Below are 67,274 nucleotides of genomic sequence, written 5' to 3'. Positions count from 1 at the left end.
AATTTTCTCGCTTAAAAAAAAAAAAAGACTGAAGGATGGCATGCCCTCCCGTTTTTCTTGTTTGTGATTCCGCCAAAACGCGCGGAACCCCGAGCGCAAGATATATATACGCTTCACTGCTGTAGCCACGAGAACGAATCAAGGTACGTGTAGCGCAAGCTGCATGGATGCAGGATAACTATATAAAAGAAAAGCAAAAGGAAGGAAAATAGAACCAAGCTTCGACATGTTTAAATAAAAAAATTATCGGAGGTCGTGAAATTGGCCGTTCCCACATGCTATACCATCTGTGCACGTGCAGTGAGTGGACAAACATGCAGGGAGTCGTCTCCCTCTCGCTCTTTCATTTTATGATTTTATTTTCGCAAAAGCAACCACTGTATTTCACATATTTTGTTTTGGAACTAACCCATGCATGTGGTGTGAGCTTACTCCCAGTATTATATAAAATATTTACCAAAATAGCCTCCAATAGAATAAAGGCAACACTGGACTTTAGTCAACCAAGGGAAAAGGCTGGCTTCAGAAAGAGATACTCTACAATGGATCACATCCATGTCATTAATCAGGTTATCGAGAAATCCGCAGAGTATAATAAGCCTCTCTATATAGTTTTCATAGATTACGAAAAGGCATTTGATTCAGGAACGATATCAACAGTCATAGCGGTATTACGTAGTCAAGGAGTACAGAACGCTTACGTAAATACCTCGGAAAATATCTACAGAGGTTCTACAGCTACCTTAATTCTACAAAAGAAAAGCAGGAAGATACCTATAAAGAAAGGGGTCAGACAGCGAGACACAATCTCTCCAATACTACTCACTGCGTGCTTGGAAGAAGTATTCAAGCTATTAAACTGGGAAGGCTTAGGAGTAAAGATCGGCGGCGAATATCTCAGCAACGTTCGGTTTGCCGATGACATTGTTCTATTCAGCAACAGTGCAGATGAGTTACAACAAATGATTGAGGACCTTAACAGAGAGAGTGTAAGAGTGGGATTGAAGATTAATATGCAGAAGACAAAGATAACGATAAATAGCCGGGCAAAGGAAAAAGTGTTCAGGATCGCCAGTCGGCCTCTAGAATCTGTAAAAGAGTACGTTAACCTAGGTCAATCAATCTCAGGGACCCCTGATCATGAGAAGGAAATTAACAGAAGAATAAAAATGGGTTGGATCGCATACGGCAGACATTGCCAGCTTCTGACTGGAAGCTTACCATTATCATTGAAAAGGAACGTGTACAATTAGTGCATTTTACCAGTGCTGACATAAGGGGCCGAGACTTGAAGACTGACAAAGAAGCTTGAGAACAAATTAAGGACCGCGCAAAGAGCGATGGAAAGAAGATTGCTAGGCATCACGTTAAGAGACAGAAAGAGAGTGGTTTGGATCAGACAGCAAACGGGTATAGACGATGTTCTAATTGACATCAAGAGAAAAAAAAAATGGAGCTGGGCAGGTCATGTAATGCGCAGGTTAGATAACCCTTTGACCATTAGGGTTACAGAATGGGTATCAAGAGAAAGGAAACGCGGTCGAGGACGGCAGAAGACTAGGTGGAGCGATGAAATTAGGAAATTCGCGGGCGCTAATTGAAATCACTTGGCGCAGGACAGGGGTAATTGGAGATCGTAGGGAGAGGCCTGTGAATGAATGCTCGCGCCGTTACTCTAATTGCTGTCGCTCTTGCACGACTCCGCAAACTGTTGCTGCGCGTTAACTAAGCTGGACGGCGTCGGCCGTGCACGCAGGAGCCTCGAAGGAAAAAACTTCACTCGTTCGGATCCGTTTCGGGACTGGTTTATTTACAAAAGACAGATCGAAGAAAGGAGAAAGGAAAGAGAGAAGAAATACAAAGTCAACATTCTCTGTTGGCCGCACCGACGCCTTAAGCGCGATACACACGGTCCGATTCGGTGTCCGATCCGGCGTCCGGCGCGCCGGAACGGCAGCCGGAATCGAGGTGTTTTGCCGTGCCGAATTGCCGGATCGGAAGTCCGGCGTGCGACAAACCGCGCAGATTTTCATCGTCCGACACGTCCGACAACCGCACCGTCGTTTGACAGCAGCCAATGACAGCGTGGCTGGCATGTGACGTCCTCTGACGTTCCCTCCACAGATGCGGGCCGGCGGGCCGGTTTCTCGCCGTCATTTGTTTTATTTTTTCTTGCCGGCTGCAGTTTGTTTCCGGTACGAAATAGTTACCAGGTCAGTATAATTATATATCCCATGTCGTGCAGTCGTGCGCGCGGAGAACGAACCTGTCATTTTCTACCTTGTTCCAGCGCACGATCACGCTCTGTGATGCGCTTGCGTCTGCCTCAGTGTTCGTGTAGAGTTAACTTATACCGCGAATCAGGTGTTCTCGTGCACAGCGCGCAAAATCAGGCGCTGCGTGAAACAAGACAAACGCAACAGCTCGCACGCGAGACCAGAAGTGCGGCGCGCAGGAAAAAAAAAAAAACGGAAATTGCTTTGTATCTTGAAACTGCAGTCCATACACGCGAATGGTTGCCGTGATTTATATTTTCCTAATTAAAAAAATTGGTGCAGCTAAAGAAAAAGCACCCTGTATACATACAGAGAGAGAGACCTATGAGATGCACACGCCGCCAGAACACTAACCGTTCGCTGCAGAACACCAGAACACTTATATGATTCGTAACACCAATTTTATGTCAAACCAATCATGCCTGACATTACGTAGATGTCAAGTGAAGTTCAGATTGCTAATATTTTTTTTCTAACCGTTTCCTTTGTAAATAAACCATCGATAAAAAGTTAGCCTCAGGCACTCTGCAAGAGCATGCCCAGATCACAATGATACTCTGGACCAATCCGGACATAAGCGCCGTGACAAAATGTTTCATTTATTTCGCACCTATGCCTCCCGGAAAGCAGCTGATAGCACTCGCCCAGACTGGCGCCTTCGCTTGCATGATAGAAAAACAACGTTTAAACATATGTCTATGAGAAATCGCTGTGCCGTTTAGCGTTGCGCAAGCACGCCTGTAAACGTCAACTCGAGGTCAACTTATGTCGCTTGTGTGGCGTGCGTCGAATCATCATCCTCCTGTCGAGATCACAAGTTTTTATTGGCATTTGTATTGCACGCTCAACGTTTTCCAACGCGTTGTGACAGCGTTTTCCCACAGACATCCGACGGCCAACCGTCCACTCTGCGTAACAGTGTTCCACTGCGGCTGGAAGGAAGTCGGGTCTCACGCCTTTTTGGGTCGGACTGTGCAAAATGCTGTGACCGGCATGAACTACAGTCAGTCCACGAAGGACACGCTGTGAGGCAAGCAGAACACCCTTTTCTACTAGCCAGAATTACTGCTCACCCAGTTTCACTACTGTTAGGGGCACTGACATGATATGTTCGACCATTCATTCTTATGCGTTAAATTAAGGTTCTAGACCGCTTAACTACAGAAAAAAATTTAATGACAAACATCAGAGCGCCATTACTAATTTAATGCAATTGTTCTTTTACAGCTAGTTATGATTCAGTTTCCCAGGAGGGGAGAGAGAGAGAGGTAATTATTATGAGAGAAAATCTGGGAGGTCGGCCTGAATTAATGTTCTTACCTGCGACTCGGCATTGGGGGAACGGGAATGGGCCTAGAAAGAAAGAATAGAGAATACGTCGATTATGAGGAAAAAGATGGTGGTGAAAATCTTGCGTGCTCCAAGACTCTTCAATGCCTCTTCTCCAATTCGCTCTCATACAAAAAATTTGTTGAGAGCCTTCAGACTATCAGGCTGATGACGAGTATCAGGCGAAGGTCCCCACAGAACCTTTTCAGTTATTGAGATGCAACTATATATAGGCGCCGACTACGGGGGCGCTCCAGGGCCCGCCCACACCCCCGGGCGATGCGATGCCGGAGACCCACCCCAGACACACACACCCAAAGTGCAATCACCAGAGCTTTGTCACCCACATCATTTGAGGTTTCTTTTGGCTTTCCTCGACCTTTTTACTTGAAATCTTACTGGGGCTAACAGCTTACTGCATTATTGTTGGCGCCGACGTGCACGGCTTTTAATTCATACTTTCGCTTTATTTCTGCAAATCCTGACAATAGGAGGAAACGCGCATTAGTAGCACTAGCGGCGCCTGCCTCATCCGTATTTTGTCACCGCAACATTGTTTCAAATTTCCACTGTAAACACCATGCACATATACAATATATTTAAATATACACATAGGACAAAATTTATATATTTTTGAAAGAGATGGAGGTAGCCAATTAGAGCTTATTTCTAAATGTAGGGATAGCCTATGCCTAGAGAATGAATATGTTTCTGTATGGCGCTCTTTGTTTTTTTCTTTTTGTTTTTATTATAACGACCCGCTCTGCTCCCTTTACACCCTTCGCCATGCCCCGCGTACCTTTGCTCTTGCTTTCTTTTTGCGTGTCCGCGGCGCGTATTTCTTTTTAATCACGCGCGTGCGCTAGGCCAGACATTGACAATGTGAACCGGCGCGTGATGCGCCGTGGTTTCTTTATGTGTTTACACGCACGCAGTCTCGTCCGTATTTTCAGAATGCCAGCACATGCCAGGACAGTTATAAATTCCACATCCAACACAACAGATTTCGGGCCTCATTTTATTGACCTCCGTCTCCAAAAACAAAGATTTTCGCATAACTTGGTATATACGCTCAGGAAATGAACAAAGGTGAAAAATACACGACATGTACACGACTACTAAACAACGCAAAAGTTCAGAGACAGTGAAAAGAAAAATGAAACTCAAGAAAACGCGAAGGCCGTTTCAAGTACACACATATAAAAAGAAGAATTTTATATAATGCCCTAAAGACTAAGTGTAGAAGAGCTTCTGATATGCGCACTGAGAGCTTCTGATATACTCACTGAGATATTGCACAAAACTGGAAGACGTGCATGACATAGTCATGACAGCTAAAGAAAAGGAAAATTCACTGGTAATGGCAAAAACAATGACACACAAGATACCTAAAAAACAGAATAAAATGCTAAGATTGTTTTATTGACTGTCATAGAAAACCAAGAAGAACTTACTTATATATCTGAACAAAAGTATATGAAATGCGTGACGTGTTTATTACTACTGAACAAAATGAAAAAGACATGGAGTAACAAAAATAACATTGTACCGAAAACGGAAATACACATTATCACATTACTTTGCACTTGGCCACAACTAAAGTAACGGTGGCAAGGGGCAGCAGAAACTAGTCAGCTTTTGCAGCAGTACATAGAAAACGTTCGCCGAAGGCCCTATTCTTCAATCAACGACCAGGTGAAATTAGCCAATAACACTACTTTTCTTTCACCAAGAATGCAATGCGTAGTAGTAAAATTACGTCACTTAAGGCACTAAGTCATACCTACTGGGTACTCTTTTGTGTAATAAACACGAACTGTGAAAATCTGCACATAGGATATTTGCAATGCTCATGCTTTCCAGAAAAAAAGAAAGAGTGTCATGCCTACACATGAAGGTTGTTCGCGCGGCTTTCCCATCGGCAATTACTGAGATAATACATAAACACGAACAGTAATTTTTCAACTGTTAGTACGTTTGTAGAACGGTGACACAGAGAAAAAGCAATGAGGGCGGAATGCAAACCTGGGCGAGTTACTGAAGTTGCAGAGTGAGTCTTGGCCCAGAAAAACAAGACATAGACCAGGTGACAATGAAGAGGAACATCTTTTTGTCAGCTTTCTCTACAGGTAAGAAGGAAGTGTAGCACAATCAAACCCCAAAGACATCCGGAGACTCATGAAACACACACATGCACAAGGCCGTGTTGGTGTACATGCGTCTTCTTATGTCCTTGGGTCTGCGCGCTCACCTATTGTCTTTAGGCACCCGGAAGAATCTTGCAGGGCTTGTTTTTGAGGTATTCGTGCACCACTGCACGATGCACGAGCGGTGCGAGTCGTGAAACGGGTGAAACATCGCGGAGCACAAGCACACAGCTATCGAGAACCTAGAAACTGACGAAACTGCCCCCCCCCCCCCGGTCAACAAACATCAGCGCACGCTTCCCGATAACAGCAGATAACGAAACATGAAACTTGATGCAGCGGGCTAAGCTGGCGCCGGCCCGGCGGGCGCGCGCGGAGACAGTCGAAAGTGAGGCAGTTGGAAGGGATGGCAAAGGGAGAGGATTTAAGAGGAGGGCGAAAGCGCACAGCCTCCTGAATGTTTGAAGTAGTAACTCCTGAATGGGCGCGCAGGAAGCCGTGAAGGGGTAGCGAAGTTGCTTTCCCGCCCTCCCGATGGATGGCGCTAATTACCGCTTCCACCTAGAGTTACTGTATATGCTACCGTAGGTAGCAGAGTTGCGCGTAGGTCCGCCATCTTGCCTGGGAAGCAACCAAGTCTATGCGGCGAAGCCGCACTCCGTTTTTGCAGGCGACATGTCTAGCGTATCGTCGATCGACCGTGGGCGCTTTTGCATCGCTTGTGCATCGCTTTTCCGCCAAATCGCAAACAAAGCGCATCGAAACAGCTGACTTGATTAGATTGTGAAGAAAAAGGCGCTGCCCTTTTTTAGCGCGCGGCGTAAGATGCAGCGCGTATATTGGTTCTCCTTTGGAGTTGCATTCACCTGTGCTCTTTCTCCGCCCTAATAACGTATGGGCACTCGCGTATCTAATAATAATAATAATATTTGGGGTTTTACGCGCCAAAACCACTTTCTGATTATGAGGCACGCCGTAGTGGAGGACTCCGGAAATTTTGACCACCTGGGGTTCTTTAACGTGCACCTAAATCTAAGCACACGGGTGTTTTCGCATTTTGCCCCCATCGAAATGCGGCCGCCGTGGCCGGGATTCGATCCCGCGACCTCGTGCTCAGCAGCCCAACACCATAGCCACTGAGCAACCACGGCGGGTATCGCGTATCTAGAACAGATTGTGTATTCTATATACGCCGATCAGATGTAGCATTCGTGAACCGCGACGGTAACGATTAGATCGCACCGAATAAACTTAGGGAATATGGTGATGTTATTTCATAGATTCCGCAAATCCTACAAAATTTTCGTGCGAAAAAGCTACTTCACAAAGTAGTATAAGGTTCGAAATAAGATAGCGTATTAAAAACTGGACAAACTTTAGTAATTGAGGTAAACAGATACTTTAATAACTTTCCTTCGCTTGAATACTGCTTGGCACTCAGATTTTGTTTCAACAGAGATAAATACGCTACTAAGAGCAGTGCAGTGCTCTTTTAGCATGTAAACAGTAACAAAAAGCACCGAGCCGCAACTACCTCTTTTTTTTTGCAATAGAATCACAATGCGAATTTCAGAGAAAAAAACAAACACTAGTATATGCGCGTGCAAATATTTTGATATAGTGAGCTTTATCAAGTGGTGCTCTTTTACAAAGGGAACTGTACTAAATATAATGAGGCTCATACTTGCTTATGTGCCATAGCTCTCAACATGTAGCCAGTCTAAAATATTACTGGTCAATCAATGACCAACGATTGATATTTCGACTCTGGTACCCCATTAGATCTTGTGTAGGAACATATCCATCTACCAGCAAGCAATGGATATCAGCTACACCTGCAAGTGTGATTTCATTATGTGCCTTTTCACTGCAGGGATTCCAAAAGTAGCCTTCTGTGGGAGTGTAGCGAAAGTTTTTCTCACAGGATTGACATAGCTACATTATAGGGAATAATTCAAAACACAGTCAGGCCCTTACCGTATGTTAAATGACGACATTCATTCCTCTTGCATCCTGGTTCACATAAGCTGTAGTAGATTAAATATCTTTACTTAGTAGTAACCTCTTTGATATTCAGAAACAACCCAAGCAGTGCATAATCATGAAAATGTGAGCTGGCTTTTTTACGACACTTCTGTGAAAGCTGTGTGGTGCATCACATGCAGAAAACTGGTAATTCCAGCTAAGTCTCCTGTATAACTCTACGTGCTTCCATTATTTAAAAATATGCAGACTTGCAGTAGCTTTTAATATTCCAGCTGTGAATTTTTTTAGCACAGCCCAAAAAGCACGTAGCTGTTAGTCAAGCAATTTCATCTCATACACACTTGACGCAATAGGCAGTTGGCTGAAAATTTGTTTGTTCAGGTGTCTTTACCTGAACACCCTTCACTAGTTTTACAAAGGAAGAAAAACAATTACTGCAGTAAGGTGTCACGAGGCAGGCCGACGAAACAAACGTGAGATGCGCTGCGCACGTTGCGTTGTTGCTACGCAGCTAGCACGCACGTGGACAGCGAACGGCAAGATCAGGCAAGATCAAGGCAGGATTGGATTTGAATTTGACTGGCGACAACTTGTGTCAATCCAGTTCGCTGCAGCGGCGGCGTCGGGAAATACAAAAATTGGCCCGAACATCTGCTTCTCCGCAATGCACGGTTGCTTGGCTACCACGTGATGACGTTCTGCCAATAGAGGCGCTAGCGGCGTGATAAAACAGACGCGCAACTCTGCTACCTGCGGTAGCACATACAGTAACTCTACTTCCACCGAAGCGGTGGAGTTTCCGAAACCGGATGAAACTTCATGCAGCGGGCTAAGCTTTAAAAAAAAGAAAATGGTCACTTTAATTTCGCTTTGGTGCGAAGCAAGTTTCTGGCGCAATATATAGCTTCTTTCCTAGCGGTGCGAGCAAACCGTGATTTTGAACCATTCTTCTCGCATTCTTTTCGCATTTCGTACGTGGTCAAAGCGGCACTTCGGCCCAGTTATCAAGGGGTTTTCATTATCAATGTGATCAGTCGGCCTTGAGGGACGGATAATAAGTGTAACGTAGAAATGACAGGAAGGAATAGCTGGGGGCGAAGTCGCGTAACGTGCTGTTGGTGCTCCTTCCATGCCATTCATAGAGTTTCTAAATAAATAGGGAAATGTGGCGCTAGCGTCTACGGGGGTTCTCCAGAGCGTTGCCTCAACCTAGGGCGCTATTCTGGACATTCCGCCATTTTCTTCGATGCGTGACGTAGACGTGACGCGAATAAAATGGCGCTGATGGCCCGATTTTGCTTTCGTAACGTGACGCTATATCTTGACGTTTTGCCTAAGAAACTGAAATGAATGCACTGAACGTAAGGTTCTCGGTAAAGCAAAACAGTTTTCCTCCGCAGTAATAATAAAGCAGCTAGCTCAAAGCGCATGATTATTCCGTCGAAAACGCTTCTCGCTTCTGTCGTCTGTTGTGTACAAGCCGTCGTCAGCTTCATTAGCTAGGGCGCGTGTCCCCGGGAAATGAAATGAGTCATCGTATGGTGGCGCCAACGCTCTTGTTTTCTTCCTTGAGACAATGGGTCTGTTCGAGTCGCCTGCACCACTATGAACCAGTTCGCGGCGGTTCACGAGTAGTTCACAAATTGTGCAACTCTATTTCTGAGGTGCAGGCCCAGCGAAACACTCGAAACGAATGCAAAAGTGCAGACACGGTGCAGGCGTTATGTTATGTCATACTAATGTGTACGGTGTGTACGCTTGAGAGGCCCTGAACTGCAAGTATGATCGGCTTCTGGGGCGCGAATACACACCACAGTTGCGTAGACACATCAGACGTGCGCAAGCGGGGTTTTAACGGAGTTCACGCGCATGTGCTGCGTTGTCTGCTGCGCCGCTGCTTCGCACATGTACGCCTGCACCAAGTCGGCACCGACAGTCGGGTAGGTGCTGCAAAATCATGAGCCAGCCCTGCACCGTATACCTTCACCTTTTGAAACGAATGTCATGGTTCGATCAGCAGGCGCCATTGCTGTACGGCTAAAACAAATGGCAGGGTGCAGCACCTCGTGAACTGATTCAGGTGGTGTAGGGAAATCGAACGTACCCAATATACGCAACCTACCAGTGGTGATGCGCGCACGTTCTAGCCACGTTATCGCTATCTCGTGAAATTAAGAAAAATACAAAAAATAGCCTAACACACTACATACAAAAGTGAGCAACATGCATTTGGTCGCGCCGTCTTAGAGTGCACCGGCATATTTTTAAACTCTGGCTAAAATTATCCGGAACACGCTGTATATATTTATCCTTTTCTCTCTCTCTGAGACGAAGACGAAGTGACTGCGAGCCAGGACGCTATTCTTCTAGCTCAGCTATTTTCACCTGATTTCGGTGTATATCACGGGAGAGCCGCCATGGGTTGTGGCACGGATGCAACTTGGCGTCTCCGCGCTTCTGCTAGGGATGGCGACTTCAGTGGTGGCTGCGTCCAGGAAGCGGACTGACCTCCAGAACGACACCAACCGCGACGATACAAGTGTCTACTCGCTCAGCAGTGAGGACTTCTCCGATGATGAATTTCAGCTTGAGAGGGGCCACAGGCGAAACGAAGAAACATCAGGACCTACCTGTCTTCAAGCACGTCGACTGTGGGACCAACTCCGTATACTTCAGTCAGTACGATTCTATTTGTACCAGAACGCGCTACCAACAACCTGAGGCGACTCAACATTGTTACGATCGGCCTGCAGGGGTACTGAACTGCAAACCATTCACAGCCCGCTGCAGTTGTTTCGAACGCCCTGTGGGGGTAGTGATCTTCGGAGAAACGACCTTCGAACATTTCCCGGCCCGCTGCGACGACTCGCTTTGTAAAGACAACAATGCGCCTCCTGCGGACAGCCAGCGGCGCCAGCGAGTCTAGCCACGTTCGGCGGACCGAGTATTGTTAGTTGATTCGCTGTCGCCTTTACGGTCTACTTGGAGCAAGAGAGCTCCTGGAGAAGGGTGTCTTGCGGTGCTTTTTCACGGGCCCCAGAAATCGTCACAGACAATGGACGGACGCGGCGGCTAGCTGCGGAGTCAGCTCTGAAATCAAGAGGCGCCTGCTTGGGTCAAGCGCATCAACCCCTGTCTACGAGAACCCCCTCACCTCAGTGTGTTCAGTGAAGTCAAAGTGCGGAAGTGAGTGTGTGAACCCTCCCCCTCAAAGGCGGGTCGACTACGATGACTTTGGACGCTCCCATTTGACGAAGGTTGAACAGCAGTATTCCCTCACCTAGGGATCTAGGGAGGACAGAGGGTTTTTAAGCAGCCGTTTCCGGCTGTTCGAGGTGCTTTCTTTTTCAGTCATACTAGACTGATGAAATGTAAGGTTCTTCACCCTTCATGTAGATTTTGTAAATAAATCCCATATTCCTCGTTCTCGATGAAAACAACTCCCTCCCTTAAACAACACCCATAGCGTGGATGAGTCGAGCGACAGCATGGGCCAGCTACCACTTATTTCATGCCCGACCCCAACTCTTACAACATAGTCTGTCTCGGTGCTTCTTGAAGCAGTGATGCCAAATCAAGTCGCGGACGTCAGAGTCAGCACACGAAAAAAATGTATTGGCTACTGACGTTGTACATAAGACTGCGCTGCGAACTATGAGCAAATTTACTTACGGAACTGGGCGGCATGAAGGTCCGCTCGTATATTCCTCTGGACAGTGACACCACTACTGGTGTCATCTACAACGCGGACGTCTCCATCTCCAGCGCTGACTTGCGTTTTCTAGCGAAGCCAGCCGTTGATGGCTTCGCCATAACTCACGTGCCTCGACTCGGCGAATCCCGCTGTGTGAAGGTGATTTTCAAGGGCGAATCTCTTCACTCACACGTCAAGGTGGGCCACTTTAGACATCCCGTGCGACTATTTATGCGAAAGCCACTCCAATGTCGAAATTAATTGCATGAGGCTGGGACACGTGAGCGCTGTGTGCGAGAACACGACAGTTTGCTCGCGCTGCGCAGAGCCTCACGCTGCAGACTCCTGTGTGCACATGCATTAGTAGCGATGCGCCCGTCGAAGACCAGAAAAAAGGGATGAAGGATGTTCGAAAGCACCTTGCACAGAAGCCGGGCAACTTGCGACGGAAGTGATTGTTTGTGCCGCAAACTTTTTTGCCGACTGTGGTACTTTCTGCAAATAAAAATAATTTCAGGTATTCAGAGAAAGACTTATTTTCTGCCAAATAACACAAGACTGCGTATCTGCAAGCCGATACGCCAACAGGCCGATACGCCAACAGGCCGATACACCAACAGGCTGATAAGCCAACAGGCCGGTAAACCAACAGGCCATCAAGTCGACAAGCCTATATGCCAAATTTTCGCATAACTGGTAGCTTGTTGGAATTTATGACTGGGATACTGTACATTCCCGCAACAGCCTCTTTTTATATTTAGATAGAGACAGAAAAACACGCAAGAAAGCACGAAAAGATAGAGAAAAGGAGAGAAAAAGTTGGCAGAGGCTTAGCTTGGCTAAGCCTAGTGGACTGCGAAAGCAATCTTCTGTTCAGGTTGTAGAGTTCCATACTGCTCATCGAACGTGTAGATGCAGTCTCGTCGCCATTTAAAGCATCCATAAGGCTTGCTGTCGAATGATCAGGTGTTGCCAAAGTCGCGTCAGCATTGAGAGCATGCATGATACTTGTAGATGCACCCAGATCAAGAGATGCTGAACGCATTCGACTGGCTGCATAATATGCACGCCGTTTAGCTAAATGTTGTTCCCGATCTTCATCCGTTTCTTCCGCACGCCACCGCTTCTTAGCTGCAGCACATCGTTGCAGCTCCACCTTATACGCCTCGTGCACCGCCTGTAGAGGCGCCACTGAAAGCCACCTAGCGGATGTTTCCAACAGTGCACGCGGGAGCAGTAGCAGACGACAACCCTTTGCAGCAAGGATGGCTGAGGTTCGCGGCTGCGATTTCTCCTTTGTTCGGGTGCAAGGCTGCTTCTTCTGCGGTGACAGCTGTAGGGAAGATGCTGACCTCTGTGCGAGCGGGTATGAACGCGATGTTACCGGTGTTTGGGGCAACATGGCCCACATACGTGCAAGGCAGACGCAGACAAACGCCATGAACCCATACCCGCAGACAAACGCCATGAACCCCATTCACATGACGTGAAGCTCATGTTCACTAGCCGATAAATTTTGTTGAGTGATGCGATCTCTCGATGGTTTTTTTTATTCTACCCTTGCCGCAGTGCTGCTTCTGTACCTGAATAATAAGCACCCGTTGTTAGTGCAGACTTATATCAAACAAATCTGCACGGTGCAATCTCTGCATATGCCGTTGTGATTTTTCTGCCGATGAATATATGTTATATCGCCGAATAAGTGCAGTCGAAGACGCCTCAACAAAAGTAATTGCCAATTTATTGATGGAAATGCGTACACTAGCCAACGAAGTCACCAAACACACGGGCTAATAAAAGCGCGTGTTAGTGCTGTACCGCCGATGCAATTCTGCTGCATACGCCGGTGAACTACCGTTTCCGCTGCAGTTTGTGAGTTTGTGGAATTTTAGATTCCCCAAGGGAGTTACTTGGAAACGTGCAAAGCTAAAGACTGACTAACTTTTCAGTACTTTTTTATATTACTAGAGAGGTGCCACATGATATATTTAAAGGCAGAGCAGCGCCAGTCAAAGTAGATGAGCGCTGGTGGCAAGGCCCGGTTTAGTCATTTGCAGCGTAAGTATAAGAAAGAATTCAGTTGAGTACAAAACTCACATGCAAGAAGGGACTACGTTGTGAAACAAACAAATCACTCGGCGTGTTAAGTTTGCTCAGGCAGCATCGAGGTGTGATGACTTCCCAAACGGGACGCGAACTTTTCAGCGAGAAATGGAACAAAAATACCATATGCAGCAGCTATTAGCAATTCTGTCCCTGAACTACTTATTTTCTAAATACATTTTCAAAAATGCAAACAATATCTAAGATGCCCTCGGGCGAAAAGAATAAAGCTGTTAAAGAAGCACTTCCTTGGTATAATTCCGATAAGACACAGCGTGATTTATACCCCTTACAAACAAGGCAGGGTGAAAACTTCGCAGCTCAAAAGAAGCGACAAGAGTTATGCATGGAGCAACTAGCAACAGTTAAACATGTGCGAAGCCACGCATAAGATAGATGTAAAAACATGAAGTGCGCGACAGCTGGTGCGAGGATTTACCGGGCCACATAGAACCAACAATTCCAGTTCTTGCAAACTTCAGTAGCTTTAACATACAACGCAATGCGCTCGTGCAGTCGTGCTGCCTAACTAGCTAGCGCAACGCGGTAAACAAGCGGAAAACAATATAAGTGGCAAACAGCATTCCGAACTTTAGCGAAATGCCTTTAAACCTCATGCTGCACTGCAGACCAACTTCGTAGCTCACGCGTCTAGCTATGATGGAGTGAAAAAAAACACCGACGAGACAAAGGAAAGGATGAGAACAAGAAATTTCCTTTCGAAGCGACGATCCATTTTTGCTACCGTTGCTCCCGCTGATGAGGCTTTGGCGGGAGTGATTCGAACCGTATCGCCGGCACGTTTTCACCGGTATTTAAGCCCCCAACCCTGCAACAATTCTTCTTCGACATTCCCTGAAGCATTGGCCACCCCACACGTGCGAATGGTGTTGCCTATCTTGCTCTGAAAACGTGAATAAGACAGAGAAGCACGATCAACGACACAACAAACTACGGCGCGCGCCAGGCTCCTCTCCCGCATGTTATGCGCAAGGCCGCCACCAGTGGCGCGTCCGTCGGCGTTCACGGCGCGTATACACATCATCCGACATACCGTGGAGGATTCGCTGGGACGATCGCGACGAGCCGAGTTTGGGCGGCCGCTTTTCCACAATGGCATGACGTCACGTACAGCGAGCGCCCCTCGCGGCAGCGGCGCGCAGCTGCAGCATGGAGGATTCGCTGGGACGATCGCGACGAGCTGAGTTGGGGCCCCGCTTTTCCATAGCTGGTATGACGTCACACATAGGTCACGCTAAAGGTCAATGGTGGATTCTCCGGGACGACGGCCAAGAGCGGAAACCTCGAGCAGTATTGCTTTCGCAATAAAAACGAGAAAAGAAAAAGTAAAGGGCAGGAGGGAGAGAGCCTAGCGCCAAAGAGATGACTTGTTGATAACGGGGTTATTCACGGCACATTCGTCATTCCCCTCATCATTGGCAGTGTACAGATCGTTGAGACGGTTTCCGTTACGAGCGCTTTTATATGATCGATGAATACACAGGCCATTTTGTGGTGTCCTGATCAAATATATATCAGAGAGAGAGAGAGAGATAGCAAAGAGAGGAAAGGCAGAGAGGTCAACCAGACGAGCGTCCGGTTTGCTACCCTACACTGGGGGTGAGGGAAAGGGGGAATAGAAAGAAGAGGAAGGAAGTGATGACTGTGTGCGCAGTGAAGCACCGTGACACCAAAGTGGAGTTACAAAGCTGGCGATCTGCGTTGATCACATCTAGGCCAGTGGTCATTTTGCGAATAGGAGGCTGCGGGTAAGCTATGGTGCTTACTCGAGAGTTGCAAGCACTGGATTAAGAGCATCCAGTTTTGCACTGCACTTCGCACTGACAGAGTATGCAACTTGCTGAAAAGTTCACGAAGCTTATTTGTGAGGGACCGAAGCATCACAATCACTTGCTGGTCTTCTTCGGACAATTTGTCTTCGGACAATTTGGCGCTGTGGACTCTACCGCGGTGCGCTGTATGATTTGATGTGACTGTGGTTCCGGCTGTGGCACTGGCTGTGGCATCGGTCATGGCTCCGGCTGTGGCTGTGACATCGGTCGTGGCTCGCTCATGAAAAAGGTCGTTCCGCCGACCGAAGTGGTCGGGTAAATAACCATAGATAACCGCGAAGTTGTACTTCTCAGCTTTCAGAATATGCTTGGCCTATTAAAAACCCAGTCACATTTACAGCAATGGCTGCTAACTACACCACTTCCAAGCGGTTGTCTCTTCGCTTCTCTCCCATTCCGATAAGTTGTGCTGCTATCGGAGACGCCACGATCAAGTACGTCCACGAGAACTTCAATCCCGTTGAACGCGAAGCTCCACATTTCGTGTGCTACAGCGGCTGAAGGTTCCACGATGTTCCAGGTCTCCTTCAGCATGTGGCACCGACAGTGCCGAGGCTGGTGCTACGGCGTACAACGCCACTCTCTCAAGACAACTGTAAACCGTCTGGACTCGAGACCGTTCTCTGAGTCAAAGATACTTGGACCATGGCCACACCCGTCATTGGCACAAAAAGCGATTCGTGCACTAGTACACTGCTTGAAGTGCAACGGCTTAAGAGACGGCTTATACTGTCCCGGCGCATCCTCCCACATGCACTCAGTGTTCAAAGCTATGAGGGCACTTTTGTCTTTTTTGAGAGCGACTGGCCTATATGACTCGCTCAGGCCGTCCGCGTGCGTGCGCGCGCTCACCGCGGCTTTCCTCCCTCTCCCCTTCCTTTCTCTATCTTTCTATTCCCTCTTTCCCGTCCCCCAGAATAGGGTACGTAGCCAACCAGACGCATTTCTGGTTAAATCCCTGCCTTCTGTGTGGTAAAGAATAAATAAATAAATAAATAAATAAATAAATAAATAAATAAATAAATAAATAAATAAATAAATAAAAGCGACTACGTCAAAGAAGCTCGCCTCTGCTGTCACTTCATTGAAGCCAGTTTGTTAACCCGGCCCTGCATACCAGCACTGTTTAGGCCATTAAAGGTAAATGCAGCTTTTACGGCGGGACCACGGCTGTGTTTTTTCTGTAACCACAGTGGCGCAAGTGCCGGCTTGAGCGAATGTGCTCTTGCCTGCTGCTCTGCACTGCTGGGGAGGGGAAATGGAAAATGGTGGAAATATGGCGGGTTTGGTTGACGATAACGTTGACAGAAACGAACGCACACGTGGCACCACAAGCGATTTTCGCAACTGAACATGGAACTGAAAATTCGATTTGATAGGCGCCATGAAAGGCGGTTGCACAGTAGCAACAACCTAGGAAGGCAGTACGTGTTTTGTTCACGGTATTAAAGTGCATGCGTGCTGTGCCTATCCTTCTTTGACACCATTGACCTGAATGTATTCATGGAAGCGTCACAAACGACAATATAAATATCGTTTTAACTGCCGATATTAATGCGTACGCGCGCAGATCAATAACGGTCCTTTGTTGATGCTTCTTTGGTTGTGACGATAACATAACAAGAAGAGTCCCACTCCAGTTTAGACGAAAAACGCCATGAATGAACCTCTACCAGAACCGCGCAGCATTTATGATTTGTACTTTCTTTCTGCTCCCCTGTAACGCTTGGTTATCCACGGGGGTAGGCCTTCGTTCAGGTTTCGTAGTCGAGTACACTTATCGCGTTCATGGCAATACGGGATGAAAACAATAAAATGCACATGCTGTGGCATCTTCCGGACTTCACTGTTCAGAAGCCCAAATGTCAACATTCAGCGTGGCATTTATCACAACTGCTAAAAGTCTCAATCACGCAATGTCTGTCACAAGTGACTTTTATCTCACAACACACACTAGACACCGCGCATTTATTTTCTTTGTAGACTGAACTCATCTGATTTCTGCCGACCTACATGACATATGGAAAATACCATAACGGCAGGACAGCAAGAAAAAATAAGCCAGACAAGCTCTGCGCTCGAAGCAATGTCATACGCGTTGTCGCAGTATTTTCAGAACGAAATTACAGACGACAGCCTGGCGACGCTCATGCTGAGTTCGACGTGTCCGTCACATTCCGCTATACACTTTTTGGAGCTTCTGGTGAGCTTGTACGAGTACATCTTAAGCCGAACCGTTCTGCCTAACTTACTTTTGCGCAGCTTTATCGTATTTTTCTCTCTTCTCCATTTTGCAGCAGCGAGTGACGTTTTTTCACTCGATAAAGTGAAAGCTTTGGCAAGTTGGTGATTCAACATCGGCATGTCTGCACAGCGCAAAAGAAGAGGACAGAAGGAAGAACACAACACAGGCACTGACTTCAACTTGAAGTCGCGCCTGTTGCAGTCAGCGCCTGTTTTGTGTCCTTCCTTCTTTCCTCGTCTTTTGTCCTGTGCAGACATGTCGATGTTGCTTTAACGTTTGAGCCACGTCCTGCTTTCATTCGTACCTTTGCTGCCGGACTCTATATAAAGCAAGCGTATTCGATGCAGGTGATTGTCATTCAGGGCGCTAACTTCTGCGCGTGCCGTTTTATCTTCCGAGCTCTTTCAAGGGTCGTCAGCATTTCGCGCCCAACCCTGGAGAGGTAGATCTGTGTTTTACGTTCCGGACCAGCGAGTTCATTAACAGCGTGTCGGAAGGGCGTCTCGACATGACAGAAAACATAGCCAAGTTCAAACCATGATTCAAACGTACCCTTCTACGATGAGTGTTTCCGCTTGTATTAAATAATAATAATAATAATAATAATAATAATAATAATAATAATAATAATAATAATAATAATAATAATAATAATAATAATAATAGTAATAATAATAATAATAATAATTTATGAACACTGCAGGACGAAGGCCCCTCCCTGCGATCTCCAATTACCTCAGTCCTGCGCCAACTGATTCCAACTTGCGCCTACGAATTTCCTAATTTCATCACCCCCCTTCGTTTTCTGCCGTCCTCGACTGCGCTTCCCTTCTCTTGGCACCCTATCTGTAACCTAATGGTACACCGGTTTTCCATCCTATGCTCAACATGGCCTGGCCAGCTCCATTTTTTTCTCTTAATGTCAATGTAATGTTGGATATCCCTGTTTGCCCTTTGATCCACACCGCTCCCTTCCTGTCTCTTATCGTTACGCCTACCATTCTTCGTTCCATCGCTCTTTGCGTGGTACTTAACTTGTTTTCGAGCTTCTTTGTCAATCTGAAAGTAGCTGCCCAATATGTTAGTACAGGTAGAATGCATTGATTGTACAGTTTTCTTTTCAATGATAGTGGTAAGCTTCCAGTCAGAATCTGACAATGTCTGCCATATGCACGCCAACCCATTTTTATTCTTCTGTAAATTTCCTTCTCTTGGTCTTGTATTATATGAACAGGTGCAACCCTGAATCATGCAAGAACGATCGATATGGTTATGTAATTACTCCAGCTGGCGCTTCACAGATGTCATTGGTCACACAGTAACAGAGGTTACGTGTTAAAAAATGCCGGGGCCGAAAATGACGGATGCAAGACAAGCGTTGGTCGTGCCGTAGAAGATTATTAACTCTTCTTTGTACCGATTGTTTTTAGCGCTCAACACCAGTTAATATGTTATAACGTCGATAACATTATAACATTGATAACATAATATACCAACAACGCCGAACGTCATCCTTTGTTTGTGACCTCCACATTCCTCGGCTTCAACTCGAGTACTACGTTCCCGGTCCTTGGTAATAAAACGCTTGAACGCGGCTTATCGACACCATCCTACATGTCCATGCTGGCGGTTTTATGAACGCAGACGTCAGCGACACCGCAGCAGCGTACTGTGTTCCATACCTTGGTGCTAAAGGGTGCGCCCGTTTGCTCACTACGATCTCACTAATACTACGAATCTTACTTCGTGTAGTTGCCTAATACTATGGTAGTCTTATCAGGCTTCGTGTTTTGGGTGAAACTGCGACTTTTCTTTTTTTCGGTTCAGGCTTGGTTCGGGTTCACGCACGTTCTAAGAATGTCGATTTGGATTCACTTCCAGCTAAAATTCCGGTTGGCCTACGGCTTCCGGTTAGGATTCGTCTCGACACCCTGCTTATAACGTACCCTAGTGTCCTCCATATGTAAAGTTCCTGCCACATTTGCTTCTTCCAGGACACCGCTAAAGCATTCTAAGCGTTTCTTATACGTTACGCCTCTGAACAAAGAGAAAGCGAGTGCTTAGCAATTTTCAATTAGCTTCTAATAAATTCAAACGCTTTAATCTCGGCTCATACATAATCTATAACGTGCCCCCAGTTCATTCAAATTTAAACTCGGGAAAATACTTACTGTTCCAGTACATTGCAAAACATACGTATAACGCTTTGAAACGCTTCAAGTATGTCCCGTCAAACGAGAGGCTGCAAATGACAAGCATCTAAGTTCATATTTTCTGGCGCACCGTCGCAACGACTATAATAAAAGAAGAACAGCGCGTTATCGGATGCACATAGTGTGCTGTGTTCGTTCAAGAAGCTAAGTGCAATGCTGCAGCACATGGCACATCATGTTAAGGTTATGCAAACAAATTGAGAAATCACAATCTGCCCTAAAATGAAAAATGCTTATTGATTGACCTGAAATTGTAGTTGAGCAGAAGCTAGCTGCTTCATGCGTTTGTTTCATTACCTGGGGCATATGCGCAGCAACCACGGCTTCCCTGCAGCAGAGTTCTTTAAAACATTCATATGAATTTTTCTTCCTCCATTTGAGCATTGTTATCCTTTACACTCGAACAAAAAAAGAAAATTCAGCACCTTCGAATAGTGGATTGTCAACTCTAATCTAAATAGCAGAGTTATTTGCCACGTATTTAAGATTCTGAACATTCGCACAACCTTTTCAGAAGGCTAAAAGTATGCTATAAGTTTTTAAAACAAACTTACAGCAGACTGGCCGCTCATGGTGATAGAGCAGGCGCAAGAATGCCATTGAGTTTTCAGCTAAAGCAGTGTGGCGCCGAGCTCTCATCGAGTGTATTTTGTCCGCTGTAAAATATTTTGTCCTCCCACAGCCCTTACAGGTCAGAAAGCTCTCCACGTGCGTAGATCGCTACAGCGGAGGACGCGAGGAGAGAGTCGTTTAGAACGGATGCTAAACACGTGGCGTCCTCCGTTTGCGTGTTCGTATCAGCGGGGGACGCAGTCTGTCGTTCAGTCACCTTACGCCTTTCTTTACGATTTTCGTGGCGCGGCAGTCTTTATCAACAGCGTAACCATCTCGTGCATTATCCTTTCTCAGCGACTTTCGGCGCTATAACCCATGGTGCATTAGCTCGGAGGTTCCGGCTAGCCGATATACGCTTCTTCGTCCGCAGCGCTACCACTCCAGTGGAAGCAGTGCTGGGACTGTCGCTTGCAACGCCTGTATAGAAGGTCCGCATGCGTCCACACGCCACGATTACTAACTGGAGGATGGGCCTGCTGCCGCTGTTTCGACACTGGAAGAGGATCCTCATGGTCGCCATTCCAATCTTGCTGCTCCCTCTGCTGTCCTTGGAAGATCGGAAGGTGAGTCGGAACGTTTTTTTTTTTTCGCGTCTCCACGCGTCGACTCTCGAGCATTCTTTATACCAGGCTGCAGCGGGTTGCACTCAACATTCGTAGGCTAAAGTCGACGCTTGAAGGCGAAAAATGCAGAGAAAAATGAACAACGTGACTGGCGCGAGCAGTGGATTCCTTCCAACGTGCTAACATTTATTTGCGTATCCTTACCCACTTTCCTGAATCTGGCTACCTGACCTCGAAGAGGGAAAGAAACATTCTTTAATAAATAGGAGGAGGAGGAGGAGGAAAAGAAGGAAGGAAAGGTAGGGAGGTCAACCAGACGCGCGGGAAGGGGGTTATGGATGAAAATAAAGGAGAGGGAGAGAGAAAGGTACAATCAAGGTTAAAAGTGCGGTTACCCCATCACGCCTAAAATACATCACTGAGGCCAGTTGATTTCCTGAACCATAGCAACCCACGCGTCGCTTTGTAAGCCTGTGACGCGTGGGGCTCTGTTCCAAGAATCTTTGTCTCTGAAAATGGACTGCTGTCTAATCAGTTTAACGCACTCCGAAGAACGTCGAGTTCGATGTCATATCGATCACAAAAACACAACAGGTGTTGGATAGTTCCTTCACGGTTGCATGAGATAGGTTGTCTGATATTCCCATAAGGGATAAGTATGCTTTCGTTAGGTCACCCCTAACCACGGAATGTCCACAAGCGCTATGCTGCAACTATATAGGGTACTTCTTCTCGGCTTCTTGCGGTACAGCTTGCCAGTATTAACTAACGCAAGTAAAACAAGCCTACGTATTATTCAAAGCGTTCAGGCTGAGAAGCTCAAGATTGGTGTAGGTCTTCCTCGAAGTGCGTCAACGGCGGCAACTATTGCAGTCGCAAGGGACCACCTCATCAAGACCCACATCACAGTTGAAGCACTAAGAGTGCACGTAAGGCACCTTGCCCGCACTCCTTACCACCATCTAGCCTCTCTACCTGCGGAGAGACCACGTGCCTCGTTCTACCGAACCGTATCCGCACATCGTGAGGCTATACCATCTAGCTTCACACCTGCCGCGAGACCTTCGACTCCTCCTTGGTGCCTCATTCAACCAAAGATCAACCTAACAATATATACCTGGCATCCGGAAAAAAGCAGATATGTCATCACCGGCTCTTAAACAGCTTAGCTCACTCCTATTAAATGAGAAGTACCGGTATTACACCCACATATACATTGACAGCTCCGTCCTGCTGAAAAGCTCTACCGCAGCTGTAGTAATTTCAGCAAAAGCCACCACTATCAAGTTGAAAACATCTCACTGGACAATGTCGACGGCAGCAGAACTCGCAGCGCTTCGAGTCGCACTACGCTTTATTAATGAAGAACCAACGCACAAATGGTCGATGTTATGCGATTCGAAGACGGCACTACAGTGTTTATTCTCAGTTTTCCCGCGCGGTCCGTGTGAACAGTTAGTACTTGAAATCACAGAAGCCATGCATGACCTGACTGAGAAAGGACATGAAATAATTTTTCAGTGGCTACCAAGTCACTATGGTATCATCGGCAGTGAACGTGCCGATCAAGCTGCTCGTTCAGCTCATACAGAAGAAAACTGCCTATCTATCTCGCTGTCTAGGACAGATGCTGCGAGGATGCTCCCTTATTTTCCCACCAATGCAAATCAGAGTGGAATGAACCACATTTTATGCACGCCAGTTTATACACCCTGGATCCAACCTTAAGCCTCCAACTTCCACCAAGGCTTCCCTGAAGAGACGCGATCGTTTTGTGCAGGCCATGGTTGGACGTCGCGTTTACCAATGCCTACGCGTTATGCATAGGGATGTCCAAGAACGCAGCATGTGGCGATTGCGGTGACGCGGAAACGATTCATCGTGTTCTTTGCCAGTTCGCGCAGTACAGTGTGCAGAGACAATCGCTTTCCGTCATGCTAAACCAGTTGGACGACCAGCCTCTGCCGGAAGAAAGATTTCTGAAAGATCGGGGGTCGGACGAGAACCGGCCTATTCAGCATGGTATGGCCGATGGCTCTGAAAGATCCACGCGACTTAACATCGCATCAGAAGGTATTGCAAGCGCTACTGCGCCTCTTGAGATCGACCGGCCTCTGTGAACGCCTGTGATTGGAACGAATTTTCTGTTACCTGTTTCTCTTTTCTCTTCTTTTTTTTTCTTCTCTGGCTATTTGTCGTTATTACAACCCCTATATCCCCCACCCCAGTGCAGGGTAGCAAACCAGAAACTCCCTTCTGGTTAACCTCCCTGCCTTTCCTCTCTCTCACTCACCCCAAACCAGAGGCTGCATAGCAAAGTTGCATCACCGCGGGAGATGTGCGATGGAAGCTGCAGCTGCAATGTAGGATTAAGCCGGTAGAGACGACAGTTCGAGACAATCGGGGTGTTTGACGAAGTTGAGTCATGTTGTGAGCAAGTAAACGAAGGTCCCTCGCAGCGTCTGTCCCTCATAAAGGTGTGGGAACTCTCTGGGCTTTTTTATGGGCTGGCCGAGCGACATCGTCAGCAAGGTGATTACCGACGGCGCCACAGTGCCCCGGTATCAATTGGACGATGATATCATGTCCATTCATGAGTTAAAAAGGTATGAATGCGAGCTAGTTGGTACGAGTCCATGGGTGAAAAACAGCGGGAAAATAAACACGGACAACAGAGGAACACGGGACGACCACTGACTGCCAGCTACTAGGGCTTATCGTGCGCATACACAAATATACCTATGAAAAGGGGGGGGGGGAGAGGAGTGGGAGGTCTGACTGTCAACTACTAGGGTTTATTGTGCGCATATACACAAATATGCCTATGAAAATAGGGAGAGGGGAGAGCACCTCCCCTCTCCCCCGCTTTTTCATAAGTATATTTGTGTATGCGCACAATAAGTCCTAGTAGTTGGCAGTACGCGCCGGTCCTGTGTTCCTCCCTTGTCCGTGTTTATTTTTGCGCTGTTTTTCACCCATGGATCCATTCACGAGGGTTTGACGGAGAACTTCTGTAGTCTCAAGCATCGGTTGTTCATGGGTCTTACATCGCAAGGCCGACTGCAGACTTTGAAGGAACCTTGGAGTGAAAAAAAGGACGTCTCACTTCAAGGTTTGCTTGTGAGATGCAATTAACAGCAGCACTTAGGGCGGCGAGTTCTGTTGCCGTAGAGGTCTTTATGCGGGACACTTTGAATTTGATTGTGACTTGTAAAGCCGGGAGGACAACAGCGCCTGTAGAGCTGGTGGCTGAAACGGATCCATTTGTGTAAATGTGCGTTCTTTGTTGATATGCCTCGGTCCCAGAATTGCGAGGCGTACTTGTGGCTGTCGCAGGTGCCACAGGGGTAACAGTGGTCTTGTCGCTGGTGCGAAGCCTGACGGAAGGCAGCCTTGATATGTCACAACAATATTTGAAAATGTGACTTGAGGTCTTTGCACCTGCAAAACAGCAATATAGTCACTGGGTACGCCATAAAAATGTCAAATGTGTGCACTGAGGTGGTCAACTGTGATGTGCGTTGGAATCAAATCAAATCAAATTTATTTCACATCCATATATGATGTAGGCAGCACAGACAAAAAGGCAAAATCAATTTGGCTTGGCAAGATTCTGCGCCCCTTTCAATAGTTGTATACAAAATAAAGGGAAACAAGGAGTAGAAAAAATTAAGTAATCTCCAGCAATCATGATTGGTGCAAGAGTGGAGGCGCACCGTGGTAGTCCAAGACACGTGCGTAGAGCCTGGTATTACAAGCTTCCGATGGTGCGAATATTTAATTTGCAGGTGTTCGCCAAAACGGGGAAGCTGTGCCATAAAACGCCCAGAAACGGTGTTCTGTACAGCTGCAGCATGGACTGTACCGACGTTCCCCAGGTTTTCACACACAGGAACTTCATTATGGGAATAATCGAAATTAGTTTCCGCTTCAGGTAGACAGAGTGCGTGCTTCATGACAGGTGCTTGTCAATAATCACCCCTAAGAAGCTATAAAATATGCTATATGCTATAGCATATGCTATAAAATATAAGCTATATGGTATGCGATAGCTTGACGATTGAGAGAAGCAGGTTTTATCATGGGTTTGAGCTTAAACGCAATTAATGCGAATTTTTCGGTGGACACACTAAGGCTTTGTTTACGGATATATGGACAAGTAAGGGTGGCTGCCCGCTGGATCCTTGCGCGTACTTGAAGACGAGTCACCGAAGAAGACCAAAGACAATTATCGTCAGTGCATATAGATATGTCAACCTGGCCCTTGCGCCATAAAACACCACACATCATCATCATATTGATATGTGAACTGTTTTGGTTCAAATTTCAGCAAGGCAGATCACGGTTAGGTTAAAGAGAATAGGGCTCAATACGCCGCCTTGCGGGCCGCCACCGTATAATCGTCGGCAGCGGGGCCACCTTCAGTTTGGATAAAGAAGGACCTTGTTGTAAAACAGTCATGGATCCACTGATACATTGGGCCACTGATTACAAAAGCCTCTACCGACTCGAGGATCAATTCCTGCGTGACAGTATCGTACGCCCTTTACGCATCAAGAAAAAGCACCATTTATAAGCGCCGCTTAGGGATTTTTTGTTGCTGGGTGAACCTTATGAGGTCAATAACATGGTGTATTGATGACTTGCGTCGCCGAAAGCCTCTCATGGAATCAGGGTAGAAACTGTAGCGCTCGAGGTACCATTCTAAGCTTGTAGTAATCGTCTTTTCCTTTACTTTTCCTATGCAACTTGCTAAGGCAATCCAGGGAAAACATGGGGAAGGCAGGAGATGGAAAGTCAAGAAGACGAGGAAAACTAGAACAAGGTAAAAGCGAACGCCGACGTTTTGACCAGTGGACTTGTCTTTTTCTTGAAAAAGAAAACTCCACTTGTCGAAACGCTGGCTACCGCTTTTACCTTGTTCTAGTTTTCTAGGGCAATAAGGTGATATGGTGTCAAGTCAGATTGCAACTTTCCTGGTTTAAACCCGCCGTAGTTGCTTAGCGGCTATGTTGTTGCGCTGCTAAAGCACGAGGTCGCAGAATCAGATCCCGGCCGCATTTCGATGGAGGCGAAATGCAAAAACACCCGTGTATTTAATTAAGGTGCACGTAAGGAAACCGACGCGGTCAAAATTAAGCCGACGTGCATCATAATCAGATGATGGTTCTGCCCGTAAAACCCCATAATTTAATCTTTCCGGGTTTAAGTAGCGGTACAAGCCGACTTACCTTCCATTGCCCAAGAATAATGTCGTCATGCCATTAGCGGTTGTAGTAATTCAACAGCTCTTGCCTGGTCTCTTGTCCAAGATGAGCTAGAGCAGCACACATAGGTGATAACGCGACGGGCCCTGGTGAAGATGAACGTCGAGAAGCAGCCAATGAGGCGTCAAGTTCTTCCATAGCAAAATGAATTTTCATTTTTGGGAGGCGATACACATGGACGACAGACATCTTCGGCGTTGGAGGTGACACATACGCCAGCGATTCGCGCACAAAGATCATTAGCCATCTCAATTGCGTACGGCATTAATGTAGGGCTATCGCCTTGAAAGCATGTCGCTGTTGCAGAGACGAGCGCAGGTCACGAACAGCACCTCAAGTGCGTGACAGTGGTTTACTAGGCTACGGCGATTCCCAAAAGGACTTCAAACGTTGCTCCGACAATTTGTCCAAACGGCGATGGATTTTCTTTTGTGTTCTCTGTGCCATCTTCAGGTCACAAACTACCTTCGTGCGCATGTATCTCCTTTAAGATCGTCGTCCAAGTGCAGTTAGTCTCTCTAGTTCTACGTCGAATTACGAACGATTCGCTGTTAACGCTAGGAGGCATGAAGCTTCTATAATTGCCTCTGTGATGTTATCCTTCAGGTTGTGGCCAATGCTTTCTCTGTCATGCATTTTTCATGTGTAGCTTAAATTTACACCAGTCAGTTTAGCCCCCTGCTCCGCACGGAAGTGTGAATATGGCCACTCCTATGCGATCGTATGTCCGAAAACCACTGAACTGCGAACTGAAGCATCGTGATACCAGAGACAAATCTAGGCAACTGCTGTACTTAAGGCCTCGCACGTACGTAGAACTGCCATCGTTTATAACCCAAAGGTTGGGACCAGAGGAGAATGACAGCAGATTCCTGCCTCTGAAATTGATTGCCGAGCTACCCCAGAGTAAGTGATGCGCGTTGAAGTCTCTCGTTATAATCCAAGGAACACTGATCTGTAGCAATGTCTCGCAATCTATCGCGTTCAAATCGTCCTGACAGGGCTATCTAGACACCAATGAGTGTGAATGACGCTTGCTTCTTTGTTACACGTAGGCAGACATATTGATTGATGTAACGTGCTTGTACTACGTAGTGGGCATATGTAAAATCCGTGTGGTTCTAAACGACAATTTCGTGCATTCCTCACACGTCGAAGAAGGAAAGGGTTCTTACCATAACAGTATGATGGGAGCAAGTACGTTGGGTTTGCAAATGACGATAATGGGAATCCGATTTGAGAAAATATATTGACGGAAGGATTAGATGCGGCACCTCAGGCCTCTGGCATTCCACTGTAAAATCGAAGCTTGGCTGACCTCAGTGTGAAATGACAGTATTGGACTAGCCATGGTGTCTAGTCAAAGCTTGCAAGTACTGGATTTAAAGCATCCAGGACCTGTAGCGCTGGTGATGCACTTAGTTTGCCAGAGAACCTGCGAATGCCTTTCATCAATGATCGAAGCATTAAGGTCACTAGTTTGTTCACTTCAGGCAGTTTATCGGCGGGCGCTCCAGAATTCAAGGCTGCCTATGTGTACTGTGAATTTGGACGTAGCTGTGGATTTGACAACCTAGGCCGAGCTGCATCAGCCGCTGCTTTGCTTATTTCGGTATTCTGGTTCCTTTTAGCCGCGGACGGTTCTGGGCGGCAGGGGAAGTGTAGAAGCAGCGCACGCTGTAGAGGCGCTCACTTTCTTTAACGAACGTCGGCGACGATATCACCGCTTTTCGATGGCTTTGGCAGCTTCCAGATGAAATGAATGGTCTCTCGCCATTTGTTTTAAGACAGCCAGCTCCTTTTTAATGTTTGGGCAGTCCTTTGACGAAACTTTGTGGAATCCATGACAATGCGAGCATTTAAGAACAGTGGCCCTGCAATTATCCATGGAGGGGGTTTTAGCGCAGCGAGAACAAATTGCTGTATTCTCACATACACTTCTCACGTGACCCAGCTTCACGCAGTTGTCATATTGTAGTGGCTTCAATAAAAGAGGTCGCACAGGATGTCGAACGCGACCCACCTTTACAAACGAAGGTACACTGTCTTCAAACAACGTGAGTTGCCCAGGCGGGTAACACTCACGATGTAGCTTCACTGGCTGGCTTGACAAGAAAGTTTGAGTGGGGGCTGGGAATGACGGAATCTACATCGCCGATGACAATGGTGACCACTACAGAGCCCAGCGGGATGTGGGAACATATCTTCATTCCGTCCAGGTCGGTGAAGTTGCGCAGCCTATTCACCGTGGCCGCATGTGTGACACCAATCGCCAGGAAGTTCTTACGTGTATTCACTCTGATGTCGGTAATTTCATTCGGCACCAATCCCTCAAGCAGCACCAAAACAGGCCTGTTGAAGCGATTCATGTTGCCCTTGGTACACAGCGGGAATGAAAAGGATGGCGTTGGTCGCGTGCATTCATGACGTTCTTCCATTTAATCTCCTCGAGGACGAAGAAGTCTTGGTGCCTCGGTTCCTTGCCTTACGGCGACTAGCATGCTACTTCGGACGACAAGGGTGACCTGTGAAATGACGTATTCATGTACAGCTCAGAGGCGGACAAAGTACAAAGGCACACGCAGCAGCAAGTATAATTATAGTGTATGGTCCCGGCCAGTGTCCTTGAGGAAGCCTAAGAGCGCCTTCGTTGCGTACAAGCACTAGCAGTGCTGCTCCATGGTCGAAGTACATGGAGCTGCCACGTAAATTTAGAGCAGGTTTCAAAGCAACCCTTGGTATCGAAGCTGTATATCAACGTAATCTATTCAGTGGGCCTTTCATCAATTTAGTGCGCCCATGCCAGCTCTCAACATAACTCACCTTCATAGCCAGCCCGGTATATTTGCATAAAAAGATGGCTCCAAAGAGGGAGCAACCCTCCTAACCCTCATTTCTGGTAGAAGGGACTTCACAGTGAAAACACCCGCCATGGTGACGTAGTGCTCTTGGCGTCGCGCTGCTAAGCCCGAGGGCGCGGGATCAAATCCTGTCGGCGGAGGCAGCCGTATCTCGATCGCGGCGAAAACCAAGAACGGTAGGTCTTGGATATGAGCCGTTGCATCGCCCTGCTGAAAGCCTTGTGTTCAAGCAGTCAAGCACGTGTAAGGGCAGTAAAGTTGTTTACACTTTAGGTCATAACATCGCCAAGAGAGAGAAAGGCATTAAAAAGATAACAGCGCGCATGGCGCCCATTCCAAGTTTTCGTGCTGCTTTATATGGTCATAGACATGCTGTGGTCCGCTAGAGCCTGAGTGGAGGAGTAGAGTAAGGCGTTCTAAAGAAAACCACAAAGTTTTATTGAATTGCTCGGTTTATCGCCTCCTAAGCAGACTGTTAAGTTTCGGAATGCCTCACGGCTCTACGAAACAAGCGTTATATAAGTAAAAAAACTGGCATTGTCGGTCTGTGCTGGTATTGATGCAGGGACATTCAGGCCTGCAGTTACTGACTGAAATCGCTGCTACTGTAGTGTGTGCCTTGTACTTAAGAGTTATCCCTTATTGGTGTAAAAGAAAGGCGATTTTCTCGATACAAGTCTAAAGCGAAACAATTTCCGCGTATTGCAAAGGGCAGCCTTTGCGATAAGCAAAGCATGCTGCCTAACAGCAACACAGCCTGTCGCCTGTCTGAGTGGCAGGTTCCGTATTCAAGCTATAGACAAGAACACTTAGTTTGGTTTCTTAGCCTCTCTTTTTCGTTTCCTTTTTTTCCAGCTGGTATGTCAGACGCCGTTGACACGCCGGATAACAAAGCGGTCGTTGACACGTGATTGACAGAGGGCCGGGTCACTGGCCTTGTGCACAGCGCTCCTTTATTCTCAGTTCGACACGCTAACACACTCGCTCGTTGCCGCACCCATACGCCTTACAACTTCTCCCTTTTAGATAACCCCACCTATATATACTGTGATATACTGTGGCGAGGAAAGCATATGTCGCCTTGAAGAAGACAAGTCCACTTGTCAAAACGTTGGCTCCTGCTTTCACCTTGTTCTCGTTTTGCTCATCGTCTTGAATTTACATCCCCCGCCTTCCCCGTGTTTTCCCTAGGTTCCGTGTTAGGCACACATAAAATGTGTTGTACACCTTGACATCTCCCACAACTCGCAGCTCGTTTTACAAGCAGGTTGCTTGTAACACGGGAACTTGTGTAATTTCGCACACATGTTGCAAATGTACACGGCTGCTTCCGTCGTGGACACGCTGGGCAAAGTTATCAACTGTGCTTCCGTCCGGACGACGAACCCCGAGGTGGCCGAGCAAGTGGCCATTGCACTCGCCATGCAAGACGATCGGAGAGAAAGGGTGTATAGCGATTCGTAAGTGGCCGTCAGGGCATTCCAGACAGGCCGGGTAGCCCGGCAGGCAATACAAATTCTGAAAGGCGCCAAACACGGTGACACCTCCATACGCTCCATCCTTTGGTTCCCTGCCTACGTCGGGGCGATTGAGGGGGTTCCTCTGAACCTCAACGAGTCTGCCCACGAGGCTGCGCGTGGCTTTACCGACCGCGCTGCCCTCGGATCGGGCGACTCTCTCCCCGGACACAGAGATGCGCCTATCACGCACAATGAACTTACTAAATTCTTTTACTTAGAGAGAAGGGTTTTCCCGCTGCCTCACTCCAAGCTAAGCAGGCCGCAGACGGTCACACTCAGACTCCTGCAAACGAACTCCTACCCAAATCCGGCGTCCCTTAACAGCATATATCCCGAGATTTATCCGAATTGCTCTTGCGTGGCCTGTGGTGAGATTGATACTTCGCCTCATATGCTCTAGGATTGCGGGTCGCTGGGCCCAAAGTTCACCAAGGAAGAGCGGGACGCGCTCCTGGGAAGTCCCGTCTTTGAGGAACAAATCCTGGCCGTCCAGCGCACCCGCGATCGGGCCGGCAGTCCAGATCTGTCAGTCCCGTCGTGGGATTAGCCGGGTGCGCGTTTTATCTCGTTTTGCTGTACCCAATAAAAGTTTACTCACTCACTCAAAGGTACATGTCTCCTTTGCCGGGAAGTCTCCGGTTTTTAAACGGTAGAGTTTTGTTAAGTGAAGTTCAGATTATTGTTGAAAGTGTTGCAACCTTTATAACAAGAGAGAGAGAGAGAGAGAGAGAGAGAGAAAGAGAAAAGCAAGGACAGGAAAGGCAGGAAGGTCAACGAGAAGAACATCCGGTTTGCTACCCTACACTGGGGGTGAGGGAAAGAGGAATAGAAAGAGGAAAAGGGTCGAAAGTGAGCACTGAGTGCGTGTGGGCGGGACACTATGCACAGGGACACTATAAACGGTCTCGTAAGCCGGTGTACTTCAAGTATTGCACTAATACACGATTCGCTTTTCGTGCCAGTGACGGATGTGGCCACGGTCCGAGTATCTTTGACTCGTTGAACGGTCTTAAGTCCAGTCGGTGTAATGTTTCCGGCAGAGAGAGGCGTTGTACATCGAAGCGAGGGCAGGTACACAATAAGTGCTTGATGGTTTTCTCGCACCCACAGGAATCGCACATCGGGCTCTCGGCCATTCCCAAACGATAAGAGTATGAGTTCGTGAACGCTACTCCCAGCCACAAGCGGTACAGCTAGGTTGCTTCACCGCGGGAAAGGCTAGATGGCAGTTGTAGCCGTAGCGTGGGGTCCAGTTTATATAATCGGCAATTGTAGGCACTTGAACTCCAGAGATCTTGTGACTTTTTGCGTGCATGTAGGCGAAGTTCCCTGGCAGCGTCCGACCTCGCCAAAGGTATTGAACGCGTCTGGGTATCTTCGTGGGCAGACCGGGCAGCCTTGTCAGCTAGGTTGTTGCCGACGATGCCACAGTGAGCAGGAATCCATTGAAATATGATGGTGTGCCCTCTTTCCAGGGCATGGTGGTGCACTTCCCTGATGTCAGATGTTATCTGCTCGTAAGTTCTGTGACGTAATGCAGGCTTGATGCTGTGAAGGGCTGCCTTAGAGTCACAAAATACGACCCATTTCTCTGTTGGCTCTTCGATGACGTACATCATAGCGGCATGGAGAGCTGCAAGCTCTGCCGATGTAGATGTAGTCGTATGCGACAATTTGAATTTAACTGTAACCTTCTTGGCTGGAACGACGAATGCGGCAGTTGAGCTGGTACGGGAGGTCGAACCATCGGTATATATATGTATGTGGTCCTGATACGTCTGGTGCAGTAATAGGAGCGTAAGTTGCTTCAGAGCCGGCGATGGACGATGGGACTGTTTTGTAATTCCAGGAATAGCAAAATTCACTTGAGGCTGTCGTAGGCACCACAGGGGACATGAAGGCTTCGTCGCCGGTGTAAAATATGACGGTATGCACTCTTTATGAGCGTTAATCACTCTTGAAAAGGTCGCTTGAGGTCTCTCGGCTGGTAGGGAGGCCAAATGATGGTCGGGGATCCTTGACAGATGGCGAATGTGCGCTCTGAGAGAGTCGACCGCTACGTGTGTCTGAATCAAGACCTGAGCAATGGCAACTAATTTCTTCTTTAGATAGACGCAGTGAGGACTCCACGAGAGGTTGCGGTCAATGATTACACCCAGAAAGCGATGTGTCTTAGCATAGGATACAGCTTGTCCATTGAGTGAAACAGGATATGATGACATTTGTTTGCGCGTAAAGCCAACCAATGTGCACTTTTCAGTATACACGCTGAGGCCTTGTTCTCGGAGATAAGACGCCGTCATGGTTGCCGCCCGCTGAAGCCTGGCTCGTACCTGAGGGCGAGTCACCGCAGAAGCCCAGATGCAAATGTCGTCGGCGTATATCGAGACGTGAACTGACTGCGGTAGGTACTCCGCTAGTCCTACTAAGACGAGGTTGAAGAGAATGGGGCTCAACACCCCACTCTGCGGCACACCACGGCAGGTGTAATGTTCCGAAGTTGGGCCGTCTTCAGTCTGTAAGAAAAAGCACCTCTCAGTCAAATAGTCCCGAATCCATTGATACATCCGGCCACCAACTCCAACAGCCTCAAGTGAGTTCAGTATGGCCTCATGGGCGACGTTGTCGTATGCTCCTTTTATATCTAGAAAAAGTGCCACTGATAGGCGTTTGAGGCTTTTTTGATTTTGGACCCAGGTTACGATGTCAATGACGTTGTCAATGGACAAGCGACCTCGACGAAAGCTCGTCATGGCGTCCGGATAGATGTTGAATCGCTCTAGGTACCATTCCAAGCGAGCAAGAATCATTCTTTCCATCACTTTACCGACGCAGCTCGAAAGCGCAATCGGACGATATGATGAGAGCTCAAGCGGAGACTTTCCAGGTTTCAGAATGGGGATCAAGTGGCTCGTTTTCCACTGTCTAGGAATGGCGCCGTTCTGCCAAGACTCATTGTAGTAGCTGAGCAGCTCATCACGTGCATCATGTCCAAGGTGGCATAGGGCAGCATACGTGATGCCATCAGGTAGTGGTGACGAAGAACGCCTGCAGGTCGCCAACGCAGCATCGAGCTCTTCGAGTGAAAAGAGCACGTTCATTTCTGGTACCCGTGCCTCAGGGATGTCATTCAATGACGGACCCAGCAACCCGTGCACATAACTCTTCAGCCACTTGAAGTTCCGAACGGAGTTGGTAGAGGGCCAGAGCAGCAAAGGGCTTCCTTTGAGGCGGAGATGAGCGGAGGCCCCTAACCGTTCGCCCTATGTGAGAGAGCGATTTTCGGGGATCAAGCGACTGACAGAAAGTTTTGCATTGCTTGTCTTCCAATTTATCCATACGACGCTGGACTTTCTTCTGTATGCGTCGTGAAGCCCTCAGATCCAAGACGCACTTCGTACGCCGATACCTCCTCTCCGCCTGTCGGGGTGCCGCACGCAGCCTTTCCAATTCCATATCCAAGTCTGTTCGCCTTGCTGACCTTGTCAGCGAGCAGATAGATGTTTTCAATGCCTCTGCGATTGCATCTTCGATAGTGTGTGGAAGGCTTTCCCAACATGCGTCATCCATATCCTTCTTAAACTTTGTCCAATCAACTGTACGCAAGACAGTAGAGGAACGTTAATCAACTCGTCTAATCTTCATGTATGTTGGAATATGGTCGCTGCCATGCGTTTCAATGTCCGTGAACCAGTGGACGCTCGAGACAAAGCGCCGTGACACCAAAGTTAGGTCCAAGCAGCTGCTATAGGTCGTGCCTCGCAAGAACGTAGGGCTGCCGTCATTCACACAGCACAAATCATGGTCAGCAGCAAAGGAGGCGAGACTCCTGCTTTTGGAATCAATTTTAGTGCTTCCCCATAGCTGGTGATGCGCGTGGAAGTCACCTGTGATGACCCAGGGGCCATTGTTCATCAGTAATATTTTCTTGAGTCGTTCGCCGTCAAAATGACCCGCTGGGGATAGGTAGGCTCCAAATGGTGTAAATGACACATCCTTCTTTTGGATATTCAGGCAGACATATTGGTTGTCGTCATGAGGCTCTACCGCATTAGCGACATATGTAAAGTCCGTGTGGATGTAGATGATTACTTTCGTGCTAGCGCCGCATGTGGACAAGACGAAAGATTCGTAACCGGACAGTCTGAGTGGAGTTGGTGTATTTGGTTCGCAAATGACCAGTATGGGAAAGCGATTTGTAAAAATGAATTGGCGAAAGTCTGCTATACGGGTCCTTAGACCCCTAGCATTGCACTGAAAGATCGACGCACTTTTAACTTCAGTGCGGAAGGGGACTATTGGTCGAGCCATGATGCTTAAACGATGCTGGCAAACACTGGATTTAGTGCATCCAGTATTTGCAGAGCACTTCGAGCTGCTGGGGTTCGCAGCTTGTTCAGTATGATGCGCATTGTATTAATTAGCGAGTGCGGCATATCAGCCACCTGCCTGTCTTGGTCGCATAAATCACTGACAGTAGACGTCGGGGGTTGTCCAGCAAAATTTTGCTGTGATTCTGTTGGTGGATGCTGTCGTTTCGGTAGAGCCGGCCAAGATTCTGCGGATGTGGTCTTCTCAGCGGCCTTGTTCTTTGAGGTCCTTTCCACAGAGTCTGGCCTGGGTGGCGGAGGAGCAGGTGGTGTTGTAGGAAGTGGCATGCGCGTCGCAGAGAACACTTTTCCTTGAGGAGTGCCGGCGACGGGAATGTCGCTTCCTGATTTTATCGGCGGCTTCGCGATGAGATGAATGATCTCTTGCCATCTCTTTCAAGATAGCCATCTCCTTCTTAATATGCGGGCATTTCTTCGATGAAGCTTCGTGTGACCCTCCGCAGTTTGAACACTTCAGTACAGTCGCGCCACATTTATCTGCAGCGTGTGGCTCGGCGCAACGGGGGCATGCTGCCTGATTTTCGCAGACGCTGCTCACGTGCCCCAGTTACATGCATTTGCGGCACTGAAGAGGTTTCGCAATGAAAGGCCGCACTGCGTGTCTGAAGTGTCCCACCTTAATATGCGAGGGTATATATTTACCCTTGAATGCAATCTTCACGCAGCGTGAACTGCCTAGCCACTTAAAATCAACAATTACCTCATCATTGGCTGGCTTGATAAGAATCAGCAAGTCGTTATTAAGGATGGCGACGTCTACGTCGTAGATAACGCCGGTGACTACGTCAGATCCCAGAGGGATGTAAGAGCGCACCTGAATGTCATCAATGTCCGTCACGCTGCGTAGAGTGGTCAGAGCAGCTGCATGCTGGACATCAACCGCCAGTAGATTTTTTCGGGTGCTGACTCGAATGTCTGATATTTCATTTAGCACCAGGGCTTCCAGTGACATCAACACAGATTGCCTGTTGAGTAGCTTCATGATGACGGTGGGAAGCAGGGGCACAAATATGTTCGTATTGGCGTCCGGCCGCTGCGTGTGTCTTACTGTTTGCGTGCTTGACGATGAGGACGTCCTGGTGTTTCTTCTCTTCGCTCTGCGGCTCTGCACCAGCTGGAAGTCGTCATCGTAGCTTTATGATGACGGTGGGAAGCAGGGGCACAAATATGTTCGTATTGGCGTCCGGCCGCTGCGTGTGTCTTACTGTTTGCGTGCTTGACGATGAGGACGTCCTGGTGTTTCTTCTCTTCGCTCTGCGGCTCTGCACCAGCTGGAAGTCGTTATCGGAAGTGTCCTCACTGCTGAGAGAGTAGACATAGGTGTCCTCGCTGTCGCTGTCGCTCTGCTGACCGATCCGCTTCCTGGAGCCGGCCGCCGCTGACGCCACTGTCGCCGGCAGACGTGCAGGGTCGTCCACTTCCATCACGACCGAGCAGGGAGCGAGGACCAGCGGATGAACTTAGATTTTCACAGAAATAAACTGGAGCTAGAAAGAACAGCGCTGTATCAAAAGACACTTCGTCGTCGTCCAAAGCGGTCAAGAGGCGACAGGTAGCGCATTGGCTAGAAATATCGCAGCGTGCACAGCATGTGCGGTACGACAGTGGTCTGAATACACTGCACTCTTAGTAATTCTCACTGGTGGGCAGCTCATATCTAGCATCACGCCTTTTCCCCCGCCGTAATGAGTTAGTACACGAGCCATCACTGAAGTGCAAAAATCTTTGGTCAGATCGTAGTGAATTAGTGATGCGGTGTTGTTGTGGAATGCAGTGGCATTGCCAACAGGCAGTAACTGAGTGGTGCATCATGTTGTCGAGCGTGAAAAGATAACTTGCCTGTCCTACGCTGTCCTACTTTGGTTCAGTTCTTTTTCCCCTCCTCAGGCAAACAGTCAATCAGGCTAACTATCAGGCAATCTATCGAACAAATACTGTATTGAAACTAATATATCCACCTGTACTCAACCTTGAAGATTGCAGTCGAAAGCTTTCTTCATATTTTCGCCTTTAAATATAATTTCGAAGGCCCTTCCCTGGAGCATACATAAGGCGAACGCGGCATAAACTGCATACTTCCGAGACAACTGTGCTGCACTGTAGCGAGCTTTGCATAAGTGTTTAACGGGAAAACGTTAAGGGCTGCGTGTCCCAGAAAATCCGATCTTGGCATCAGCGGCGTTGTCCGTTAGAGAAAAATCTTCCCGTGCCACGTATCCCGAGCCACGCAGGCCCTCCGCGTGACGCATAGGCGTTACTGAACTAATTGAATTTCTCAAAGTAAAATGCGTGAGAAAATTCGTAAAGTACGACTTTCACACAACCAACAGACGTGATATATCACCAGATTGTAATTTCAATATATGAGAAAACTTAAACACGTACCCCTTTTACAGCTGAAGTTGGAGGTTTGTCTTTGTAGGAGCGACGCGCCCCGTTCGGTTCGTTGCAACCACATCCAGATCCGCGGCAGCGGCGGCGCCCGCCGTGAGAGGGAAAGAAAAGAACAAGAAAGCTCGCCTTCGTGGATAGCGTTCGCCGCCAGCGTTTCCGAGAAAACATTACAGTTACATAAGCTGCAGTTGCCGGGAAGCGTGAGATACAGTTAGGGACCTTCGAATGCTGTCGCGTTCCACTCCTAAAGGTGAAGCATCCCCCAAGTCTTTCCCACTTTCATTCTCCTCCCTTTTTTTCTATTTCAGAAATCTCACTGCGCCTACGTCGTCGGTGTCGTGGGGCTGTACTGGATCGTGGAGCCTATCCCACTGGGAGCCACGTCCCTCATCCCCATCGTACTGTTCCCCATTCTCGGAGTACTCACAACGGAGAGAACCTGCCAGTTGTACATGAATGTGAGCTCATAGATGTGATACTGAGAATATCAGGTTCAACATATTCTTTGCCAGTTTTGAGTGACAGGTAAAGGTCTTATTTTGTTTCGCCGAACTGCTTAACTGAGCTAGCCTCTTTCAAGGAATAAACCGTCAGTTGTAAAATAAAAGGCTTGGCACATCACTGTAGAAGACTGAAATACATTGGATGATGCCTTGTGTTACTGGCCCCAGTGTTCATATTTTGGCAACGCTGCTGTTTGTTTCAGTTACACTGTCTGAGAGCGAATGGCCTGATTCAACGGCCTGATTTTTATTCCTTTTTTTCTGCTGTTTCAGGACACAAGCATAATGTTTGTAGGCACTTTGATAATGGCCATCGCTATTGAGCACTCGAACTTACACCAAAGAATCGCCCTCAAGACACTCTGTCTGCTAGGAACCGGCTTAAAGATGTGAGCGAGCCGTTTGATTTCTCGCATTTTAATATTTTTTTTTCATGCGAAAGCGTCAAATGATCCACTGAGCGAAAAAGCCTCGCGTCTGTCGTGTGTAGCAGCGAAACAGCACGTAAGCTCCCGTTGCCATTGGCGGTGACGACCCGTCACGAGTGCGCCCCGACGGAGCAGAGTGGGGGAAAGGGGACGCCTGCGGCCGCCGTATCAACACAGCAACAAAGAACGTCAAGTGGAAAGTCCGAGAGGCTGAGATAATCACATGGGTGGCGGAAACGGAAAATAAACCTTCAACGAGCGAGTACTTAAGAGGAAAAAAAACGCAATTAGGAAATATACAATTTTTGATAACTCAAAGGGAAGCTCATTGCTTCCCGAAGCGAGATCAGGATGCCTCAGAACACGCACTTATGCACTTTGTAGCAATGCTACGATTAGGTGGATGTCTAATTTTCCATTAATTAATCACTTCTCTACACCTTGCGGGTTTCTCCAAAACTATTACGTCAAACTCAAGGCTTTGCTTCGAGTTGCTGAGAAATTCGACTTCACCCTGCCATCTGCTAGCATCCTGGTTAGCTCAGATGGTAGAGCGACTGCCCCGGAAAGACGGTCGTCCCGGGTGCGAGTCCTGGACCAGGACGAATTTTTTTTCTACTGCGAGGCTTTTCTTTCGAGGAAACCGTATGGGTTTCCTTTGTAGCAATTGCTACGAACGGGTGGATGACTCATTCACCCTTTATTAACTACTTCTCTGCACCTTGCGGGTTTCCGCAGAACTATTACATTCAGTTACACCATGGTAACTAAATAAACCATTGATAATGACTGTTGCCTTTTGTTTTGTCATAGTTCGGGTGACTCACACGGATTGACAATGGGTCATACTTTCGTACCGTCATTTTCTTCGAACTCTCGCTTTGACCCGACCTACCGTGAGGTATGATGTACGATGCAGGGCTGCAGATGGTCAACTGGTGTGGTAAGATGAAGCTATTGACAAGTGGCAACTAAAGGTCGGCATGCATTAAATTAATAATATACAACACATTATTCATGTCATATGTTAACTACTGTTTCCTTGTTTGGGGCACTACTACTCAAACTAACCTGCACAAAATACACATGCTGCAAAAGAAAGCAGTACGTTACATAGCAAATGTTGACTACCTCGCACACACCGAAGAATTGTTTAAGCGATTCAAAATCATACCCGTTCATAAGCTATACGAATTTTTCTTAGCCGTAAGATATAAAAAATCCATTTTTCACAATGACAACTTCTTGATAGCATTGTCATCCCTCGAAGCAAACTCAACGCCATACTCGTTTCGAAAACACGAACGTTGGACCATTCCCTTTTGCGGTACAGAACATGGTCGACAGATGATGCGTCATGCAGTTCCAGGGTTACTAAATAAATTCATATTTGAACGTTTTTCTCTTGAAACATCTAGTACACAAACTCTAAGAAATCATTTTTTGTAAGCCGCTGTATTCCCTTTGCATTAAAGTCTGACATGAATGACATTTGCATCTCTGTTAACACCTATGCATTGTGTATTAATGAGCATGTACGACGAGTTTATATCCATTGTTCTGAATTTCACTAATAACAATTTTTCTGAATTGTTCCGCTGTATTCCCTTTGCGTTAAAGTGTGATGGAAAGGACATTTTCATCTCTGTGAACACCTATGCATTGTGTATTAATGAGCATGTACCAAGAGTTTATATCGACTGTTCTGAATTTCTTGTATTATATTCTGTTATGTAGTGTGTGTGGATTTTGTACTTTATTTTAAAACTTTTGACCTTGCTGTACGCCATGTAGGGGGGCTCGGGCTTCCTCAAGCGAAAATCGTTCGCTTTTTGCCTGAGCCTACCCACATCATAATGATGTAAATAAAACTGACTTGACTTGACTTGACTTGGGCTAAATGATAACGACAACAATGATAATGTTTCCTAGCCTGTCGTCCGCTTGCATAGGTTTAAATATCGTCTGTTACATGACGTGAATTAGCACTGGCTGGAGGCATGTCCACCCAGCATTTTCTGTCACCAGGCCTCCTTCCGCGCGTTTAGAGCACCGAAATGCACTGACAGTGATAGTATCGAACAATATCGATTCAAGAGTATGATCATTGCTAACGCCTCGTGCGGCACTACCATGCATTGCGCAGGCTGGTATTCGGCGTCATGTTCATCTCGATGTTCTTATCATTCTGGATCAACAACGTGGCCATAGCCGCCATGATGATGCCCGTGGTAGGCTCACTGTTGCAGGAGCTGCTACAGGAGGGGCGAAACGACCCTTCTAAACAAGACGAAGACACAGAGGATATACTAGGTACATGCTCGAACGTCTTAAACTGTAACTCAAATGTATAATATGATTCATGAAGCTGAACGTCTCGATGTAACGCTGGGCTGTCAGGGAGTGGGCAGATTTAGTGGGGGGTCTCGGATTAGTTCAGGGAGGATGGGATGTTAACGAATGCTCCATGCAGTCATACGCGCACGTGGTAAGAGGGCGAGATACAGAGAGAGAGGGAGGGAGGGAGGGAGGGAGGGAGGGAGGGAAAAGTACGGGGTTTACATGACCAAAGTTATTCCGATATTCAAAGATGGAAACAGACACTCACCCGGTAACTACCGCCCCATTTCATTAACATGCATTTGTTGCAAGTTTCTCGAGCACATCATTGCCTCCCATATATCCAACCATCTGGATTCAAATAACTTTTTCTTTCAAAATCAACATGGTTTCTGTAAAGCGTTCTCTCGTGACACTCAACTATTGGAATTTACGGAAGATTTACATTACGGCATGAATAATAGAAAAATTATTGATTGCGTCTTTCTGGACTATGCAAAAACATTTGACAGCGTTGCTCACTGTCGTCTAATAGCTAAATTACCTGCTCTTAGGATTAACTCCTTAACATTATACTGGCTTCGCGATTTCTTATCTAATCGGCAAAAGTTCGTATCTATGAATAACTTTAGCTCCTCCACATCACTTGTAACGTCAGGTGCACCCGAGGGTAGTGTATTCGGCCCTCTTCTTTTCCTCATTTTTTATCAATTATTTGCCGAGCGACATTTCCTCCTGCATACGACTTTTCGCGAATGATTGAGCAATCTGCAGAACGATTAGCTGTCATGATGACCACCTAACTTTCCAAAATGACCTTCACCTAGTTAATCAGTGCTGCGACCGTTGGTAAATGACACTTAGCACATCTAAGTGCTGCGCTCTTCTCTTCACTCGTATGAAATCATATCCCAAGTTTCTTTACAAAATCTGTTTGGCTGAAGTTATTCGTGACTCTACTTGAAAATATACTGGTGTTTATTTTTGTATTAAGCTTGCCTGGAGCTCTCACATCGAGAAGATATGCGCTAAAGCTAACAGAACTCTAAAATTTTTACGTCGTCATCTGCATTTTTCCCCATATACCATGCGTCAACAAGCCTAACAAACCTTTGTACGCCTTCAACTGCAATATGCTTCATCGATCTGGTCTCCCCATCAACGATACTTAATAGATAAATTGGAATCCATCCAAAATCATGCTGCCCGCTTTATAATTTCTAATTACTGTCGTCAATCTACCATTAGCCAAGTTAAACGCGATGTTCCCCTTCCTGACTTGGATTCCCGCCGATCTGTTGTCCTTCTATGCCTCTTTCATAAATACTACTATAACTCGTGGACCAGCCGTTTGTCGCTTGAAATTCCTTCTCGCACATCTATTCGACTTCATAATCATCTCAGTTTCAGACGCATTTTTGGTCGCACACAATCGTTCAATAACTCTTCATTACCGCGGGCCAAATAGCCTTCCAAATGATATTGTTTGACTAAAGGATCCTGCCAAATTTCGGAAACATTTGGACCTTTGCATGTTCGCTTGACAATGTTTTACGACTTTGTGTTGTATTCGCCTTTGTATCCTTTTTCGACTTTGTTTGTATTGTATTTGTATTTTTTCCATGCTTACCAGTGTTCCTTTCTTTCCAATGTACAAATTTATTTGTTTCTCCTACTATGTAGTTCCCTCTGTGCCTTAATTATTGTCATTCGCCTGTAACCCCCCCCCCCATCCAATGCTCCTCCGAGCCTGTAGGGTAAATTGAATAAATAAATAAATAAATAAATAAATAAATAAATAAATAAATAAATAAATATCCAATTGGCTGCGCTACTTGTAGCTAGGGATGCTAGAGAGAAATAATAGAGGAGTTTGGTTATTCACGAGCACAAAAGAGGCACAACGTGTCTACAGCGTGTCTACAGCTGGGTGCTTAAGTTTGTTGCCATTAGATATTGCACAAGCCTTCTTCTGGCTTTCTGGACTGATGAGATGTCAGGCCAGCCTCCCGGGACCTTTAGAACAGGTAAAAGGCTGATCTTGGCAAACTTTTCACAAAGTCCTACAGAGACAGGCTCTACTCATTTAAAAAAAAAAAAGCTAAGCGTTATGGACTGCTAATGATAGTGTGAAAGGAGGCAACATACTCTGCGATAACCAGTTAATCATACTTTCTTGACACCATGTGAACGATTTCTGTCATAAATTTTGCTGTTCTTGACCGAAGGTCTGACTGAACGACATGAGAAGAGTGCTGTCGCCAACGAAAGCGCCATCATGCTTGCACACCAAGACAGGTGCGTCAGAGTGTTTGTTTGGACTTATTTAATGTAGAGCAATTGTTTGTTTGACGGTATGAAGCATCTGTATAATCGAACTTGACCATTTATTTTATAACAAATTCATTTTGAAACAGATGCTGCTGTGTTGCTCGGCCTTTTTTTACGTCGCTACTAAACGAAGAGAGTAATTTCCGCGTGCGTAACAAAATCAGAAAAGCATTGCCATTTCGTTGGCAATAGTTCATGCCTCGCTGCTCGTGGTTTTACGCACGTAAAAACTAAAGAGGCATTGGACTAGAGCGATCAGGAGCGGCGGGTTTGTGGTCATCAACAAGACGATCGTGGCCGAATCATTGCAGTGCACTTCGATGTAGGAGTGGCTAAAAGGAACTCAGTCTCGAACTCGGGAGCGCTCCTCTGTCTTATGACAGCGACTACAATCATTGTCAATGACGCCGTTGCAAGCAGAGCGCAAAGTGCACGTGAGTGCTGCAAACAGCACTAAAATGGCGCGTGCCAAGTTAGAGATTGTATCCTCCCGAAAGTAAATGTGAATGAATGAATGAATGAATGAATGAATGAATGAATGAATGAATGAATGAATGAATGAATCTATCTATCAATCAATCTATCAAGCAAGCAATTAAATATTGACACGTGCAGAGTATATACGTCATCCAAAGGGACAATGTGTTAATGACCGAATGTACGAAGCAGCAGCATCTTGTTCCGTGCGTATCTAAACAACTGAAGGCGAAAGCTTATTTTTCATAGTGCTACGATCATGTGCCTTAAGCATACCTACCAACACTACCGATTTGTCCTGGTTACTCCTGAATTTCCACCAGACTTCCCGATTGTGTGGACACGCCATCAATATTCCGACGAACTGCCCGAACGCCACAGTGATGAGGAAGAATAAGCTTTATTTATAAAAATGAGTCGACGGTCGAATCGTTCTAGGTGAACGGTGTCTCTAGCCCAGGATGCCATGGCCCTGAGCCGATAGCTTGACCTTAGTCACCACACGAGGTTAAAAATAAAAAGAAAGAAAACGTCATGCAGTTCAGTCGCATCGTAATTGCCATTATGAGCTAGGTAATCTGCCGAAATCATATGTATATTCAAGCCACTTGTGTGCAGGCAGTGTGGGCCTAACTCAGTTCGCTCCAGATCGAGTAATGTGTTGAGGAGAGCGCATGAGAGAAATGTGTAATATGCGTTGCATAATGGCTGGTGTCCTTAAATTAGTTTTGCTGTGATACAGTACTGTTATGCAGTGAAGCATACAGAAATTATTTCGTTGAAGATAGAGAAATGAAGAGGGAAAGGGAGGGAGGTTAAGCAATGACGTTCCCGATTGAAGCATATTAAAAGAGGAAAGGGGCCATTGTCACAAGACGTAGTATGTGTTCTATAATTATACACGTGCTTAAGCACCGTCTGCGGTCATTTTACGAGCACAGAGACGGCTAATAGCTGCACTAACACCAATCAGAGCTGGTTTTGACGTTGCTGTGGCCCAGAAAAAAAAAAGCGAATTGCTTTCTGTTTTATTGTCAAGTCTCCCCCCCTCCCACCTTTGCAATCTCCCCCCCCCCCCCCTGCTCGGCAAATCTCCCGAATATTTAGGTCCATATTTTGGGAGCTATGCTAAAGGTCTAGAGCTAGCTAGATAAGGGAAATTATCGAGGCATTTCTTTAAGAGGAAGCTTTAGCTAGGGCCTAAATCCGATGTAAATGGGACAAACACTTTTCTGAGATAACCACTGCCGTCACTTTAATGAAATTTGTTGCATTTAGGTAAATTAAACTTTAGTGACTGTTGGAAGCTGAATTTTGATTTAAGACCTGCAATATTTAAAAGGAATTTTCAAAAATGGGTAAGTATGAATAAAATAGACGTACGAACTTTACAAAATTGTAGCTGCGAATGTGAACAAATATTGCATTTCTGTAAACGGTTTCCGTTAGAACACCCAAAGTGGACAAAGTTGATATGTCAATATATATCTTAAGTGAATTTGTTACATTGTTTACAAGGGTTCTGCAAATATTTTACATACATATTAGTTATTTATTTGAGAGCCATGTATAATACATAAATATTTTAAGATTTATATGTACTGTTAGATGCAGTTGACCGGATTGTGATATCCTTTCTCTTTGATGAGTTACCAGCATTGTAAACTTCATAGTTTCATTTCCTGAAAACCTGCGATATTTGCTAATTTTTTATTAAAATATAAAGGGCCTAAATCAAAAATTTGCAATCAACAGTCGCTAGACTCTAACTTGTTTTGTTTGGATGCAACAAACCTAATAAAATTTGGTGCAGTGGTTGCCGAGAAAAACAATTTCTCCTTTCCAATGCATTTTGATAAGAGCCCCTAAAGCTTGCTGTAAAGTCGTTTCAACCACATTTGCCGCATGCCCCAGCGATGAACAATGCGTTTGCGACAACCGCCAACCAATAATGCAATCTCCTACTCGACGCTTCATCTCGTAAACATACGAGAGTTTGTGGTCACGCTGATGCGCGCAAAGCCACTCTCTTTGCATTTAGTGTTGACAAAAGAAATGTTCGACAAATTTGAATAGCGCGAATTTTCTCGGAAGAAGTTATAGTACAACTCTGGAGGAAGTTCTCGCAAGTAATTTGGGCAAGAAATTTGATCGTCTGCCAGTAGCGAAGAAGAAACGGAGTTGTTCCGCTCTATTCGCCTGTTCCTTTTGACTAAACTACACGTCGCCGCTCGCTGCCACTTACAATTTTTCAGCTTCTATAATAATGTTCTAGTTTTTTCCTTCAGATATAAGCACTAGTTTGCTAGTTTCTTTACGTGTAGGTGTTCGGTTTCAAAATTTAATCCTGTCAGGAGTAAAAATGTAGTGATAAATGATGTCGCAGTCTCGTCCAGAAGGCGAAGCACCGAGTGCGATAGCAAATTAGTAGACAGCTATACGAAGTAAGCATATTAGTTTCATCGGCCGTATAAACTTGCAAACATTCGCTTACTAACTAAATTAACAAGCACGGTGTCACGCGTGCACAGGTAAACATGAACATACATCGCTCGATGACCGCGGAAACTCGCTGTAATAACGCTGGAGTGAAGAGGCGCGTCCGCAGCAGCGAGCGACCTTTAACGTCGTGCTGTCTCTCGCTGCAGCTCGAATTAAACGTCGAAAGCACAATGCATACGAAGCTACCGGCACTCCGCGTACTTTGTTCACATCGCAGATCGCTTTGAAGATGAGGTCCGCACGAGCGTGCACTTTGTCGACGTCGGAGATCGCTTGCAAGCTACGGCGCCCACGTGGCCGCGCCCTAAGCAACTGCCGCCGGAGTTGAACGCCCTCCCTCGTCTCCCCCGCCTCCCCATGACTCGCGCGCGACAGAAGACGGCGCGCTTCCGCCCCGCCTTTCTCCCACACGCGCGCTAGGTTGAGCCGCGATCGTCGGCTGACCCTCGCAAGCTTTCACTTGCACATATAGCGTATACGGCGCGCAGCGACGATGTTATCGTGTTTGGACTTTGAACATTACGGCGACGGCGATGGTAGAAATGCGCTTGGAGTGCCCATATATTTGCTATCGCAATAAAAAAAAACAGAAGTTACTGGATCACGCCCCCACGTAAAGGTGCACTCTGATAGCATTCTACTCCTAAAAAAAATCTAGGGGTCAGTGGCAATGTCGGGCTTATCGAAGGTGCACAAAAACAACACAATCCTGTTATAGAATTGTGTAGCTAAAGAAGTGTATATTTATATCAGTGTGCTTCTTTATTTGTACTGTTGCCTTGTATATGATGTGCGTAATGTCATTACAAATTATATATGCGCTTTTCTTTTCTACTTCTGGTTTTATATTGTTTCTTCGCAGTGTTGCGTTCTTTTACTGTTGTCATACCGTTATGTAGGCTTTAAAGGGACACTAAAGGCAAATATTAAGTCAAGCTAGAGTGATAGATTATTGCTCTAGAACCTCTAAGGCGTCAATATTATCGCGAACAGAGACTTAATAATCGAGAAATTGAGGTAAATGCAGGACATGATTAGAGACTCCCCCGGGACATTCAAGTACTTGGCCGATGACGAAAGCACTCCTCAGTTAAATTCTGTCACTAGTGCGCGACCACTCGTTGCAAAGAACGTCCTTGTATAGTATTATAAGACGAAATACAATGCGACTTGTCCAATTCTATTTCATTAAAAAAAACTAACTCGTTGAAATTACCCTTGACAACAACGCGGGCGGTCGAAAGGTTTCGTTTTCGCTCGGCTCCACGCCACCCATGCGTTCCCGTTTCAGCAGTTTCGTTATCACGTAGGGCTGCGCTTGTTTCTCCGGCTTGCGAAACTCGCACAAACTGCAAGTAGCAGACAATTCAACTTCCATGTGATGTCGCGGGATGCCCGAACGGTCTACGCCGCTTGACCAAAAACAAAAAAGCAGCTTCTGGTAAGTGGCTAGGTACCGCCGTCTGTTTGGCGCCGTTTTACTCACCAACTGCAGCAAAGGGTGGTGATGGCGTATGCAAAGTCACCACTGGCCCGGTTGGATGGCGGGATATTTGAATTTCGAAAAAGGTATTCGGAATCTTCGGATGCAATTTTCTCTTAAACTAAGTCTTTTCTCGGCACGAAACAAGCGTTGCGAGGTTTATGGAATGTTATTTAAACAGTCTACGTCGACTTGGTATTTGCCTTTAGTGTCCCTTTAGCTGCAACAAACTCATTTTTCTGCCCAAACTATATGCGTGTGCATAAATGTACTGGAGTATACATGTGTACAACTGGTTGTGTTCACCAGACAAGGGAAAAAAATGCCGCTGCCGCATTCTCACAATAGCTTATCTAATCTTTATCAGGTCAATAAAGATATCTTTCCTAAACTATGCCTTTTAGAGGGCAAGAACCGCAAAATTATGACAGTGCGAACGCATACTTGTTTGGAATGCTTTTTTAATATTTATATGTGGGTAGAAAATAGTTCAAGGAAGAGATATTCCGTATGTTAAACTGATTGCTTCGTCGCCTTAGAAAAAAAAATCACATCAATTATGATTGTACATGTTACAGCTAATGTACGCAGACGAAATGCAATCAGCTATTGACGTACACAGTAAAAGATGTTCACGACCGGAGGTCATTATCTTATAATTTTGCTGCGATAAATGTTCTAATTGCTCTATAATGTATACATGCTTCGTGGCTATAGCACCAAGTTCTTGGCGTGATTTCTCTGTCTAAGAAAAAAAAAAGATAGGAAAGAGACCAAGAATGATGCTATAGAAGTCAACAAAGTCCAGTGTAACCAAGCAATGCCCATATTCTTATGCAGCGCTATAATTATTATTCTCGACTACGCGCGGCTAAACTAAACCAAAAGCGCTACTCTTCTTCCCGTTAATTACTTAACAGTTACTTAATCTTGCCCAACAAAGCACGTCATAAAAGGAAGCAACATTTCATAAATTAGGCTTCGTTATAAGCACAGCTAAATGAATTTAGTATGATCAAAATCCGGAGCACTAGATGTTACACGAAGGTTTTTCTTATGCATAAATATTTGTTGGAATAGTAACAGTGGAATGTGAACCGATTTAAAGAAATAACAGAAACGCGTGAGTGCTTTCTCTCGGCTTCATGACCCTGTCAGACTGTCAGGTTGTTGTCCTACCAAACTGGCTGTGAGCGGAATACTTGTAAAGGTGGAAAACATTTGATTAACTTAACCATTTAAGGGGAGCAGAATAGTATGTTTATTGCACTCAGGGTGTAAGCGAAGATACTGTCACGTGGTAGTGACGGTCAGGAACACAGCAGCAAAACTGTAAAGGGAACTAACCTGTTGTGTGAACCTATGCTCCGAAAACCAGGCTACACTCAAAGCACAATGATCGCGGCGAAAACAGTCGGCGATTGTCGAAAATCTGATCAGCGGGTCAAGCGCGTCGGGTTTTATACATGAGTCATCGAAGCTTCGAGTAATCGCTGGTGCCCACATGTCCTCTAGAAAGTACTACACAATTCGCGCCGCGCATACATGCGATCAGATTGCACAAGATTCGGTGACAGCGGTCAGAACGATCGAAAACACTCGAGAAACTTCGCTGAGCGATAACATTTGTTGGAAGGCGAAACGTGGTCACCCGATAAACATGTGCACGTTCAATAAACACTCGTAATTGGCATGTTGTACCCTCTCGACTGACATATATGCTTCAGCAAAATTTTAAGCTGCTCGAGAAAGACAGGACGTAAACCGTAATCAGAAACACAGACGCACACAAAACATAGCGTGCGCTGGTGTGTGCGTCTATATGCATGTCCTGTCTTCCTCGCGCACTTTAAAATTTTGCTTAATCTATGAACCGACTAGCCCAACATGCCCTACTTCTAGATATATGCACACGAGACTATTATCAAGGTACCTTGTCTCTCTGCTAATTATTTGTTTTGTTTAGCTGCGGTACTGGTAATTTGTTTGTGTGACCATAGCATATTCGCTTATTCCATAACATGCGTGCGGGAGCTGAGAGAGAGAGAGAGAGAATGCCTAGAAAGGCAGAGAGTTTAACCAGAGGTAGTTCAGGGGCGCTATAACGTAAAACTATTCCAATGTTTTTATTCCAATCTCCCGACGTCAAATTTGCGTAACCGCCGACGCAAGCATCGGGCGGTCACCCGCAGGATTGTCTCAACAGCCCAATCAAACGATCTCCTCATTTATAGGAGGTCCCTTTTGTTTGCTTGAAAAACGAATAACGTCGCCTATACTGAGCGGCTTGTCTTATCTAATTGGCCCACAAGAGGCGAGGAGCATGCTCAAGTGGAGAGGGAATCGATAGGGCCGAGCCACTGCACTGAAACTCGATAACCGGATGAAGAAAGTGGTGCCGGCTTCTGCGATTGGGCCGCTTCCCCTTACTTAGCTTGCGGTGACTGGTATAAAATCGAGGCGGTATCCAACGGAAGCTTAAGAATGACGCTAAAACGGATCCTCAGCAAAGAAGAGTTGTCAGAATGAGGTCGTCCACGTGCCGAAAGTGCTCGAACGCGTTACATGGCCACGCAAAACGTTTTATTATACGCAAATAAACCCATGCTCTCTGGCAGGTGCGAGTACCCAGCGCCTGAGCGATCGGCGGCAGCCATCTTTTATTCCTTACGGAACGGGGCAGCCTGCGGCTATTCAGAAGAAAATTCCGTTTTGTTCGGCATATTAATACATATTTAATGCGTACACGTCACTTTGACGCGGTGAGTTTTTGCGGTTTTGTGACGTCGCGTGACAGACAGATGAAGTGGGTGCAACCCGAAAACTTTTGACCAATAGCAGGGGGCTAATGGCGAAAAGGCGTCAAATCAGAAATAACTATTTTTCTTTTTTCGGTCAAATCATGCATAATCAGTGTGTACACGTCATATCAGATGGGGAGCTATCGCGGTGTTCGTGACGTCGCGTGACAGACAGGTGAAATGGGGGAGGTCCAAAAAAAAAGTTTTTCACCAATCTCGGAGGGCTGATTAGAGAATTGGAATAGAAAAGTTTGGAATAGTTTTACGTTACAGCGCCCCAGGTTGGCTGCCCTGCAAGGGGGAAGGAGTAGCGGGATAAAAAGAGAAAGAAAGCAGGATGGAAGAGAGAGAGAGAGAGACTAGCAAAAGCAAACCACGCACACAATAGAATGCTAGCGGGAGGCGTTCTCAAAGTCTCTCATGAACACCCGCAGACCGTAGGAACCTTAGTAGCACAAATAAGGCTTTCAGCGCCGAGTTTATTTGGGAGCATTGGCCCAGAAATTTCAGTTCTGATAGTGCACGATCGCCCATTTGGTCGAGCACTCAGCACATCGCTTGCCTCTCGGCACTATAGCGCGGGCAGACACAGATAATGTGTGCGAGCGCCTCATCACAGCCATATGTATCCCATGCGGGGCTGTTGACCATTCCGATGAGGAAGGCATCAAAGTTTGTAAATGCGAGGCCTAGCCACAGGCGGTACATCATGGTCTGTTCATGTCGTGGTAGGCGGTAGATGTATCTATACCAGGCGGTATAGATATAGATGTATCGGTACCAGGCGGTAGATGTATCTATATATCCGGAGGCAAACGACATATGGGGAAAACGTTCGAGTCCTACAGGGGCAAAGTGCTGAAGGTCATGTGACGGTTATTAGAATGTGTAAACATACACAAGACGTAATTTGCTTGCGCATACCAAGCATCAGAATTAATGAGAGTTGTTCAACAAATATAACATGCTGCTTTTGCATTTCAGAGAGATGTTTCCAGTGCTGATTTTACCTATCCCCGCACGTGCCAAGAGCCACGTCGAAGGGTCTGAGAAGCACCGCTTTCACGTCCTACTCTACCTGAGCGTCATCTACGGCGCCAACACGGGCGCAATCACCACCATCACGAGCGCTGCTTCCAATGTCGTCTTCAAGTTCGTCATTGAAGAGTGCGTGGAATGCATTTATAAAGCATGTGGGTAGCACTTAGGATGCCCAAATTGCAGAATAACAGACTTATGTTTTCCTCTGAGCTGTCCAAGGAGAATATTTGGCTGCACCTTGAGGTCATAACATCAAAAATGCAGCCCGACTACCGAAAACTTACTGGGTCTGAATTGCTAGGAAACTTTTAGCTTGCTAGAGGATAAAATACGTTCGGAAAGACACAAACAGGGAGAGAACAACTGGAATTAAGCTCTCACGGCAACCTCGGAGCAAATACTAGCTCGAATTTGTTGCGGCGAGATCGTACAGCTGCGCAAAGAAGTTTTCGGAACGCGGCAACGGCGAACCAGCTGAAGTACACACGTAACGGCCTATGCATAAAGCCCGAAGTTAACGGGAGTGCTGCGCCGGCGCCGTGCTGTGGTATACAACACAAAAGGCTGTACGCTAGGACTGAGGAATATTTTGCAATTTCCAGAGCCTCGGCCTTTCTTTAATTGGGGTGGGCTGATGTTTTCCTTTTGATGAAGTTACGCATGACAGTGTTTCGCATCGGCAGCCATAAACGAAATCAATCACAGCACAGCAATGCTTACGCGATGCGACACTTCGTAAGCCGAACAAATCTACGTTCATGACCAGAGGGATAAAACAGCAAAGCAAAATTGAGATATTATTCCCAGCGTGCGCCTAGCGCACAGATGCCGCTGCATTCAGCCTTCCTGAACAGAAATAAGCTATTATTATTATTATTATTATTATTATTATTATTATTATTATTATTATTATTATTATTATTATTATTATTATTATTATGTTCATCTGCATACATAAGTTCATTCATCTGCGAGCACATGCTCGACGTTGCGCTTTACAACGCAGAGGCGCACTATTCTAGGCATATCAGAATATATCTAGAATAGTGCCTCGGTTACAGTTGGGTAGATGATAATTTTTCCCTTTCAAGAACTTTCCTCCACTTTGAGGACTTCCGTAGAACTGACTTGCCTTGCCCTATTATGTATATGCTTGGACACATTCGAGGATCTCAGCCGCTTTAATTTTGCCTATTTGCCTGTACATATAACTGTGTAAGCGCTGACTGTTTTTCTTGCTATTCTTCAGCGTCCATGCTGAATTTATCTGATTGGAAAATGTTTGTGCTCTAGTGTTAAGCTAATGTAAGTATGTAAGCATATTCTGCACGCTATATGTAAGTGCTTGCAAGCTCTGCGTTTACGAATGTGAAGATTTTTCGTACTGCCTTTTTTCCTTGATTATTTTAAACCTCCGTTACTTAAGTATCATTTTGATGCAGGAAGCTTCCTAGGAGTTAAGTTTCGCCTACCATCAACCATAAAACAGTAAGAACAACGGGTCCTTTCTATCTTATACCGCAGCTTGTATGCAGGACGGGCTCCGGTCGACTACGCCCTATGGCTGTTCTTCGCCCTGCCGGCAACGATTATCAGTACGGCCATTATTTTCGTTACTGTGCTGCCTGTGTTCTTCCAGTGTAAAAGGTGAGTCAGCGAAGTGTGGCTGTGAGTGAGTGAGTGAGTGAGTGAGTGAGTGAGTGAGTGAGTGAGTGAGTGAGTGAGTGAGTGAGTGAGTGAGTGAGTGAGTGAGTGAGTGAGTGAGTGAGTGAGTGAGTGAGTGAGTGAGTGAGTGAGTGAGTGAGTGAGTGAGTGAGTGAGTGAGTGCGTTAGCTATAGCTAACTTTGGGCCGGATTTTTTATGCTGCAGTTCTTAGCAACAGCACTTTGACAAATACGTACACAGAGCAAGTAAAGATTGAACAGAATTGCTGCAAATCTTCAGCCAGGCTGAATAGCTCGAGAAAAAGAAACATTCAAAGCATACAATATAATTCGTGACATAGCGCAAAGAGTCGTCAAAACCGAATTGAAATGTCGTCAAAGGAACTAAGTAGTTCGGAACATTTGTGCTTGATTTTTTTAAAATATCGTAATGAGTTTACACATTAGTGTTGCAAAAAGTTGGCAGCAAAGAACAAATGAATCTATGGCACATATTTGTTGAAACTATTTGTCTGTTATGTGGTAAGTGAGTAGAGGTTAAGCTGTCATGTATTTAGAGTGAATTTAGTTCTTGGTCGACGCCTCGATCGTTTTTCGCTTTTTTGCAGCGGAGATGTCTTCGGTTGCCTCAGATGGAATGCAGCCTTTCATCTGATTATAATGCACTTCTTAATATTGCAGACCAAGCGTTGGCCAAGAAAGCAGCAGCTCCGTGATGGAAGCTGTTCGTCGCAACTACGCGGCTCTCGGACCAATGAGGTACGCCAGCGATTGTTTAGAACCTCGAAGTTTGTTTAGTACACTTCAAGGGGGAGCCTCAATTGTATGGCATTATATTGTGTGGCATTGTGTGAGGACAGCGAAGGGAAACAAGACATGTCCGCATGTGGTCATTCTCTGCCTTGTCGTCCTTGTTAGGCGCCCGTTCTGAATTGAAGGAAATGAGGTCACTGGAGGAACCCACTCCAACAACGCGCTTTCTTTAGGGACGTTTGTATATCGAAATTTTCGAATCAAGTCGAATCCGAATATTCAAGAAAAACGACCTGCACATATCGAACCGAATACCGAATATCGAATGTCGAATGTGAAACAAGCAACTTTGGAACACATTCACAACGTACACAGATTCCGGCAACATGTCTACACAGATGGTTCGGTAAAACTCAACAGCTCTGCTGCTGCAGTCATCATCCCGGCAAAATCTGAAAAGTCAAATTAACAACTTCATGCGTGACCAAATCGACGGGTGCCGAACTCGCGGCACTCGATACTGCACTTTATTTCGTTAAGCAGGATCCACCGCAACAATGGACAGTCTTTAGTGACTCCAAGACAGCCCCTCAGTGCATACAAAGCCCAATGCACCACGGACCCAATGAACAAATGGCCTCAGAAATTCGACACATGTATCATCAAATCCATGACAAGGGACACAGCTTCCAGGACATTGTAACATCAGCGGGAATGACCACGCCGACATAGTCGCTCGATCTGCGCATGAAAGTGGTCAAAGAGTCTTTATTCCGCTTTCGCAAACAGACGCTGCGGCTGGGCTGAGATTTATGTCCCGTGAGTGTACTTTGTCCCTGTGGGACTCGAACGTTTTCACCATGAGTCGTTTGAGTTCGTTGTCTCCGGAAATACGGATGCACCTCCCGCCTTGGCTACCAGGACATGAACAGACCATGCTGTACCGTCAGTGGCTAGGCGTTAGCTTTGCGAACTCATATGATTTCCTTATTGGAATGGCCAACAGCCCTACATGCGACACATGCAACTTCGATGAGACGCTCGCCCATATTATCTGTGTCTGCCCGCGATATAGTGCCCAGATACAAGTGAGGTTAAGAGTACTGAACCAGTTGGACAATAGTCCACTATCAGAACTCAAAGCTTTAGGTCAGGGCTCCGAAAAAACATCCGCGTTGAAGGCCATATTCGCGTTATTAAGGCTCCTAGGGTCCACGGGGCTTCACGATAGACTTTAAGAATGCCGCCCCCTACCGCTCTTTAGCATGCGCGCTTTGTTCGTGCTCGTCCCTCTTTCTTTCTATCTCCGCTTTCCACTCTCTTTCTCTGTTTCTCCCCTTAACCCTTCCCCCATGCAGGGTAGCTAACCGGAACTACCTCTGGTTAACCTCCCTGCTTTTCCCTGTATTCTTTTTTTTCTCTCTCTCTACTACCTTAGAATTTCATTTGCCCGCCGAAAAAGCAAATGCTCTCTTCCAATGACTAAATGAACTGCTTTCATATGTAACAATAAAGAAAAGCTTATTCAGGGCGTAGATAAAATTGCTGCTGATTCTCATTCTGCGCGTCACAGATTCCATGAGGTGGCCGTCTTACTGCTGTTCACGCTGCTGGTTTTTCTCTGGCTATTCCGGGACCCCATGTTCGCCAGAGGCTGGGCGACATTGTTTGGTTCCGTGTGAGTGAATTATCATTTCATTAAAGCACATTACTTTTTTTAGTGGTACAGTACCATAATTACATCAACCCAGAAATTTGGTGGTTAAAACATGCGAATGTGTAGTTCAGTGCTCCGTGGCGTGCGGTGTCGCTTCCACTGTCCGGCGACAAACTCTAAGAGCTGTGGCAGCATTCACGGCTGCTTTTCTGTATATTTTAATATTCCATGGTAATTTTATGTTTTCATTGTGATAGCAACTATATGGACATTCCGCGCGAATCTGCGCCAGCACCGTCTCCATGACGTTCCGTATAAAGCCCATGAGCGATACGGTCCTATTGGGCCTCGTTCGCAGTGTGCTATGTGTGTGACAAAAAATTACCGACGATTACGTTACTTCCTAATGCGAAATTTGAGCGCAGCAAATAAGCTGTTTCACCTTTTGGATAGATTGAGGCAAAGAAATCGAGCAACACATGTATGCGCTATCACAGAATTTTTTTTTTATTTTTCACACGTATTCCTTTAACAAAGACTCCACTAACAGTTCTTGACAGTCATGAAGGAAGCTTTGTGGTCGGAGAAATAGACTGATATATGTTCGACTTGGTACACCAATGCTTGATTCTCAAAGACGAGATCTATACAAGTGCCTCGCGAGGTTGTCACAGCCGTGGGGGAAGCAGAGGCTAAGCGCCGCCGCCGAGAAGACCCTGCCGTTCGCGCCGCCGAAGCGGAGGCTCATTGCCGCCGTCGAGAGCAACCAGCAGTAAGCGAGGCTGAAGCAGAAGCTCATCGCCGCCGCCGAGAAGACCCTGCAGTTCGCGCCGCCGAAGCGGAGGCTCATCGCCGCCGTCGAGAGCAACCAGCAGTAAGCGGAAGCGGAGGGGGGCGGCGTGTACACCCAGCGGCAAACGATGGGGGCAGAAGCGCGCGCAGCAAGCGGACAACACGATAAAGGGAGGAGGGAAGAGATAGCAGCGACTGACTGATGCCTTTGACTGATACTCTTTCTGCATGGCGGCGACGGTGTTCTATGCAGTCACGTTATCTTGACTCTCTAGCGGCGTCAGCGGCATCCAGCGGTATCAGTCGGTCGCTGCTAGCGCTGGGGGGATGAAAGGGGGGCGGAGCTGGTTACGAGGCCGACGACAACACCGACGACAACGCCGACGACGACGCGAAACCCAGGAACGGACGCCAAAGAGCTGCGCTCTAAAAAAGCGTGCGAGAGTGAGAAGAAAAGGATGGCAGCTTGATGCGCCTAGTACTGCAGGTCACGTGATAAAGCGCGTTTTAGAATGCAAGGGGGCAAGTGAGCAGCAGTCTCCTCCTTTAGCCCGGCCGTGGCTACGCATGGCTGTTCGCGCGACTGAGCGCAAACGTGGCCCACGCGCCGTATCTTGGAGGTGATCTGCGGCGGGCGCAAGTGTTCGGCGAGCCGAGATGGCTGGTGGTTTCATGCACGATGTGTTCCCACCACTTACCTAGTGTTAGATTTATGACGGTTACGTTTCCTGTGGCATTCAACAAGCAGTGTATCCAAGCCTATCTTTTATTTTACTTATTCCGTAGTGAAGAAACAAAGGCCAAAGCAGGAGAGGCAAGAAAAACATACCTAACTGTGAAACATTTTCCCCGAATGTGCAATATGTGCGACACACATGACAAAATACGTCAATGCGAAAAAGAAAACAAGCAAAAACAAGAAGTTATAAGAACTTTCAAACGGAAGCAATAACCAACAGCTGTTACAAGACACGAGCCGAAATAAACTCTGCGAAATTAGGATAAATTTCCAGGTAAAGTGTTGCAGTCCGCCACAGTTCTGAGAAGTAGGACAATTTAAACAGGTTAGTACTGGCAAAGTATGACATCACAATATTAATTCAAGGAGTGAGTTAGTTGGGAATCGAAGGGATGACAGCTGCATCGGCAATAAACGCAATGAAGGTTGAAGCTAGAGGTTACAAAAGGGGAAGTTGGGCAGGGAAAACGGGGCATAGTACCATCTGAGATGATATTAAGAAATTAGTAATATTTGTAACGGTTAACAGTATTGCTTTACAGACAGAAATAAAATATAATGATGTTTCGCGCCTGACTAGTGACCCAACGGTGCAGCGAAGTATAACTCTGCAACTTCACAAGCATGCAAAGTTGCCGCCAGTTGGCGGGGATCCAACATTCTCTAGAACAAGATGAATGAAGGAACAGACATCCCTCCGCTCGTAGCAATTGCCACATAGGAACCCATACGGGTTCCTCGAAAGAAAGGCCTCGCAGTTGAAGAAAAAGTACATGGGCCCTATAACGTAAAACTATTCCAATATCTTTCTATTCCAACCTCCTCACGTCAAATTTGCGTAACCACCGACGCAAGCCCCGGGCCGTCACCCGCAGGGTTGTCTGTACAGACCAATCAAGCACTCTCCTCGTTCATAGGAGGTCATTTTTGTTTGCTTGAAAAACGAATAACATTGCCTACACTGAGCGGCTTGTCGTAGCTAATTGGCTGACAAGAGGCGAGGTGAACGCTCAAGTGGATAATTATGGGGTTTTACGTGCGAAAACCACTTTGATTATGAGGCACGCCGTAGTGGAGGACTCCGGAAATTTCGACCACCTGGGGTTCTTTAACGTGCACCTAAATCTAAGTACACGGGTGTTTTCGTATTTCGCCCCCATCGAAATTCGGCCGCCGTGGCCGGGATTCGATCCCGCGACCTCGTGCTCAGCAGCCTAACACCATAGCCACTGAGCAACCACGGCGGGTAACGCTCAAGTGGAGAGGGATCCGCTGGGGCAGAGCCAGTGCACTGAAAATCGATAACCGGATGAAGAGGGTGGTGCCGGCGCGTGCGATTGGTCGGCTTTGCCTTACTTAGCTTGTGGTGGCTGGTCGAAAATCGCGGCGGCATGCAACGGAAGCTTAAGAATGACGCTAAACCTGACCCTCAGCAAAGAAGAGTTGGCAGAATGCGGTGGTAAACGTGCCGAACGTGCTCGAAAACGTTACACGGCCACGCAAGAAGTCTTATTATACGCAAATACACCAATACTTCCCGGCAGGTGAGAGTAGCCAGCGTCTCAGCGATCGGCGGCAGCCATCTTTTATTCCTTTCGGAACGGGGCAGCCTGCGGCAATTCCGAAGGAAATTCAGTTTTGTTCGGCATATTAATGCATCTTTATTGCGTACACGTCACTTTGACGCGGTGAGTTTTTACAGTTTTGTGACGTCGCGTGACAGGCAGGTGATGTGAGTGCAGCCCGAAAACTTTTTACCAATAGCCGAGGGCTAATGGCGAAAAGGGGTCGAGTCAGAAATAACTGTTTTTCTTTTTTCTGTCAAATCATGCATAATTATTGCGTACACATCATATCAGATGGGGAGCTATCGAGGTTTTCGTGACGTCGCGTGACAGACAGGTGAAGCGAGGGTGGTCGAAAAAATGTTTTTGAGCAATCGTGGAGGGCTGATAGCAGAAATAGAATAGAAAAGTTTGGAATAGTTTTACGTTATAGCGCCCCATATTACGTCAAAACTCTTGCCTTTGCATCGAGTTGTTGACAAATTCGACTTCGCCCTGCCATCTGTTAGCCGCCTGGTTAGCTCAGAAGGTATAGCGGCTGCCCCGGAAAGGCGGTGGTGCCGGGTTCGAGTCCCGGACCAGGACGAATATTTCTTCAACTGCGAGGCTTTCTTTCGAGGAAACCGTAAGGGTTTCCTTTGTAGTAATTGCTATGAACGGGTGGATGTCTGATCTTCCCTTTATTAATTACTTCTCTACGCCTTGCGGGTTTCCGCAGAACTATGGCGTCAAAACTCTTGCCTTTGCTTCGAGTTGTTGACAAATTCGACTTTGCCCTGCCATCGGCTAGCCACCTGGTTAGCTCAGATGGTAGAGCGGCTGCCCCCGAAAGGCGGTGGTCCCGGGTTCGAGTCCCAAACCAGGACGAATTTTTCTTCAACTGCGAGGCTTTTCTTTCGAGGAACCCATATGGGTTTCCTTTGTAGCAATTGCTACGGACGGGTGGATGTCTGATCTTCCCTTTATTAATTACTTCTCTACACCTTGCGAGTATCCGTAGAACTATTACGTCACAGCAAGATGAACCACAGCAATATGAACAACGCAGACGTCCGTGTTGTCGGTCTTACTGCGGTTCCACAGCTAGCGAGGTTTTTCAAACCGTACTTCATTTGGTGTGGCACGCAGGAAACCCAAAGATGCCACTGCGGTCATGATCCCGGTCATTTTGCTCTTCATGATTCCCGCCCAACCGTTGGAAGGAGCCAAAAGCCCGGGACTTGTCACATGGCCTGTTGTGCAGGCAAAGCTGCAGTGGAGCGTCATCCTGCTCATCGGCAGCGGTTTTGCGGTCGCCGACGCCATGAGGGTATTTGAATAGTTGACTGCAAAACCTTAAAGCGCTAAAAGAATTAAGCACTTTGTGGCAATTCGTTACTGGCACACTCTTGCTAGCTGCCTGGCGGTAACCGTTACCCTGCTTTCTCCCTCACCGCAGCATCATGAACAATGATAGGTCAAACAACAGATCTCACTGGAACCAAAGTTTCGACAAGGGTCTTGTATTCGTTCCCTTGTCTAAAGGCTTGCTCTAGCAATATGCCTTGTTATATCATTGTTAAAAATTTCAAGCCTAAATTTTACTATGTCCATCTATCTTCTTTGAATAATAGGTTACCTGTGTTATTACCATGCTGTTACGTTGAGCAAAACGAGAACAAGGTGAAAGCAGAAGCGAACGTTTCGACAAGTGGACTTGTTTCCTTCTATTATCTCTGTCAGAGACACGATAGCCCACGACCACCAGCGAAACAGGTAATAGAGGGCTGCTGTGCACGTCGCTGACAAGCCGGCTGACACACGGGCGTTTAAACGTTATTGACAGACTGCCGTGTCCCTGGCCTTGCGCACAGCGCTCCAACACCCAACCTCCTTACTACCATCTCCCATTTAAAAGAACCACTCCTATATATATATATAGAAGACAAGTCCACTTGTCGAAATGTTGGCTCCTGCTTTCACCTTGTTCTCGTTTTGCTCATCGTCTTGAATTTTCATCTCCCGCCTTCCCCGTGTTTTTTCTGCATGTTCTTACGTGTATGACGCATTACACATTTATGGCGAAGATGATATCTGATTCTGCAGTACCATTCCAATTAAAGCAAATGTAATTATTTGCCGCAGTAGCAGCGGGGACACGAGGTCTCATGAAAAAAGGCTGACTGATCATCGCTTTTCATATTTGGAGGAAGGTGTCCGGATGTCGTATACACGCGTCGTATATACTTTCTGTGCGCAGGTCTCCGGTCTTTCTTTACTTCTCGGTCAACAGCTCGGCCACTTGTCTCACCTGCCCGCAGGTGTGCTCATGATGTGCCTCAGCATCTTGTGCTCGTTCATGTCGGAGTTCGTCAGCAACGCCGGCACAGTCACGGTTCTGCTGCCCATATTTGCAGTTCTGGTGAATAGATATAGATGTCAATATTCTCGTGCTTTGGTAGATCGCAACGGTCATCGTCAGAAAGTGATCCACACTACAATACATTACAAAACGTTGCTTCCTTCCTACTGTGTATGAAATGGCCTAGTATGGTAAATATGGTTTTTCAAAGCATGCAAAAAGCCAAAATATATCGGCTTCGTAGAATAGTACGCATAGTTCGGTCAAATTTATAGCGGAAAACCAAAATATTACTTGTGGAATTTCAGCAATACAATTTGTAGGGATGAAACGAAAGATAAGAGAACTGCGTTTTGTTGTGCAATCAAAGCTTGCGATTTATTAAGCTTGTAAAATCTCGTCAGAAAATTCAACAACAGTTCTGAGAGCCGTGCTCGGAATTGGGCCCCGCTGTGCAGGGGCATAGAACTAGGGACCGAAGGCTGCATGGCGAAAATATTGCCAGAAGTAGAATATTTGATTCCTGACGGTCGAAGCGCAAAACGTGCGGGACGAAGTTAAAGAAGATTAATCGCCGCGAAAGTGTCGTTGATTTCTGCCTGGATAACAAAACATATTATGGAGCATAAAGCCAGTTGTAAAGACTGTGGACATACCAGTAGGCAAAAAATTTCTTTTGAGCAGTCACTGAAACAAATATTAAGCTCATTACAAGTTTGTAGCAAATAAACCTCAAGAAGACGGTCTTCTTTTTTTTCGTTGACCTTCAAGGCTGAAGACCTGCACGTAAACCCTCTGCTCTTAATGATACCGGCGACACTCAGCAGCAACTTTGCCTTCCTGCTGCCAGTGGGGACTCCAGCAAATGCCATTGTTTACGAGAACGCACGCCTGAAGGTGTCCGACATGGTGAGTTCGTCTCTTAAAAGAGAGAAGAATGCAGTACACACAGAACTCCAAAGAAGCGCAAATACTTTACGCAGCGTCCTTTGTGTTAGCCAATGCTAGCAATGCAGCAGCAGGAGAGTTTAGCAGAAGGTCTAGTGACCAGCAAAATATGAATAAAAAATCATGAGCCACTCCACTCTGTGATGGTGGATGACCAGCGAAGCTGTGTAGCACACGACAAATATGTGACACAGAATTTTCAACAAAGGTACGAACACATTTGTTGTTTTGATCGGTGGTCACCGTGGCGAAAGGTATGCACACACATTTATTTTTCTACATCCGTGTTCATTCGTGTTATGCGTTCATTATATACATTCGTGTTTTCACTTCGCGATATGTTGAGGCAAATAATTTGAGGCAAAAATCACTGCACCTACTCGAAGTGGGTTAGTGCCGTCAGCATTTTAGCGGAGGGAGGGGCAGTATGGGAACGCTGTTATGATGAGCGGCAGCGGAGCCAGCTGTGGAAGATGACGAACGCGCGAGCAAATGACACGAACCATTGCTGACCATGATGATTTTGCTCACACAGATTTCTTTGGTGGACACGAAAAATGCACGGAACCCTAGCCATAAACAGCTTCGCTGTAAAATAAAACATTGCAAAATAGTCTAAGGGAATTGCCTTATGTATCTTTGCTCAGATTAAATTGAAAAGCAACACCACCAACAAAAAACGATTCACAACTGCTTCAGCGTGGTTTTATCCTTCTTATCTTTCTTATCGCTTATAGAAAGGTCGACCACTGCATGTCACTTTGCCTCCAATTAGTTTGGATATTTATGACAAGGAAATTTATAGTTGGTACAAGTTATTGCCGTAATAGGACATTTCGTTATTTTTTGAGAAGTTGTCTTAATGACGAAATACATTTCATACATAGAATGCTATAAAGTAAAGCTATTCCAAACCTTTCTATTACAATTCTGCAATCTGCGCGGCAATATTGCGTGTATTCACGGTCTTCTTTCACGCACCGAAAAACACATTTAGGTAGCACGTATTGAGCGCTAGAAAGGTGTAGCGGGAGTTCCTCATGTTGCTCTACAATTCTCTCATTGACACTTTTCCCATAATTATAATAATTGAGAAGTTGAATAATTGATTAAGACTAATTATGTAATTAGGAGGAGTGAGAATAATAATCTGACCATCTCCAAGCGACGGCAAACGACATTTCCTTGGTTCTGTCCAGCTACGTGGCATTTGCATATTTTAAAAGCTTGGCTCAAGTTAAGTGAAACGCCCTTTATGTAGAAAGAGCTAGTGATGTGTAAGGCGTGCAATGAAAGATGTTTGGAATTTCTGTGCTCGCAGGTCCTTCCTGGTCTCCTAGTAAAGGCTATCACAATATTCACAACTGTGGCCGTGACCTTCGTGCTCGGCGACCCGATCTTCGGCATGTTCAGCGAAGCGGACTGGGTGCGACCCGTCGTCGCGGCCAACATCAGCGGCACCGCTACTTCGCCCGCACGTTAGCCACGACGTCAGCAGTACGTTCGCACGTGACTCTGACGTTGCGCAAACGGCTGAGCCGCTGTGTTGGCACAGTGGCTATGGCGTTCTGCTGCTGAACAAGAGGTCGCAGCGGCCCCAGTGTTGCCTCGGGATGTTCGACCCTCCGAATCAGTCAATCCGACAGCTGTTAGCAGGAAAGGACGTGTCGCCAGTGGTGCTCGTTGCACCGGCGAGAACGCTAAGCAGAAGGGCAGGGCCAAGTCTGCGTGCGCGAACCTGTGCCAGTGTGCGGCTGTGGTGAGATTTGCGACGACACTTGCTCACAGGCCGAGGTGCTAACACGCTCGCTTGTGGGGTTGATAATGAAGGTTCACTTGTGTACTATACTCTAGGTTTACACTGAAAACAAGAAAATGTGAAGACGGAGATCAAGGGAAATTTACGGCGAGAATGATGAAGCGCTCATCGTGATTTTCTCCGTCAGTCGTGGTTCTTTCGCACCGTTTTGAGCTCGAACGCTAACCTACCAGCTTGTGTTCCCATGTTAACGAAGCCTTGAGATGCCCAATGTTCTTAGCCCGCGAAAGTGCTTCACTGGCGTACGGTCTTACGCGAAAGCACACCTTGCCTACCACATAGGGGAATAGCTTACTTAAGGATCGGTCCTTAAAGATGAAAGCGAGTGTGCGCTTTTGTACTTGCGCGTGTCGCCTCATCTTTCAACCTTCATTGTGAGTATATATCATGGCACGCCTGCATGCTTGTAGCTATTCTATCCTTCAGTTTCCGGTAAAATTTAAATCTTTTTCAAGAAATGTATAAAAAATGCAAGTTTATGTATTTTAGAGGAGCTTGAACAATGTGTCTCCTTATAATCTCACTTCTAATCGATCGTGAGCCCAACTTTTGACCCTCTCTGTCAAAATGGGGCGATGCTCTAGTCGGTTGACCGATTTTAAGCATAATTTCTTTTTCGGCTGAGGTGACGCACTGAACCACGCCTTACTAGAGTGAAGGGCATTCCATCATTCATTCAGCAACTATATGCGACGTGAAAATATTACTGACTAGACGGTTAATATTCATTTTGGCATATGCTTTCCCACTGGCTATAGCCAATCGATGAACACTGAAACTAATACACTCAGACGCGATTGATTGAAAGGATGGCCAATGGGAATGGTATGCCGCCAAACAGGATTGGCATTCGTACATTACGCTCTAAAGGCACAAGTAGTTAGATGGTGACAGAAGCAATGACGTCGCGCTAGTAATACACACAGACAACTAGCAACGCTGTACAAACGTAAACGTACACGCGACAACAAAGTAAATAAGAATATCTTCGCGCCGAGCTTGTCAGTTTGACATCTGCTGATGCATTGACATAGTTGCAATTGCACTGTCGAAGCAGCGCGTGCCCGTCTAAACTCAAGTCCCATTAGACGGTGGCTCTCATAAGGCACAGGTTAATTACCATGTTCCGCCTGTTCTGAGGATGGGCCGCGTAAACTTCCCGCGCTTACAATTTCGTGACTTCAATCCATTCCCTACATATCTAAAACTTGTCGCGATTATTCTGGAAGATATGTAAGACTGCCCACTGTTGCAATCTGACTATGCAACGTGAATATTTCGTCATGACTTTCTGATATATACGTGCGTATGAGAGAAAGACCGTGTTGCCCTATAGACTGAAGTCAGCATTGGCAGATTGCAAAAGGAAGGCGAGAAGGGTGGACAAAGGCACAGTTAACGTCCAGGCCCAGGAGATGAAGGTGGTCCAAAAAGACACAATAACCTGTAGGCGGAGAAGTCCGTCAACTACAACTAAAGGGTGACAGGTGTGCGTGAGAGGTGGAAAGCTGCGCAAGACCGCCTTACACGGCCACCTAGTTTTCCCGGGCAGTCCCACAAGGCGTGAAAATTTGCATTAAGCGACTCCGGTTTACTTGCTGTTCTTGATCATTTCATTTATCGTTTGGCTTGCATAACATATTGTTTAGAGAGGATCCTGAAACTTACAAGACAACGCTGAATTCGGACTTCCTGTACAGAATCCGACCCCTGCCAAGCGAAACTACTTTACTGCGGTGCCGTTGAGAAAGAAAGAAATTCCAGGAGAACAATAAAAAAAAGGAAGAAATGATCGAGAATGACAAGTAAAGGACGCTTTAGTGGTTTGATGCCAAACTAGCTAAAGTACTTGGAAACAGTTACGAATATTTCCCAGGAACGACACGAAAAACTTGGCCAAGCGTTTCGACGCCTGTGCAAAAGCAAAACGTACGTGTGCTGTAAGCCATATACTGCATTTTTGCGTGCAAGAAAAAGAGTGAAGTCGTACAGAGTGAAAACTGACGACGCTCAGTATGTGAGTGCCCATGCGTTTGGGTTGGTGTTTGTACTGCAACGATAAACTTATCGTGACAAAAAGACTTGTGCTCTCGATAACTATTTAGCATTCTGATGAGTTTTTACTTGCGATATATGCTTGTTTCTCATCTGAAAAGGATAGCCGACATTATCTCTAGGTGACAACACAGCCTTATTTAATCATGTCAATAAAGAAGGAAATGGCAACTGGGCGCATTATTTTACAAATAACTGGCTCATTATATTTCATAATCTTTAGTATATATACGGCGTATGAACAATAAACAGTATATTCAATAACGAGGGGAATAAGTTTTTTTATTTTATTTTCATTTCAGTAAAAATGACTTCCTTTGGTACTCACCAAATAGGAATTACCTGAATGATGATGCAGCATTGTAGTGACAGTTATCTGGATCCCTGGCTTGGGCTGTTGTGAAAGTGCATTTCGCAATCTCCCTAACTCAAATTTACCTCTGGCTGACTTGGCACTGTCGTCCATCAGAAGCATTCCTCATCAGCCGCAGTTTGTTTTGCTGATGTTCATCTGCTGTTGATGGTGTTGCCATACGTGCCTACACAAGTGTTCGCAAGTAGCATCGCACCTGCTCTGGTTATTAAAAGACATTTCTGGTTCTGAAAGGCGACGACGTCCGATGTTATTCCCAAGGCATATGCGTATATCCTGCAGCATTATAAATTATAGAGAAGGGTATGCGACTTACCACACTTGAAACTAACCAGACAAGAGACAGTCGCTCTGCAGCCTTTCCAAACAAATTCCGATGTGCACGGCATTATAATGAATAGAATGCACACAACCCGATTCCTATACCTTTAGCAGTCCTTCGGCGCACAGGACCCCCTTCACCGCATGGTCATGGAGTGCCCTAACTAACCTCGCAAACCCCGACAATCAAGAAAATCTTCAAGGATTGTGGCAAGCCTTGCTAGCGGCCCCAGACTTGGAGGACCAGCGCAAGCTCGTGAACCAGGCAAGGGAAGAAGCAGAAGCCAATGACTACCTGGACTGAGGAGGCCAACCGCTTTCGGTAGACAGAAGCACACTTCCTCACTGGTTCAGATCATTAAGCGGTTACTTCTTCTCGTTCCAAATAAAATTTCATTTACTAGCCAACGGTTGTGTAGAACTTGTTGCTGGGCGAGTTGGTTGGGATCTAATGAATACACTGTTGCGCCAAAAAGGAAAATGAAGACTCAGCGCTCGATCTGTCGTTTCATACTCTCCCTCCCAAGTCTTTATTTGCATTTTTGGCGCTACAATGTATTCATTAGAACGGCTGTGTGTTTGCTCATTTTGCTTCATCGTATTACTTTTGCCCATCACTTGTGTTTCAAGTGTATTTGACTAATCAATTTTGAAAATTTTGGATACCCCCCCCCCCCTTTAATTTCTAATCCGGGTCAACCTCAGTGCTTTAAACATAGCTGAAATAAGCTGACGAAATAGGCAAAATATATGCGGATCCCACGCACTGTGGGAATCGATGTAAGCGAGGCTTTGTATGCTTTTTGCTTTGATTTACGATAATTAGCAGTGACAGTGGCGGAGAATGTGTAATTTCTTCAGCCTTAAGACCAATACGAGAGTG

The 67,274-nt window shown here is 46.4% G+C and overlaps 1 protein-coding gene across 1 annotated transcript; it reads left to right on the top strand.

Annotated features, from left to right (window-relative positions):
• The first annotated feature begins 17,503 nt into the window (after window positions 1-17,503).
• Window positions 17,504-66,718, top strand: LOC142575322 (Na(+)/citrate cotransporter-like). Its single transcript, XM_075684583.1, has 14 exons — window positions 17,504-17,591; window positions 20,832-21,024; window positions 37,766-37,915; window positions 38,234-38,349; window positions 40,535-40,701; window positions 42,957-43,026; window positions 51,307-51,489; window positions 52,888-53,010; window positions 53,710-53,787; window positions 55,355-55,459; window positions 59,663-59,843; window positions 60,774-60,935; window positions 61,647-61,784; window positions 63,145-66,718. Exons 2-14 carry the CDS (start codon window positions 20,896-20,898, stop codon window positions 63,304-63,306), a joined length of 1,764 nt encoding a protein of 587 aa, XP_075540698.1. The 5' UTR covers window positions 17,504-17,591; window positions 20,832-20,895; the 3' UTR covers window positions 63,307-66,718.
• The last annotated feature ends 556 nt before the right edge of the window (window positions 66,719-67,274 follow it).

This window comes from Dermacentor variabilis, chromosome 3 (genome assembly GCF_050947875.1).
Source record: "Dermacentor variabilis isolate Ectoservices chromosome 3, ASM5094787v1, whole genome shotgun sequence".
NCBI classification, from domain to species: Eukaryota; Metazoa; Arthropoda; class Arachnida; order Ixodida; family Ixodidae; genus Dermacentor; species Dermacentor variabilis.
The sequence above is the reverse complement of the archived record's forward strand: the minus strand, read 5'-3'. Positions and strand labels throughout refer to the sequence as shown.

Bases quoted from the DNA above. Each gene is read 5' to 3' on its own strand.
- LOC142575322 (XM_075684583.1), top strand. From the start codon at position 20,896: ATGCGTCCACACGCCACGATTACTAACTGGAGGATGGGCCTGCTGCCG. The intron at 43,027-51,306 runs GTGCGTCAGAGT...TTTGCATTTCAG, and splicing joins ATGCTTGCACACCAAGACAG to AGAGATGTTTCCAGTGCTGA. The intron at 53,011-53,709 runs GTGAGTCAGCGA...TTAATATTGCAG, and splicing joins GTGTTCTTCCAGTGTAAAAG to ACCAAGCGTTGGCCAAGAAA.